The sequence below is a fragment of the Adiantum capillus-veneris genome, chromosome 2 (assembly GCF_014529385.1).
Source record: "Adiantum capillus-veneris isolate H3 chromosome 2, ASM1452938v2, whole genome shotgun sequence".
Lineage (NCBI taxonomy): Eukaryota > Viridiplantae > Streptophyta > Polypodiopsida > Polypodiales > Pteridaceae > Adiantum > Adiantum capillus-veneris.
In genome coordinates, this window is record NC_140932.1 from 140,817,461 (window position 1) to 140,889,549 (window position 72,089).

Sequence of the window (72,089 nt, forward strand, 5' to 3'; positions counted from 1 at the left end):
GGGACATGCCAGTAGACTCTACAAAGACATCAAGATTTGTGCAAATTTTGTTAGCATTTAGGCATCTCATGTACGACCTCCTAGAGTCGAGGCCCGACTTAGCAACTACAGTGGGAGCATCTGCAGCAGGGATTGTCAATTGTATGGTGATTGACACTAGCATGATGCATAGTGGAGTTTTGTAGACCATACAGAGTAGTCATGGGGATTTACATGCAGGCTCTAGCATGAGTACGCACGCTCGCCTACCACTAGAGCTGATATAGCTACATGTAGATCGACTAAGCGAGCCAGTGGGCATAGGTTGAGAGAATCTCTCACCTATTTTCTTGTACATATCAGTAGTTTTGCTAGTAGGATCCACTTATCAGCACATTCTATTACAAGATTGGGCACCCTCCTGTTGCATGTGGTCTCCATGTGATTAGCTAAAATTGGGATAATTTGCTTAATGATTAATGATGTGCTGTCTATTTAATTTTACTAACAATGAGTACATGATGATTTGTAGATTGGAATTTTGGGAGTTGACAAGGAGGCATCGGCAAAGAATAATCCTCTCGGTCATTTTATTCTAGCATAGTATTTTAGATCTTTTATCAATAAGCCACTAAGGCTACTTTGTAAATAGGACAATGAGAATTTCACCCTAAGAGGGTCATGCAATAAGTAATGTGTTCCACTCATAACTAAAGTGGGACTAAAGTGTAAAAGAGGGACCTCCAATTTTTGGAACCAACAATAATATCAAATTTCAAATACCAAACTCCACAAGAGGTGTCGTGGAGTTTGGGGTTGCAATCTTTAGGCCTTTCTTGTGTAGATGCTCTAAATTTTCACTTCCCTCTCTCTTATGCTATATTGTGCTACTCTGTGTACTCCATGATTATGTCTACATCTCTTACAACCCCTCTTACACTCTCTTACACCTTCCCTTGTCAATTTATTCTCTTGGGTGTATGTGTGTGATGTCATAGTCTAGGTGTGTGTAAGTAATTGGTAATTGGAAGGGATGGTGAAATGTTGACAAGCAGAGGTGCAAGCACGATTGGGAATTGGAAGCAAGCAACCAATCTCCCCATCTCCCTCCCAACAGTGGCATCAAAGCTTTGGTTCGACTTATCGGCACATAATTTTCAACTTTGAGACAATCCTCAAATTGGCTGATTAATCGGCAATTTCTTCCACGAATTTTGCTGATCGGCTACATAATTGGGTATGTGCAAAGCTTAATTCGATATAAATTGCTAAACCTGATAGATTTGTGAAGACATGCAGACGAGCAACCGAGAATGAAGTGTTTCTGAAGAGCTTTGAGAGATTTGGTGAATTCGATTCGACATTGGAGAGTTTTGAAGAAGGTTTAGAAGGGCCGTATTCTCCATCGTTAAAGTTAAATAAGGAAGAGAAGAGGGAACGTAGAAGAAGAAGAGAATTAAAGATCTATGTGACGAGGAGAGTTGAACTCAAGACTTGTAATGAAATTGGATATCGGTTAGAAGCAAAATTGAACTGCAAAGACTAGAAGGAAGCCAACAAGGAGCACACCAAAACCCAACTTGGTGCTCGAACACATGTAGCTGTGTAGAGTGCCTAACGTGTAGCTTGAGTAACCACAAGGCTTGCCTCAAGAAGGGTCTTTGTCCGAGTAGCCATGGGAACCGGGATCTGTTAAGGAGAAGGACCTATGTTGACCACTGCAAAAGTGCGCAAGGGCTGCATCAAAGTGGACGCCCTAGACACTGGAGTGTTTTTTTTCCCTACTCGCGGCCCAAAACAGTTTGTATAGATCACCATCTCCTCTCTCTCTCTCTCCCTCGCTCATCGTCTTTTACTTCTGCAAACTTCGCCAATCGACTCTCCATGCATTCACACTTACTTTAAAAGTTGAGTTTAAAGTACAAAAAGGTATGGCCTAACTTACCTTACCATTGGTCGGCCACCCACCATATTTTTTAACAAGCCACCCAATTAAGGGACCATTCATACTCCCCCTCTCATCTCACCAGTAGTGTTGCATTGTGGTGGAACGCCACCAAACAGCATGGTAAAAGACCATGTACCTAGCATGCATTCAAAAAGCTGTTTGAAGCTAAAGCACGACGCCAGTGGGATTTAATTTGATAGGGATGAAATGAAGACGTATAGGGCTATACTAATCATTTTTGGAATTGTTTAACCAATTGCAAGCTATCGAATATGTCAGTCGTAGGAAATTAAAGCATAAGTATATATTTGGCTTAGCACTACAAATTGGTGATGAGGTAGATATGTTTGAACCAGATTCATTGTCAAAGGCTATTAATTTGGCCCTTAATGTGGAGAAGAAGAAATATGGACAACCCTCTCACACCGAACAAACTGCTAACACTAACCGTAACAAGAGAGCTTCTTTCTCTCCTAACTTTGACAGGAACAAACATAAAAGCCGTACCTTTTTCAAGAGACGTAGATGTGACAATTTTGCTACAACTTCTCAATCTTATGGCAACAACAAAAACAACACGTAGCAATGAGGCAACCAAAATCCTTCCGACCAATGTCCTGCTCAAAACTCTAATGGTAATAAAAAGGTGAAGTGTTTCAAATGTTTTCAGTATGGTCACTATGCAGATAAGCTCCCAAAAGGTCCTGTTAAGAGAAATGGCCAACCCAACGGCCAATCCAATGGAGTCACCCAAAATCCAAACCAAAGACCCTTCAACAATAACCGCCCCAAGGGTGCTACTGTTAACCTCATCAAAGATGCTAATCCCAACGACAATGAAGTGGAAGCTAATTACGGTGAGGGATATGATCCTGAGTATGATCATGATGACAACCCATCTTTAGGTACTCCAATATCTCCTCACACTTTGTTTAAAGTGCAAGGCACATTCAAGGGTCAAAGTGCCACCATTCTTTTAGATGATGGCAATAGCCATAATTTTATTTCTGCACGATTGGCACAACGACTCTATCTCTCTCTCTGAAATTTCTTCACCTCACAAAGTTAAAACCGTTTATAATAATCAACGTTTTAATTGCAAAACCCAAGTCACTGTTGAAGTTTGCATTGGTGAATTTACACAAGCACGTATATTTCTGGTAACACCATTGCACGGTCTTGATATGATTTTGGGAATGCCATTTTGTCATGAATTTGATCCATTGATTAATTATAAAACACGTACCATGTCTCTCACTCATAATAATTAAAATTTCTCCATCCAAGCAACACTAGCACATCAAAAATTTCCACTTCTCTCTCACACTCAAGCCAAAAGGGCAATTTGAAAACAAGGAAAGACATACCTGGTGCTGATAGTTCAAATTTTCCACCTTCACGTCCAAAAGACCACAAAATAGATATTATATCGGGTAGTGAACCTCCAACTACACACAAGGAGGTACAAACTCAAATCACTAACTTGCTTGATCGAGGACTTATAAGACCTAGTAGATCACCATACGGAGCTCCAGTACTTCTTTTAAGAAGAAAAATGAAACTTTTTGTATGTGTATTGATTACAAGGCTTTAAACAAGATCACATTAAGAAGAGGTTCCCTATTCCTAGAGTGGATGATTTGTTAGACAAACTAAAAGGGGCAAACATCTTTAGCAAAATTGACCTCAAATCAGGGTATCACCAAGTCAAAATGTATGATCAAGATGTTTACAAAACTGCTTTCATAACACAAGTGGGACATTATGAATTTCTTGTCATGCCATTTGGTCTAACAAATGTACCAGCTACTTCCACACGCATGATGAATAGAATTTTCATTGACCATCAAGATTTTGTGATTGTATTCATTGATGACATTCTTGTATTCAGTAAATCAGAACAAGAACATAAAGACAAGAACATAAAGAGCACTTAACACATGTATCTGAACTACTTGCACACAACAACTTGTATCTGAATCTTGAAAAGAGTTCATTGTTCCAATATGAAATTGAATATTTGGGACACATTGTATCGGCAAGGGAATACATGTAGACCATAAGAAAATTGAAGCTATTCAATCATGGCCTAGACCCAAAAATTTGCATGAACTTCGTTCTTTTATTGGTCTATGCAGTTATTACACGAAGTTTGTACGTAACTTTTCTTACAAATCTCATTATCTCACTCTCCTGTTAAAGAAAATTTCTCCTTATGTATGGTATGATTTGCAAGAAAGTCCCTTTAATGCACTCAAGAATGCTTTGATAAATGCACAAAGACTGCAACTACCATACTTTGATAGACCATTCTTTGTTGTAGTCACTGATGCTTGTGGAAAAGGTATCGGTGCAGTCCTTATGCAAGATAACCATCCACTTGCATCTAAAACTCGTAAGTTTAAACCGTCTGAAGAAAAATTTAGTACATATGAAAAAGAGTTGACTATTGTTGCACATCCTTTGAAAATTTCGAAACACTATTTAATGGGTACTGATTTAATCATCGAAATTGATCAACAAAGTATCAAGTATTTGTTGTCTCAACCCTTATTAGATGATAGACAAATTAAGTAGGCTACCTTCATTCAAAGTTTTCAACCCAACATTCAATACCAACTTGGTAAGGAGAATTTTGTAGCTGATGCTTTGAGTTGAAGACCCTCTCTTAATAATATATCAACCATTACGGGTACTTCATTCGATTCAATGCCTAGCACTTATGCACAAGATAATGATTTCAAGACCACATGGTTGCATATGATTGAGAAATCTGTACACACGTTTTGGGAATACACTATTCTAGAAAACTATCTTTATTTCAAACAGAAATTGTGTGTCACTAAACCTTTGAGTACATTGATCATTGAAGAGTTGCACAAACCACCCTATGCTGGACATAGAGGATTTGCTGCTACTTTTCAAAACTTGTGTCGTGATTTTTATTGGTCAACTATGAAAATTGATGTTGAAAAATACGTTTCAACTTGTTTGATTTATCAAAAGATCAAAGCAGCAACATGTAAGAAGATGAGACTTTTACACCCTCTCCCTATTCCTGAAAAACCTTGGGAATATATTTCAATGGATTTTGCACTGGATTTCCATTGACTGTTCACAAGCGTGATATGATTTGGACTGTCATTGATCGTTTTTCTAAACAAGCATACTTCATTCCTTGGAAGAACACCCTCATGTTGCATGTGGTTAACTGCAATTGGGATAGCTGACTTAATGGTTAACTATGTGTTGTCTATTTAATTTTACCAATAGTGAGTGCGTGATGATTTGTAGATTGAAAGTCTGGGAGTTGACAAGGAGGTGCTGGCAAATAATAATCCTCTTAGTCATTTTATTGTAGCACAGTATTTTAGATCTTTTATCAATAAGCCACTATGACTGCTTTATAAATAGGACAATGAGAACTTCCCCTAAGAGGGTCATGCAATAAGTAATGTGTTCCACTTATAACTAAAGTGGGACTAAAGTGTAAAAGAGGCACCTCAAATTTTTGACACCAACAATAATATCAAATATCAAATACCAAACTCCACAAGAGGTGTCGTGGGGTTTGGAGTTGCAATCTCTAGGTCTTTCTTGTGTAGATGCTCTAAATTTTCCATTCCCTCTTTCTTATGCTATGCTATGTCACTTTGTGTACTCCATGATTATGTATATATCTCTTACAACCCCTGTCATAAAATCTAATATCTAACCAACTCAAGTGATTTTCTCATATTAAACTAATCACTTAATGTGGGAGAATAAACGGGAACAAGGCTGAAGATATAGACATGTGCTTATAGATCTATCTCAACACGGGGTCAATGGTAAAGGGGCCTAAATGAGAGATGGTCTTTCAAAGAGCAAGGCTAACCAATAAAGCATAAGACCTTAGGGTTAGCTTCATTGAAGACCTCCAATAATGAGTGTAAAAGTCCTTTGACCTTAGGTAAGCTAGGTTTGTGTTTGAGGTGGGAACCCGGCCCAAGCTTAATGTGCTTGAGGTGCTTGTCATGGTTGATGACCAAGGTGCTTGATGATTGAGGTGCTTGAGATGCCTCAAGTGCTTGACTTGCTTGAGATGCTAGGGCTGTACTTGAGGTGAGAACCTAGCCCAAGCTTGAATTTCTTAAGGGCCAAGCTTGTGGTGGGAACTCGGCCTAAGCTTGAGGGGCTTGAGGTGTTAAAAGTCAAAGATCTAATCCCTACAAGGAGGGGGTGAGCCCTACACGAGGGGGGATGAGAGAGAACACCCACACACTCACACAAGGCCTTCTTGGTACAAAGAAAGCAAAGGGGACACTTGTCAAGTTCCTCCTCATGTTGCACTCATGGTGTGTCTGAAGCCTATTGGTTGGTTTCCCAAGGGGTCCAATGATAATTTAGGAGATTTAATTAATATCAAGTCCTCTCTCTCAAAGGGGAAAGGGGGACACTTGTCCCAAGGCTACCCTTGTTGCTTGGTATGACTCCTGCTTATGATTGGCTAGGGTTGGAGGGGTCCAATGAGCTTCAAGCATGAGCTACAAGGGGGGGTGAACCCAAGAAAGCTAGGGGGTTGCTTAGGGGGTATACTCACCCACACACACTCACAAACACTCTCATTGTGTGCTATGCAAAGTGCAAGAGCTCCATCTCCTTCTCCAAGCTCCTTGAGAAGTTGAGAGCCTACACCAACACTCTTGGCTATGGAGTGCAAATCCAACAAAGAGCCATGCTTCAATGCTTGAGCTTGCCATCTTCTCCATCTTCATTACTATGCTAATTATGTATGCTAGCAAGAAGAGTTATGATAAGTGAGGAACTAATTCTTTCTCCTATGAAATGTTTCTTCTTCCTCTTCCCTACCCTCATTCCCTGCTAGCTCTCTCCACCTTTGAAGGTGTTTGAGGTCTTGGGACTAAACAACAATAAGATGTAGCTCATTTCTGCGCCCTACTCCACCCACACAATGTCTACTCTCTCCCTCTCCCCTTCTCGCATGCACACACCGCACCACATCCGCACCATGCATGCACACATCCGCGCACACACACTCTTCAACAAGGATGGCTGCAAAATGGATTGTGAGGGCATGAAGCTCTTCTTATTACCGAGCCCTACTCATCAAAAGGGATTGCTATAAATTCAGACTTCAAAGCTATAAAGCTTGGTCCAATTTGGAATGTAGAGGAATCTTAATTTCTCCTCTTCCAATCAAACCTTATGTTTTTCTGTTGTTTGCGAACTATGGGTAGCTTGGAATACTGTCAAAAGCTTATGGAAACCTTCCAATTTATTTCTAATCAAACTACTTCTGTTTTATGTCTGATTCCCCTTGGACATGTTTTTTTGCCTCTAAATATAGCCCATAGCTTGGAAGAAGAGCTCACAAGTGCTTCCAGGCAGGGATCAAGTGTTGGAGCAATTTGTTTGTCAACAATAGACTGAAGACTAATGCTGAGCTGCAGGAAACCTTGAACATTAACCTGGCCTGTGCCATGCTGTTTGGATAGGGCAAAGTCGATGATATCAAAAGTCAAGCTGCCCAACAGAGCCTTTGCTAGACACAACACCCTTCAATTCATTTATGCAGAAATATTCAGACAAGCCATGGATGTAGGAGGCCTAGAAGACAACATGAAGAAGAAGCTCAATAGGAAATGGAGAATCCAATGGATCTGCAGTGGGAGTACAGGTTAAAGTGCCTTTGGGCATATCCACAGGCCAGTAAGCACAACTTTCTACTATGGCTAATCATTCATCAAGGGGTGTGGTTTGGCTAGAAGGCCCTTCAATGCAAAGTCACTGACGGGATGTGTCAAAGATGCTGCTTGGCTGTTGAAGACTGCCCCCATCTGTTCTATAATTGTAGGTGAAGCCAACCAGTAATTAATATCCTAAGGAGAGTTCATCACCTATCAGTTTTGACTGCTCAGGATTTACTATTGGGTAATTGTAATGCCATGGACATTCCCTTGTGGAATATATGGAGAGAAATCACCCTCTAGCACTTATGGATAAGAAAAACTGTGTGATCTTCAATGGGAGCAACCCTCCTACTCCTTCTCTCCTCAAACAGGATCTGCTTCAAGCAGCCTCAGCCCTTTGTAATAAGGCTTGCAGAGCCCTAGAAGACTCTTCCTTTATTGAGCTACAAAGAGCCACAGTAACTCAGGGCTAGAAAAAAACATTTTTCCTAACCGATCAAAACAAGGGGAAACTTAAAATTCTCCCGGTTTTAGGTCAAAATTTGAAGCTTTTATCGGTAATTACACTAAAACTTGTGTAAATTTGCTGGTTTTCTTAAAGGCAAGCTCAAAATCTAACCGGGATTTATAATTTCAGCCAGTTAAAATACACTAGACCCCATTTTTTTTTCTAACACTAGAGCCACTAGGTGGCAAAGCCGGAGTTCTTTTCTGTCCAAAGTCTATTCCTGTATAAGGTTCACGATGAGAGACCTTGTGATGTAATCTTTTCGGCTTGGGGCTTACCCACCCCCTACATGTAAGTTTGTGTATTCTTTTTCTTTGTATTTTAATTCAAATTTCAACTCTTTTCCTGAAAAAAATCATTTTCTTTTTTCCATGTGCAGTTGAGCGTTTAATTGCGAGGATGGTAGGTTGCCACTAAGACAACCAGACAAATGGCTAGAGAAAAGCACCTAGCCCTTACAAGGTTCAAGCCGGTGTTTACAAGCGTACCGCTTTGAAATTTGAAAATGCCATTTGAGAGGAAGAGGGATTGACAAAAAACCGCTTAGATTTTAAGGAAAAGTAGAGGTATTAAGAGTAAAAATAGGTCAAAATTTTCTCAATAAGTATGGTTGAAATTCGAACTAAAAATAACAGCAACGGTCAGAATGCAAACTTGGTGATTAAGAGAAATAATCAAGCCCCAGCAGCTCTATGCGTTAGAGAAGGGGGAAGGCGTTTCCCGCGCATTTTGTTCTGTATCCCCGTGCTCGCCATCGCCCAAAATGAAGGAGGAGCTTCCTATGAAAGCGGAGTCTGCTGTGAAAGAAAATTATCCTGAGAGACGAGGGCTCATTTCAACTGTCGAGTCAGAGCTTGTTGATTCACCCATTTCAGTCTCGGAAGATGAGGTACTGTGGAATGCACGTTCCTGATTTCTGTTGCGTAACTTGCCTTTCTCCTGATGAGCTGCTAAGTTTCTCAATGTAAATTGTCTCAATAATCTATTTCTAAACTTTTGAACTTTTCATGCAGCAGGTTGTCTCTGAGGGGAGTGACACTCCTTTGATAACTGAAGAAATGCTAAAAGAAGAAGAAAGGTTGGAGGAGATGCGAGCAAAGGAGGATGCTGATAAAGAACTTAAGAAGAACTTTGCTCCCGAAGTGGCTGCTGACACAATGTTTGATAAGCTTGAAAAGCTTCTCTGCCAGACAGAGCTATACTCGCAGTTCTTATTTGAGAAAATGGACGATTTTGCACTGGTCAGCAAAAAATATCACTTTCCTATTGCATTTCCCCTCGATTTCCATGTCTGATACTGATTGGGTGCCTAACAGGAACCAACAGCAGATCAAGATGTTGCAGAGATGAAGAGTTGCAAACGAAAAGCTGCTGACTTACAAACTATGGTAGTTTTTGGCTTTGTAAAACAAGCTTTAGAGGAGAAGAAGTTAGGCGTACATTTGAAATTTCATGTGAACAAATGAATTTTTCTTCTGTCCCTTCATTTCACAGCCTTACATGGCTTGACCTCCCTTTCATTTTTATTGTTTTAGATTAGAATGCCCCAGTGAACCATCACCTTGTTTAATTTTCATACAGGACTATAGGCTACCTACGCTGGATGCCTAAAAGCTTAGAATGGATTTACCTATTTGCAGGGTGAGAAGAAAGCCAAGGTAGTTATGGAGGCGATGCTGGCAAATTGTAATGAAGAGCCCACGGCAGCAGAAGAGTCTTGTCTTCTTACTGAGGAAGAGAAGGCATGGAAAGAACAACAGGAACTTGTGCCGCTCCTTGTCGGAGGAAGACTGAAGCCTTATCAGTTGAAAGGCATCAAGTGGATGATTTCTCTTTGGCTGAATGGTTTGAATGGTATACTGGCGGATCAAATGGGGCTTGGGAAGACTGTTCAGACCATTGGGTTACTTGCTCATCTTAAAGGCAAAGGCTTGCATGGTCCTTTTTTAGTTTGTGCTCCTCTCTCAACGCTTTCAAACTGGGTTAATGAGATAAAAAGGTCGGTTTCATTCATGTTTGAGAACCTAGTTTAAAGTTGCATGTTCATATCAACTTCTTTTGGATATTTGGACAGGTTTGTTCCTTCTATGGATGTGCTTATGTATCATGGCTCTAAAAATGTAAGAATGGCTCTTAGAAGAGAGCGCATGCCTGCGACTATCACTGCTTCTTTTCCTGTCATTGTAACATCTTATGAAGTCGCTATGAATGACAGGCCATTTCTGGCCGATTTCAAGTGGAAGTACATTGTTGTTGATGAGGTATTTCAAGCTTGTTTATGCATTGACTGCCCAGATTGTCATAACCTATGACTGCTTCTTAATTGGCAATTGGCACGTTTAAATATGATTAGGGCCACAGGTTGAAGAATTTCGACTGTAAGCTCCTTAAAGAATTGAAGCAAATGCCTGCTGATAACACTCTGTTACTAACTGGAACACCTCTACAAAACAATCTGCCAGAACTTTGGTCATTGCTTAACTTTATATTACCACAAATATTTGCATCTCTCGAAGAGTTTCAGACCTGGTATGTTTAATAGTACATCAGTGTAAAAAACAGGGTTTTTCTAGTTCTTTTTTGAATGCCTAATGTCGATTGCAGGTTTGAATTTGCTGATATAAGTAACAATCCTACTCAAGAGGAGGATACAAACGATCTGTGCCGTCTGAAGGTGGGTATTGCTTGCCATCAAGACCTTCCAATACTAGCATCACTGTTTGGCTGCTTTTCAACAAATGCTTACTATGTGCTTCTGTAGGTAATCTCAAAGCTACACTTGATTCTTCGCCCATTCTTATTGCGGAGACTCAAAGAGGATGTTGAAAAATCACTGCCGTTGAAAAAGGAAATCATCCTATATGCTCCAATGTCAGAACAACAGAGAGAGTTCCATTATCATCTCATCAACAAGACCATGGGAAAGTACTTAAAGGAGATTGTACAGCTTCGACGTATGCAATATCCTTTTTGCATTATTGTTGACAATGCATCTGTATAATAGAGAGGGAACGACCAATTGTGCTCCAATCCTGTTTGTAGGGTTCGTGCGAAAAGCAATACTGAAGAAAGTATTTTTGCAGTTGAGGAAGAACTGTAACCATCCCAACTTGGTGACGTCGCAGTTTGCAACTGACAGTAAGTCCTTGCCTCTCCTTGGATGCAGTATATTATAATGTCAATTTCCGAGGTAGATTTAGTAGCATGGGCTTTGCCCCAGGGTATTAAGATCACGTGAGTGTACAATAGGAGGGTTTTATAAGGCAACAAAGATAGATTTTACAAAGGAAGTATATGAAGGCAATTTTAGTGCACGCAGGTGATGTCTCCCTAGTACTATTGGTGAACCCCCTGGGGGTTTTGCAAATCTTATTGATGAAGAAACATGGGATGTAAATCAGCTAAAAGAGGAGGGGCATGAAGAAAATGGGATGAAGACTAGTGTAATAGAGGGGCTTTTGAACTAGATCTTGAATACAAGTTGTCCAGATTCCTTAGTGGTACACCCCAGAGTCTTTTTCTGTGTTCGGATGGTGGCAATCCATGTTTTTGTGTGCATAAGTACAAACATAGCCTCATTCCCCTATACCTTTGTTATTGCAGAAAATTGGCCTCCCATTGAGAAGCTGGTGAAACAGTGTGGCAAGTTGAAACTTTTGGATAGACTTCTTGATCATCTCAGAGAAAGAGGACACAAGGTAATCTTCTTCCTCCAAGTTTGTCCTTGTGCATCCTTTCCTCCACAAACATCTTTTTGAATCAACCTTTGATTCCAGGTGCTCATTTTCTCCCAATGGACAAAGGTTTTGGACATTCTCCAACACTACTTGGAAGAAAGAGGGTTCAATCCTTTCAGAATTGACGGCAGTGTGCCCCAGGCAGAGCGACAGCGTCAGGTGAGTAACATGCCTGAATTAATGAAGCAATTTTAAGTTAAGAGACATGGCGTCAGACTTTGTTGATGTATCTATGATTTTCTCTTCACTGCAGATCGAGGACTTCAACCAGGGGGATAGTAAGAACTTTATATTCATCCTGTCTACCCGTGCTGGTGGGCTAGGAATCAACTTGACATCTGCGGATACAGCTATCATGTATGATAGTGACTGGGTGCGCAATGGATCTATGCTTGCTTAGGGCTGTTGTCATGCTTCTCTCTTTTGTCAATGCAACTTTGAATGGGAAACTCGCTTTGCAGAATCCCCATATGGATATGCAAGCTATGGACCGATGTCACAGAATAGGACAAACACGACCTGTCCATGTCTATAGGCTTGTAACCTCTCACTCTGTTGAGGTAGATAAGTTCGTCCATGCCCATCAAAGTTGTGGTAATCTGCAATTTGTCTTTGGAAGTTGTGTAGCTTAGAAAGAAGTAAAAGCTTCAAGTGTTAGTGGTTGTGTCCTCTTAAGCTGGATTGGGCCTGCTTTTACACAGTGCCGAATGTTGAAGGTGGCTGCTGATAAGCTAAAGCTTGAACACCTTGTAATTGAGAAGGGCCAGTTCCGCCAGGAGCGAGATCACCCAAAAATAACTTTGCAGGTAACATCCTGCACAATCTGACTTTTTAAGATGGTGATATCTCAATTAGTGACGCCTCTGAATTCTGTCTCTATTCGACAGGAGGCTGATCTTCTTGCGTTGGTCGAGCAAGAGAGAGATGAAGAAGAAGAGCTGGTTCAAAGTGCAGAAATTAGCGAAGAAAACCTCATTAAGCTGCTGGATCGCAGTGAGCTGGTGAACAAGCAATCTGAAGTTACTGGCAGTAGCGCCAAATTGGAGACTCTTCGTCTCAAAGGTCCTGGATGGGAAGTGGTCATCAGGTCTGGGAAGAGCAATCTCCTATCCTCCATTGAAGGCTAAAAGAAGCCTTAAAACCAGCATTGTTTACATCACTGCAAGGAAGGAGTCTAGAGAGCGTAGCCACAGGAAATGGTCATTTTTGGATCTTTGCGCTTTTCATACTATGTTCTGTTCAGTGGACGGTGTTATCGGATCTCTCAGCCAGTCTTCTGCCCATTGACGGTATCTGTCTCATGACCATATCTCCTGAGGGGAGCCATAACTGGGTCCGTTGGGTTCATCTCGACATGTTGAGATGGTATCACAAGGACTCCCATTTTCTCATTTCGATCGGTTCCATACGGGTATGTAGACACAGAGGATGTGAATGGATGCATGTTCCCATTCTCATTTTGCGTCCCATGATGAGACACAATGCTAGAAAGCCCAGGTGGGGCTGATGGCTGGGTCGCTGAAATTTTGTGCCTTCCATGTGAAAATTTAAAGCTGTATGGGGGGGTACCATGGACAGGTATTAAAGGTCCCCTTTTCTGCTGTATTTCAAGGATAAAGGGGTGTCACAGGCCTCCATAACTGGAGCTCCTCCCATTGGCCAGAATGGGAAATGAAGAAGCTTGGGGTGAGGCAGTTATCCTCCCACCCACAATGTAGGTAGATGAGACTATGGTGGGTCTCCACAATGTTGTAGCCCAGAATCAACAACAGCTCTTGTGCGCCTAATGTTATTTTGCAATGAATTGAGCTTTGGTTTGCAGAGGAGGCCTATGTGGATGAACTCTTTTCTCTCTCGCTCTCTGTCTTGAACTCAACACCCTGACGGATAGATCTTTGAGGTCTCTTGGGATTGTTCCTACGACATTGAAACCCCTGCCCCCAGGGGACCTCGTCACTATCTCACACGCATGGCCGATCTAGGGCCCAAAATTAGGGGCACGAATTGACTTTTTTCTCAGCCGTCCGATCGCTTGCTGCTGGTGAACTAGAAGCAAGAATTGTGCCTTGAGTTCACCCCTAGTTCACCTCCAGTCACCCAGCTCGCAAAGTGTGGGTCGAACCCAAGATCTCTCGATTGCCACCTCTCATCACTATCTCACACGGGGTCAGCCACATGCTCAAATTTGGGGGCACGGAGCGGCCTTAATCTCAGTCAACCGGTGAACTAGGGTCGAACTAGGGGCAAAAATGGCACCTCGAGTTCACCTCGTGTAGGTCGAACCCAAGACCTCTCGGTTGCCACAAGAAAGCCTTACCCATGTTGGCATGGCACATGATCACACCCTAGTTTACCTGCTCGTAATTCACCCATAAATTCACCCTAGTTCACCCAGAGTTCACTTGATGATTCGACAATTGAGATCAAAATTGCTTCGTCCCCCAAAATTTGGGCCCTATATCCCCTCCGAGCCATATGTCCGTCTCATATAGTGACCCCCCCCCCCCTTCTCTCTCTCTCTCTCTCTCTCTCTCTCTCTATCTCTCTCTCGCTACATGGACCTTGTGTAAGGTGTGAGGAATTTGGTTTCACATTCCTGATGCCTTATACAAACTCCATGCTACTGTTGCATGAATTTTAACATGTCCATGGAAAGAATCCCATGAGCACGCTTCATGTTGGTTATATTTTGAAAGAAGACTCCTATGATCTACACACAAAACACATGCATGGGGATGATGGTTGGTTTCAATGCACTACTTCGGATAGGGCATAAATAGAATCCTGTACTCTTCTATGGATCCTCTATTCCAATTGCCCTCACTCCATAGCATTCTTCACGTATTGTTACTTGGCAATGAAATTGTACGCCTCTCTTGTGTCCATTTCAAATCAATATCTAACTGTAGTTAGAATCCTCCACCCGTTCACAATTTGTACGCCTCTCTTGTGTCCATTTCAAAATAATTGGCTCATAAGGGGTTCACAACTTGCTCGAGAGAGTAAACGACCCGTGGCACCATCGTCAACCATAGAGTAGAGTAAAGAAAAAAGCGATTATGACAAGTCCTTAGTCTTGATGGTGGTTTTCCATTTCTTATTCTTGCAACATGTGTGCACTCGCCATTTTGTTAGGCTTACAAGTTGGGTGTGTCCTTTGTAGCTAGAACAAAGACATATTACCTCCTGCAGCATAGAGTTGCAAGCACCATCTACACCGAAACAGACAACATTTAATGATGGTGAGCACCTTCAAACATGATTTTGCCATGCTTTTTGGCTCATATAAGTCATTGTTATCAACATAGCTATCATTGTCACTATTATGACTACCTTCACAAGGTGTAGGTAATTTTAAATAGGTCTTTTATAATAACACATGTAGATGTAGAGGTCGTGGTGCAAGTTAAGGAGGTGGCTTTGTTCTTCTATAACAACACATTTAGATGTAGATGTAGAGGACGTGGTGCATGTCAAAGAGGTGCACTCCGTCTTGGAAACTAGAATCATGAATATCAGTAGATGTTTGATATACAAAGGCAAAACACAAGTGGAAGAGAATGTTTGAGGCAATGGAAGCCAAAGAGATAGGGTTTTTTTTTGTAGAAATGATGTGCATAATAATGGTAAGGGACGCTGGTCAATACCAATTGAAGCTTGATTGTCCATGAAGACAACACAAAATCAACTATGCAGGTACTAGTAGGGATGTAGATGAGCCAGAAAGGCTATTTGTTGTATAGCATATCATGAACTCTATGTCTGCCAATGTATGAAATTGTGGTGATAATGTATGGTACGTGGATTTTTAGGTGCATTAAATCACACGACCAGCCATGGCGAATAGTTTATATGCCTATGACTTTGCACAATCCCGATTTTGTTGAGATCGGGGATGATATTGTGCATCCTATTGCGCATATAGGGAATGTGAAAATGTTCAAAGGCTGAAAACTATGCAAAGTCAGGAGTTTGTGGCAAAACGGTGTTGTTGAATAGAACATTGTAGAATGCAAGGGCAATGATAAATGAAAGTGGCTAAGGTAGTTTTTATCATGTACATTATGAATAGGATCCACTGATCGTCCTCTAGATAGGCGTGATTGCAACGAGTGCCTAGCCCAAGCCCAAGTAGACGTTTAGCAGCTGCGGCAACATCTATTCTCTCTCGCTTCCCATGAGGATCGTCTCATGGAATGTGCAAGGACTTGGTGGGCCCTAGTTTCAGCGTCAGAGGGGCCGACTAAGTCAGGAGCTTCAACGTTGCCTTGTGGGAGGAGAGATTGATATCCTTATGCTACATGAGCATCATCTGAGTGAGAGCCGCATTAGACATTGTGGTCAGCTCTTGCGTGGACGATATGATGCTTTTTCGTCAGCTGCTTTTGGACCTGGAGTCATCCACGATGGGGTATGTATGACTATTGCGGATTCTTTGTAGAGCAGGCCATTGTGGACAGAGGGATTATTGTGCCAGGCAGGGCTCACTGGAGCACTATGCAGGTTCAGGGTTGCCTTGTGGGCTTCCTGAACATAAATGCGCCCAATGTGGCGAGTGCACGAGCAGAGTTTTGGTCACAGATTGTTGAGTCTCTACCACAGGCAGAACAGTGGTGCATAGGGGGTGACTTCAACACGTTGGAGGATCCTTCTGACAGGATTGGTGGTAGCCATGCTACTGTGCACGGAGTTGAGCTGGCAGCTTGGGAGAGGTTTCGTATGACTTTGAGGGTCTTAGATGTGTGACAACACTTTGGTTTTGTGAGGCCACCAGACAGCCTATGGCCTTCTCTCGTTCGGACCGCAGAGTGGGAGGAGTGAATCTATCGCAGATAGATCGCTTCTACACTAGTGACCATTTCAATGACTTGTGTGGGACAGTTGGCATCCTGGCAGGGACTTCCTTCCCGGACCATGCACGAGTGATCCTCACAGTGGTAGACAGACAGAGGAGGGGGAGCACGATGCTATGCATCCCTGAGAGGGTCTTGTTGGACTCTGCACTCAGAGAGCGAGTAGAGGCTCTCTACACAGAGAGCTTGGACGTGCAGGATTCTCCTGTCGACAGAGTGGCCTCAGGACTAGCTCAGATTAGTCGTTTCTTTCTCTAGGAGTCTTTGGTGCGCTTGGCTAAGCGAGAGAGGAGGAGCAACGTCTCAAACGGGGTGCTGCTTCCTTGCAGAGGATGCAGGAGCAACATCCAGACAGTCCTTGGTTGGAGGAGCAGTTACAGCAGGCTTGCAAGGATCTTGTTAGCACAGAGGAGCGGTGCCATGAGTATGCTTTCGGCATCTCGGTGGACATAGGTGGGTGACAGAGTGACTGGTGCTTTCTTCAAGGCAGTTGTACCTCGGCATGTGCATGCCAAGGTCAGTCAGTTGAGGAGGCCCGATGGGTTAGTTGCTTCTGAGCCAGAGAACATGCAAGCCAGAGGACATGCGAGCAGTTGCTACAGACTTTTACCGTGAGTTACTATCAGCAGAGCCTCAATTAGAGTGTCATGATGCATGCAGGGAGAAGGTGTGTGCACAAATGCATTGCCTTGTGACTGAGGAGATGCGTCAGAGGCTTGAGCTGCCACTTCAGCTTGAGGAGTTGCACACGGCTCTTAGTGCACTCCCCCGTGGTAGCTGTCTAGGTGAGGATGGCTTGACTCCCATTTTTTTCTTGGAGTACTGGGACTTGCTTGGCCCAGATCTTTGTACTGCTTTCCAGTACATCTTGCACACAGGAGAGATGCCTGACAGCTTGAGTGAGTCTAATCTACCTCATTCCCAAGGAGGGTGGCTCCTTGGATGAGATTCGATAGTGGCGCCCCATCACCATCCTCAACTCAGCCTACAAAATTCTTGCCAAGGCACTGAGTTTGAGGATCCAGCCACTTCTAGAGAGCCTTATACATGGGACTCAGAGAGGTTTTGTCAAGGAGCGTAGTATCCTTAGCGCGGCTCCATGGTGAGGATCTAGTGATTCTTCTTCTCGATTTTGAGAAGGCCTACGACAGAGTTGACTGGGACTTTCTGGAGGGCACTCTACACAGGATGGGCTTCTTAGATGCTTGGATCAGAGGGGTGTCAGCTTTGTACAGACGCGCACACAGTCAGGTACTTTTGTCAGGAGGTAGAGGTGATTGTTTCATGCTCACACGTTTGGTCAGACAAGGCTTCTCTCTTGCCCCCTTCCTCTTTCTATTCTATGCTGAGGCGATGAGTAGGTTTCTGGTGTCACAACAGCTTGGTTTACGAGGCTTAGCACTCCCTATTCGGGGGGATGAGCTACTGGACGTTGAGTTTGCTGACAACTCAGCCTTGTACTTGGATGGCCAAGAGACCAACCTTCACAGGTGTGAGCAGGCTCTTGAGACCTTCTGTTGTGCACCTACCGCACTGATCAATTGGAGAAAGACAGTGGTTTTCTCGGTTGGTACTGCTCTTGTGCCCGATTGGATGCCAGGTGAGGGTTTTAGGTGGATTCCCCCAGGGATTGCAATTTGGTACTTGGGCTGCCGGGTTGGTTTGGACTTGTCTCCCAAGCAGCAGATTGCTCCCCTCCTCTTGTCTATCAGGAGGAAGTTGTTACATTGGAGCTCCGGACGACTTTCTTTGGCTAGCAGAGTTGTAGTGGCCAACCAGGTGTTGTTGGCTACTATGTGGTACATCACTTCTTGCTGGATCTTCTTGAGTTCTTGTATCAGCTAGGTAGAGCGGCTGATCAAGAATTTCCTTTGGTCAGGGGGAGACACACTGACAGCCCAAGCCAAAGTGGCTTGGCAGGTCATCACTCTTCCTTGTTCATAGGGAGGGCTAGGGATACATAGACCCAGCACAGCAAAACAGAGCCCTTCTGGGGAAGTTCATCTCCGAATCCTTCTTCTAGGTGAGGAGCCCTGGAAGGAGTTCTTGTTACAACGGCTTTGTGCTAGGGTGCCTCAGGCAGGAGGCCCCTGGCAACCTTCGACCAGATGGATCTTCACAGAGATGCGCAGAGGTGGTTTGAGCAGGAGTCTGGAGGATCGCTTCGCTATGGGGTTGCTTTGATCTTGGGAGCACCTGCGGCGAGGCCTAGAGCATTGTCAGCCTACTTGCACGGAGGAGCGCCTGCGACAATCCCTTGTTTGGAACCCCATGGTTTGCACTCAGAGAGGTCACTTGGTTGGTAGTCGGCCTCATGTTTCCTTGGGTTCCATGGCAGCGGGTCCAGCACGCTCTTTAGGTTTATGGTTATAGTTTTTAGGCCTATCAAAGGAGCTACAGGGCTTTCAACTACTACAGGGCATGAGAGAGGTGCAGAGCATGTGCCAGTACATTTTAGAGGCAATACCACCTGAGTGGCTCACGCCTCTTGAGTCAGCAGAGCCCAGACGGATGGGAGCCTTCACGCAACTGGAGGTTCTCATCTCTGTTCGGGCTTGCTCAGAGACTGTTCCTTCCCTGTTTTTTGAGCTACAGGGTGAGGGACGCTTACAGCGAGTTGCAGTAGAGGCCCGCAGATGGCAGAGTGCTGTTTTCAGAGGATCCAAGTGGTGGGCATCTGTGGGAGGACTTGTGTCATCGATCTTGACCCAGCTGCGCTTGAGATTGGACATTGGAGACTGTGGGCTTGGGAGTGCTGTCCACTAGCACGAGTACAGTGGGATCCTGGAGAGTGGCTTTGGAGGGACCCCGTCTCTTCTGCAAACCACCGAGGTGTCCCTTTCTTTCAATACACTGTTCGACTGGGACGTCACATACTGGCAGCACAGAGAGAGGATCGCCCTGTTGCAACACCTCATTGGCAAGTGGAGTGTCTCACAACTAAGTTCTTGGCAACTTTTTGGGAGGTTGTGGGACTCTAGACTATCGAGGCGAGTCACTTTGTTTTAGTGGCTAGTTGCACACAGAACTATAGCAATTGGGAGCTGGCTTGTGCATAGTGGTCTCTCGTCCGCATGCACAGCTTGTGACCATCTTGTGGAGAGTTAGAGTCACTGTCTTTGAGACTGTCCCTTGGCACAGGAGGTGTGGCTGTGTGCTCTTCGGCTGATGCCCGCTCTTTCCAAGGCTCGACATTACAGTTGGGGGGCAGCTGCTTGGTCCACTCTCAAGGGCCCGGCACTTCAGTTTGAGCTATCATCCACCAGCAAGATAATAGTGATGCAGGGGGGGCGACCTACACTCCAGCCTGCCGTAGAGATTACTCGACATGAGTAGTGCAGTGAGAGAGAGGTGTGTTGGGAGCTCATCAGTGGCCTGACACTCTGGTTCATCTGGCGGGCCCGTTGCTTCCGCATCTTCGAGGCTCACCCTGTACCACCAGCAGAGACTGCTCGGGACCTTTGGCTTCAGCTGGTCCATACTCTCAGAGGACAGTTTAAGAGACTCTAGGGCAGTTCCGACCGCATGAGGGAGCGCAGAGAGGCTTTCCTTCGACTTTGGCATCCTGGGCCATTTTCACCATGGTCCAGGGTGTGCTCAGATGGCACTACCGTCCACCTGTGTGGATCTTCCTTCCTCCCATCTCTTGATTTTGCCTCAGTGTACATATGTTGTTTTTTCATCGGGAGAGTCTCCCCATCATGATTGTTGTAGTCCTCTCTTGTAGAGGAGGTTGTAGCCCCATGGGCAGTTTCATTAACTAATAGAAGGATCTTTTTCTCGGAAAAAAAAAGGATCCACTGATGCTAGTGTATATAACATGAAACCCAAGGTTAATTTTAGAGGCAATAATTTGATTTGGCTTAAAGTGTTTGGTGTATGTATTACTTATGTGCAGGTGTATGTATTACTTATGTGCAGGTGCCAAATGAGTTGTGAACAAAGTTGGACACAAAAGCTGAGAAATGTAGGTTTAATGTTTGTTTCCTCAAGCAAAAAGGGTATATCGAATGGAGACATCATAAAGGACAAGAAAAAACTACTGAACTCTTGCACAGAGACATAATTATGCCAACAAGATTTTCTCCATTATAAATATTCAGAGAGATACATTCCATAAGATGTGCAACTTGCTAGCACTACAAAATTCGGGCACAGGCTTTCATCACTGGCGTCTTGCGCATTCTATCCGTTGTCAACCCTCACAGCTTCCTTTTGCACACTCTTGTCTGTTTCCTCTAAAGCACTTATTTCATTACTTGTAGCGGGCTTGGGTTTGGGATGATCAATCATGATGAAGAGTCCCTTAAAGCAAAATTTTGACATGTAGGTTTTGGGAGAGCTATGCCATTTCTTGGGCATTCAAATTATACACACAAAAGTGGGGATATGGCTATCATATAGGCGATATGCAATGGATTGGCTGTCAAGGTATAGTACGACTAATGGTAAGCATATTGCTATGCTCTTGGATCAAAATTTGAAGTTGCAAGATGATGTGGACGATGTGATTAAGAATGCCATCATGTCTAGAAAGATTGTGGGTAGCTTGATCTAGGTGAGTGTCACAACCAAACTTGAGTTACAACGTTGGGCTTGAGAGGCACTTTATGTAGCTTCTGAGGAAGCCACACTTGAATTCGGCAAGGTGCACGTTGTGGTATGTGAGGACACCCTTGGATTATGCACACTTTTATGAGGCTAGCACAAGGGTGCATCTTTAGGGTTACACGGATGCATATTGGGTTCATAGTCTATCCAATCAGTGTCCTACCAATGGGTTTATTTTCTCATGTGGGAGTGCTACCATCACATGATGGAGTAGCAAGAAGGAACCCACCGTTTCTTTGTCAAGTAAAAGGACTAAGTACATGGGTGCTACAGTGGTAGCATGGATGGAGATGCTAATTGGAGAGTAGGGAGTGCTACCATCACATGATGGAGTAGCAAGAAGCAACTCACCGTTGCTTTGCAAGTACAAAGACTAAGTACATGGGTGCTATACTGGTAACATGTGAGGTGGCATGGATGGAGATGCTAATTGGAGAGTTGAGCATAGAGGTTCAAAGGTTAGTTGTCATCTAGTGCAACAACCTTAGCAGCTGCACTTAGGCACGAAATCACAAATAAGAGATGTGCTAAATGATATTGGATTGGTATTGTTTGTGGTTTTTGTTGAAGAAACACATAAAGATTCCATGAAACGTGTTAAGTTTTGTTCAATTCAATTATATGCTATCACCTCTTAAAGGGAATACTACTAGAGAGCCCATAATTCCATAGGGAAGGGATGGTTAGATAGAGTTTTGATTTCAACATTCAAACATTTTCCAACTCTGCGAGTTTAGTGACTTTTTGCTCGTGGAAAAAAATCAAGCATTACCGATAAAGATGAGGATGCAAAGGCCAAGTGCAAAGAAGCTATGTCATAAAGGATGGACTAGCTTGGGATGAGGATTTCCTATCGTAATCCTTCCTTAAAGCTGGGAAATATAAAAAGCACAAAAAGCTTGTCTTTTTTGGGAGCAATAATCAGATGCTTCCAGTCTAGGTGACCATCTAGTCTAACTGTAACCATGTTACATGCACGTCTGGATGTGGGATTTAAGGATGCTAGGAAGATCCCAACATCATCCAATGAAAAGAAAGGAGCCAACCCTGCCACTCTGGGTCTACATGGTGCTTGATAAGATCCACACCTTGCTTTATATATCTTTTTTCTTTCTTGGAGGCAATTGGTTGAGGTGACTACTATATATGTATAGCTAGGTAACTACCAACGTAGATGAGACTGATTACTCTAGAAGCCATCTATCAAGCTAGCAATGTAGTGATATAGCTAGGGGGATACTTGGCTCCTTAGACATGTAGCTGGTTTGGGGCCTTTGATGGATACCTATCTACCTACTTAATTTGTTAGCAAGCCACCCACTTAAATAGATTGCTAGTAGCTAGGTAGTTAGCAAGCTAATATCTAAGTTGATTAGTTGCATAGGTAAATAGCCAAGTTTGAAAACTTGGTGCCCTTTCAATGTTCTAGTAAATTATGAGGGCTACTTGGTTGTATACATTGCTACCTAGCTAACTTGACTACTTTATAAGCCAACTATTTCAAACGCTAAATAATGGTAAATCTATCCAACTACCTACCTAGCTAGAAAGATATCTAGCTTGCTGGGTTGTTAATGGATGGGTACTTGGAAAACTTATGTAGTTAGGATTGGTACTCTTCAGGCCATGAGTATGTAGAAGGTAGCTAGATGGTTATGTTGCTAATAGCTAGTTGGCCAGCTAACTACCTGACTTGGCTACTTTACAAGACTCTAGATAAAGAAAAAACTATGGTATATATGCTTGAATACCAAGCTAGATAGGCACACAACTAGCTAATCACCCAGATAGATAATCATCTAGCTATAAATTCATCTTGATCTCTTAGCTACTCAGATACATAGATAGCTAGGTTTGTTTGTTGCAAAGTGGTTTGCAAGCTAAGCTATTTAGTGAGAGACCTACACGATTGTGCCTATCTAGATAATTGTCTAGCTATAAAGGTATATTTGTATCTTAGCTACTCATATACTTAGGCATATAGATAGGTAAGCTAAGCTAGTTTACTAGCTACCTACATGACTTGGGCCTTGGCTACCTTAGAAGCCATATGGATGCTAATATTAATACGAAAGCTAGTTAGCTAGCTACCTGCACGACTTGGCTACCTTAGAAGCCATATGGATACTACAACTAATATAAAAGCTAGTGAGCTAGCTAGCTACATATGTAGCTAGAAAATAAAAGTTGAAAGCTTGTAAAATTTGGAAAATCCAGCAACCCATCTAGCTAAATAGTTAATTATCTAGGTAGTAACTTTAGCTAAATAAATACCTACTTGGTTCCTTATATGTCTCCCTAGTTTGGGTACTTTGGTGGCTTAAAAATGATTTATTATAGTATGATACTTCTAGCTAGGTACCTACTTAGCTAATATCTAGTAGTTAGGTACCTATAGTTAGGATGTATCTAGTAGAGAGTACTTAGCTAAGTACATATAGTTTTTCTAGTAGCTATTATGATATAGTTCAATAGTTAGCTATTAATATCGAGATGTAAAGCTAGCTATTTGCCTACCTAGTTAAATGGGTAGGTGGTCATCTCTTCTGCTTGTGAGCTTGTTAGGTAGCGAAATAGTTAGTTAGGTTAGGTAGCTATGTACATGTGTAGCTAGGTAGCTAGTTGGCTGTGTAGCTAGATAGCTTGCAATATGCTACTGTGTAGGTAGGTCACTAAGTTAGGTAGTTAGCTAGTCTAGGGAATCTTATCAAGAAAATAATTCAAGAAATTTGCTTTTTTTTTGTTTTTGGATTTATGTATTACCCAAAGTCGCAAACAAAATTTTCCTTTTATAGCTTACATTGCAATCAAAATAGTTGCTAATCACACTTGAGAAGGCATACTATTTTAGATGGCTTCATGTACATCACGTCAAATTTCATACTTTGTCTTCTGTCTACAAGAATCATGGGAAGCTAGATAGCATGCACTAGATAAGTACATGTAGTATCCTCCTCACCTTGACCCACTTCAAAAATAAGAGTGGGACTCCTGCAGCCTCTAGCGATGGTGCTACCTTTGGCAACATGAAAGAGAAGTTAATTAAAGCTAAAATAAAATATTGTCGAGAAGAATTTTGTGTCATTGATGTATACAACTCCTTTAGTTAGTCCATATTTCTCAAACATGTAGTCGAGCCCACCATTACTAGGTCTAGTCAAGGCATAGACAAAGAGTTAAAAATAGTGAAATTTTCATTAGCAAGCTTGTAAACATTGGCAAAGAGCCAAAGAAGAGGCAACATCACATAGATGCACACAATCATGCAACCCCCAATCTTCTTGCTGAGCTTTTTGAGCACACAAATGCAAACATCTTTGTGCATGAAAATGAAAAATCCAATGCCCTTGCTCTTACGAGCCGTTCTACCTAACGACATCATAAGAAAATAGATTGTCAACTGCCCTCTTTGCTAGTTACCACCACCCTTTTGGGTAGTCATCAAGCAGTTTGAAGCCTGCAAACAAACCTCTATTTAATCTTTGCAAAAATTATAGCATGCATTTATCCAACTTTTCTAATTCTCATTAAGCTATCTCATCACAGATATGTTTTTCGCTATCAACTTCTTTCACTATGCCACATGTTTTCAAAGCGCATGTAATTATATAGGTGACCATTTTGTAAGAGAAGCCCAACTCTTTTTGTAGGACCGGTGAAAGATCTTGGCCCTACCCATGTTGGAAATGGCCACAACCTGCAATATATGGAGTCCAAGAGATCACATCCCAGGCAAGAAGCTCATTGAAAACTTGTTGTGATTTCAAAAGTACACCACACTTCACATGCATGTCAATCAAAGCATTGTCAACCATGAAATTATCATACACAACTTAGATAATTGCATTAGGAGAGAATTTCTCCCATTGCCTCCTTGAAAAAAAGCTTGGAGACTCTTTGCCCTTTGCCTGCTTGAACTATCCTTGATAAGCACATTCCAAGAGGCAACATCTTTTAAAATCAAGGACTTCTTATAGTATTCCACATGCCTTCAAGTCGCAAACACGAGTGATTGGAAATGGAGAAAAACCACTACTTCACATGCTTTGTAAATAGAACAAAGCTTACTTGCTCTAAAATGTTGTAGACATACCATCCAATACATACATTCCAAGATATGATGTTTTGTACGACAAAACGTTCAACCTACCCAGCTACAACTACAAGCATGAAGCAAATTAAACAAAAGAGAGTTTATCTTGGGTATATCTCCTAGAAGTACATTCTAAGGGATTACACGTGGAGAGATACCCTCTCTTTGCACTTTCTTAGCTAAGTGCCTCCCATGCCTGCCCTTGTTTAGCATATACTGAAAAAATTGTGGGCCAAAAGATGACCTTACATATAGGAAGCTTCCATGCAACATCAGATTATCTTTTTATTTCTAAAGTGCATCACATTTGACAATATGTCAACAAACACATTACCAAGCACAATTTGCTTTCACAGAAGCCCTTGACTAACCCTCACCGTGAGTCTTTTCACCTTGCAAACACACAATAGAGTACACCCAATTTGAGAGAGAGAGAGAGAGAGAGAGAGAGAGAGAGAGAGAGAGAGAGAGAGAGAGAGAGAGAGAGAGAGAGAGAGAGAGAGAGAGAGAGAGAGAGAGAGAGAGAGAGATGAGCAATGAATTGATGCTTGGCTCAAAGTAGTGATTATTCTCCACTATAGATGAGCTGACTATGGCAATGAAAGAGACTGAGATCATGAGGTCAAGAGAAAGTAATAATTGGAGAATAAGATGATTTTTGCACTGATGGGTGTAGCGAAACTGACCCACCTCAGTAGTACTTCACCCAGATGAGCACCATTTGTGTAGTCTCTCTCCGTATGGTTGGCTCTTGCAAAAGGGAGGGAGACTGCATGAAAACAAACACATGTTCCATAATTATTTTCAATAACTATGAGCCAATGTAGATAGTGGAAACCTACCTTGGAGATAGTCTACGCGAAAATCATTTCTTTGAATTACCTAACGGGCTTACTAGTAGTTACTAGTATCTGTATGGCTGTGTATGACCACCTATAAACAAGACCCATTACTTCCATTTTGTGGGTCTATCTATATGTATCTTGATTTTTTGCTCTTTGTCTAGCTATACATTGGAACTTTTGTATCATCTTATAACTGAGCACTAAGTGAGATAATGATGCTTGGCTCTAAGTAGTGATTATTCTCCACTATAGATGAGATGACTATCGTGATGAAAGAGACTAAGTGAGATCATGAGGTCATGAGAAAGTAATAATTGGAGAATGAGATGATTTTTTCACTGATGGGTGTAGTGAAACCGACCCACCTCAGTAGTACTTCACCCAGATGAGCACCACCATTTGTGTAGTCTCTCTCCTTATGGTTGGCTCTTGCAAAAGGGAGGGAGACTACTGCATGAAAACAAACACATGTTTCATAATTCTTTTCAAAAACTATTAGCCAATGTAGATAGTGGAAACCTACCTTGGAGATGGTCTACTTGACAATCATTTCTATGAATTACCTAACGGACTTACTAGTAGTTACTATTATTTGTATGACTGTGTATGAGCACCTATTAAAAAGACCCATTACTTCCATTTTGTGGGTCTATCTATATGTATCTTGATTTGTCGCTCTTTGTCTAGCTATAGATTGGAACTCTTGTATCATCTTATAACTGAGCACTAAGTGTAGTGTCATTTGTTCTTCCAGCTTTGTACTTTTGAACCAACCAGGAATCTCAATATCTAATTCCAATTGTCTTGGTGCATATCATCTGAATTAAGTCTTTTAGTTTAGTTCAATTATTTATCTAACTTTCTTGTCTCAGTTCATATCGTTTGAATTTAGTCTTTGAGTTTAGTTCAGTTCTTTGTCTAACTTTTGTGTCCGGTCTTTTGAAGTCAGATTCTACCGATCTCATCTAATATGATATCTGGCATTTGACTCTAGAAATCTACCCCTCAACAAGTGATCAACTCATTCCATTTTAGTGATCAAGTGGTGAGCTAAAGCTCTTAACATGTACCATTTAAAATTTAGAGTCAATCAACTATTTGCAATGCCACCACATCATCGAAGAAGAGGAAGGAGAGCTACTACTATGTTTGCTAAAGATTTGGACCACATGAAGAGAGTAACGAAAGAATCAAAGAAGGGCTATGATAGAGAGCCATCCTCGCAGAATGAGGAAACAGATGCCAATCCACAGATAAGAGGGGGTGAGGAGCATCGAGCCTCTCAATGCTAAGGACATTTGAGAAGACGACATTCAAAGAGAGTTGGGAGACTCTCTCATTCACATGGATCTCAACATTTAGATGGGAAAGGCAAAGCAAAAGTTCATAATAATGTTAGTGATACCAACAAGCATAGTAAACAAGTAGGATCACCCACAAAAGTGGGTCGAGGGAATGATCATGACACGATTATAGAGACTGATGATAACTACAATGAGAGATGGGAAGGAGACACGGATCATCATAATAAGCACACACATCAAGAGAGGGAACCAGATCACAAGGATAAATCCAGACACTCAGGAAAGAAATCAGATCATCAAAAAATTAAATACAATGAATGGTCTAGTGATATAAAAATCACATTTTACACTTTCAAAGGCAGTAGAAAGGATGATCTCGATGTCCACATACAATTCTTTGAACCATTTGGACATCGAAGAAGAAGACTAGGTAGAATATTTTCCACAAACTCTGAAGGACACATCAAGGAAATGGTACATCCATTATCCAACATGCAAGCTCAGAACTTAGTAAGTGTTTTTTTTGCTAGCGTATAGTGAAAACCGCAAGGATGAAGACATCCTTTGTGAATTGGATAAAACCAAAGAAAATTGCATGCGTGCATGGTTTTTGAGTGGGTTCAAAAGTAAGAAAGTAAGAGAACAAGAGGTACCAATGCCAACTTAAAGTATAACGATCTAGCACAAATAGCTCTAAAGCTAGAGCACTACTCTAAGAAAGAGAAGGGCTGCAACAAGGGGAAGAAGAGTTCTAGTTTCAATGAATTATTTACTAAAGGATTGTCAACTAGCTCTAGCTCCTCATAAAGTTATTCAAAGGGCACATTCAAGACTAGGAAGAAGGGAGTTTGGACTAAAAAGATTGAGGTTCTATCTAAGTAGACATCTGAGTATTCAAGACTAGACCTTCAGTAGGAAAAGTGGAGACCTGGTGCACAAAATGCAAGTCAAAGGAGCATAGGTCTGATGAATGTTGCCAATGCACTTATTGAAAATATTTTGGGAACCTATGGAACAATCGCAAAATCAAAATGCACCGTTTAAAGGAAGGAAAAGATGTTTCCATGATAGCTTGAAAAATCCATAACTTGTTAAAAAAGAGAGGTTATTCGAGAACATGGAAATGGAGCCAGTACCACCAATGTGTCTGGAAGAGGAAATTATCAATTTTTTTTTGGAAGAGTAGGGATAGAGACGACTTTACCAAACATATTTCCACTAACACATATGGAGAATATTGACACACTGTAGTGCAATGCCCATATAATCTGAAGGCTAAAGTGGTCAAGGGAAAGGTTGGAGAGCCAATTCCAATGCACGTGATCGCTAGAATTGTTAGAGTTTTCATCAAAGAATTACTAGATAAGCCATCCAGCCAAATGAAGTAGAGTAAAGAGACTTAGAACTGGGAGAAACAAAGAGCTATGTAGAAAGACAAGGGAAGGACCAAAGAAGTGCATGAGTGGCAAGAGCAGAGGGCAATGGGAACTCAAATTACTCAAGATCTAGAGAAGGATGCCAAAAAGGCTTGAATGCTCAGATGCTAGAACCATTCAAAGGCTTTCACCAAAAGCTTTGAAAGCTCCAGAGAAGAAAATACTAGCTGTGGAATTTGGTAAAGAACAATGCTAGAGTAGAAACTGAGGAACCACCAATAGGCTCCTAGGAGCGAGTCCTGAGAAAGATGTATACAAATGCAAGGTGGACTTGGCCAAAGCTGATAAACAAGATTTGGAGATTAGAAAATGTTTAGCAATAAAAATGTAAGAGATGCACAAGGCTATCAGAGGAATGGCACTGTGAAAATATTTTTCCAAAGGGAAAGTCATCCAGTTCAGATAGCAATTTGAGGAATAAACAAGATCAAATATATGTCAAAGTATGTGAGAGAAAATTCAAAATTTGACTATTGAACTCGATGATATTAAAAGAACATTACCTGAAGCTACTAGTTTTATCAATAGACACAAGAGGAGAGAGTCAAACACAATGGCAATAGACCTATCTAAAATTAAGGACGACAAAGCAGTAGTCATCCAGATCGACTACAAAATCAAAAAATAGTAGGAACCACTATCAAGGGTAATTTTGGATGGTGATGCATGAGTCAATATTCTGGGGGAGCATGTCAAACAAAGACTAAGTGTAACTTGCTCCTTTATGAATCAAAATGGCAGACCAAAGGATTTTTGGGGCCAATGTTCTAATTGAGAGCTTCAAATTAGAGTCCGATCATAAACGTTTAAAATGAATTTTGTAGTTTTGGATGTCAAGGGCCCAATAGAAGAGTCCAGATTAAAATAACAACAAGAGAAGCTAGAGAAGAAAAATGCAGCCAAAGGAGTTATGCAAGAAGTATGGTACCAAGAAGATAGAAAGGATGTTAGCATGCATCTTTTCCATATCTGAGATAATACTGAATGTAGTTCTTATTGATCAATAAATGGCATAATAACAAAGATAATATTACCCTAATACCAAGGGAAAGACCACTTAATCTGGAGAGTAGGCTTGCAGGAGGAGAAGCTAAAAGCCAAGGAACTGGAAAAGCCAGACAAGATGGAGAGGACATGGGAAATAGATAGCACAATGCACATGCACTTGAACGGAATAGGACACCAATTGATGAAGAAGAATGATACAATTAGTATAAATAACCCTTACAGTTAAGGGAGAACTCATTGTACATGTTTTGTAGAGAAAAGTGAAGTGGTACCTTGTAATCAATGTATCTTGCAATCTGCTAATTCAAATCAAGTCTCGTTAAGCGTATTGTGTTTCTTTCCTCTTGCACTATCTTTTGATTGCATACATTGCCAATTTTGTGAAGGTTTAAGATTACTGCATGTGAGTTTTAATTTGCTATTTTAGTATTTTAAAGTTAAAATGCTAATCTTATGATAGGAGGTTGTTCTTAAGCCTTAGGAGGTCCTTCTAGTTGGTTTCTATTCATGTTTTGATGACTTAACTGACAATCAATCACAATTTTTGTACCTCCCAAAATCATGTTTTTAGTGTCCAGATATTTTATGATATTCCTTGCCTATCATCTTCGAGAGTTTCAATGCATTTTGAGATCGTCTAGCTTCTGCTGAGAACCATTGCATGATTAGTTGGTGTGAGGAATGATCAATTTCATGACGAAACAAAATTTTGATTTTTGATTCATGGTTGCTTTGGTGCATCTTCCTATGTAGGTTCACTTTGTTGAGTATGACAAACTCAATGTGTCTCCGTGCCCCATCTAGGTCACTTCCGTCAATATTGACATATAATGTATGTTAATGCTAGATAGCTATGCTATAGACATCTATTGCAATGATTTACTAATGTACACCTTAAAGGAGGTTTTGTCACGCGATAGAATTAGGAGTCGAGGACTAACTAGCTATTTCATGTGGTAGCAACGAGGTTTGTGATTGAAGCAAAACAAAGGAATTTTAGTCATCAATTTTTTTGTTGCTTTTAGAGTGTTGGGAAATCCACCCCCATTAGCCATTTTTTCAAATTTTGTTCATTTCTTTGCATTTTGTCATTTCAAGTTTCTACGAGTAGTTTAAAAAGGAAAAACACCATCACTTTGGGCTGCAAATGTTAGAGAAAACTTTGGCCAAAACCATATTTTGGGCAAAAATACCATCATGATTTTAACTCTAAAGAAGCGTTGGTGGAAAACATGTCAAACAATGACCAAATTTCAAAGTATCAACCAGTATAGCTTCCATATACACTAGAGCATGTTTGATAAGTTTGGTCCAAATTTGTGAGAAATTTGGATCGCAATTTATGTACCATAGTCCAAAATTCCAAATCACAAAGAAGCCATGAGATTAGCTTTTATATGTCCTAGGCAACATGCTTGAGAAGTTTGGTTGAATTCTGACAAAATTGTTGGATCATGGTTCATGTACCTCAAAGCAAAAATTGTAAATTCTTTTGTAGATCCTAAATCCTCATCACATACAATTGTCAATTCCAAAATTGTAGGTGTAAAAACACTTTTGAAAATACACCCAAACTAAGAAACTAGGAAGATCCTTAAGTCAGGCTCATTAGACCAAAATATAGCAAAATTATGATTTTTTGGTGTTCAAACAAGAAAATTTGTGCTACAATCAACTACAAATGCCATCTTCTACAAGTGGTATAGATCTTGAAGCTAGATCAAGAAAAAAAGAAATCACAATTCATGTATCTTGGAGTGATTTTTGGCCAAAAAGGTACCCATTACAAAGAGACATCATGGATAAAATTGTGATAAAAAAGCTGAAAAGATCAAGAGGAAACTACCAAAAAGAGATTTGATAACAAAACTTGGAGTTCAAAACAAAAAACTAAGAATTGAAGCATCAAAAGAAGTCCAAATTGGTAGCAAGTTGTGGATATAACTTGGAGACACAGAGTGTGACAAGCTACCCAAATCTCAAGTCCAGGTGTGGAGGAATTTCAATTCATATATCTCAAACCAAAAAGTGGAAAGTTAAGTGAACACTGGGGTTTGCTAAAAACAAAAACAACCTTTTGAATCCAATTTTTTTTTTGAAGTCCTCTTCAAATCTAAGAGTTCGTAAGATAGTTTGAAAACTGCAAGATACAACAAAAAGAGAATTTTGGCATCAAAATCAACCACAATTCTAAGAAATAGCCTACAAAGATTCTCTTCAAGCTGCTGCCAAAGTTTGAAGTCCAGATTTGGTGGAACATGGATTGCAATTCAAGTAACCTAGCCAGCTAAAGGTATTGAAACATAGGTAGCTCCATTGGTTTCTATATATAATGGGTAGTCCCCTCACAATGTTTCACTCAAAATCTCACCAAAGACAATAATTTTGGCCAAATGAGATAGGGTTGATACCACAAGTAGTCCTAGTCATAAGGAGTCCATTGGAGTTTTCATATATGAATTTTGACAACTAAGAGTGTGTCATCCAAGTTGACTTGGAATCAAATAGTATGATATACAATACTGGTATTTTGGAGAAGCAAAAGAGATCCAAATTGAACACAAAGTGGACAAGTGTACATAACTCAAATTTTTCATATTTGAATTTGGACAACTAAAAGTGTGCCATCCAAGCTGACTTGGAATCAGATAGTCTTATATAGAATACTGGTATTTTGGAGAAGCAAAAGAGATCCGAATTGCACACAAAGTGCCCAAGATATATAACTCATCATTGTGAATAAATTTGTGTAGGCAGATTTCTCATATCTATAAAAACATGGATTTTGATCCATGTACTTCTTCATAATGGAGATATCTAAGTTGATGATCCTAGAGGTATACTTGAGTACATTCTATATTTCAAGTTTGGGTCAAAGAAACCATTTCAAAACCAACCCACAAGGCAAACAAGTCCCTGTGGCTTTGTCCTAAAAGTGTTTTGAGTGTTGTTTCAAGTCTAGTTTACCAAAACTACTTTGTATTTTGATACAAGATTCCAAATTGAATCAAAATTTTTTAAGATAAAATATTGTGAGCAATAAAACACACCAAAATACAATTCCCAATTCCAAATTTTTGGGGTGTCCAAAATAGGTGTCATACGGTTTGAAGATTTGCCAAGATCTGACTTTTTAAAGACTTGACAAGGGGCAAAAATGGATTGTTACACTATGCCAAGATGAGCTAGTGAAAGACTATTGTGAGAGATTTGAGTGAGTTTCAACCATGTCAAATCATCAACCACCTACACTTTTGACTCTACTCAGTGATATGCGATATATGCAAACCCCAAGAAATATCGCCATACCTTCAACAATGGGTCTCAAAGAAAACATAGAGCCATATCAATTTTATCATGCCACACCTCAAGGTTTTTCTCATGGATATATGAAAGTGGTTATCCAACTCTTTGGGAGCCATATCAACCACTACATCAACCACCTCATGCATGTGCTAGGAGACACGAGAGCGAAATTTGAAGAGGACCTAGAGGAGAAACATCCTTTGATTAAAAAAACCCAATGTGGGATTCATCAAAGACTAGAAAATCCATAAGAGTCTCGATGGATTATTCTAATATGGACATGTATAAGTTGGTGAGCATTTCAACATACTTTCTATAGGTGTGTATAACCCAATTCTAGAGAGTTGACAAACCACAAAATTTTGTATGTGTTCATGTATAGACACCCAAGGAGTGCAAGTTGTGATAGTAGATATGTATGGACAAGAGTACAAACTTATCAACCAAGTTGAGCTAGAAGGATATACGTGTGTATGGGTACTTTGATCTTACTCACGATAAAGCCAAGTTTTAATGCACCAGGGATAATTGAAACTTATACACAAGAATTTGAGACACAAACTATGGGAAAATGGGATTCAACAAGTTTCAAGGACATAACATGTTCTAGAAATAGAAGCTACGGCATCAAAGATATCTCAAACATTGAGAACTACTGATCAAGGTAGTCTAGCTTCTAATACCTAAGCCACCAAGAGGATACACTGCCATAATGGGATCAAGAGAACCACAATTTGGAAATAGAGTCCGATAAACAATGCTAGAGTGTATATTAGAGAGCATTCCACTAGGATTTCCTCCATACGACAAGAAATAGACAAAGATGTCTTTGAGAGAGATTGAAAATGATAAGATATGTGGTTGAATGACAATGAGTGAGACCATCTTAGTTAGAAAAATACATGAACATGTATCTCTTTTTAAAAAATTCTTGAGATCAAAGCAAGTGCATGATTACCATATCCAAATATGAAGGATACAAATTGACCTTGGAAGGGACTGATTTGACTTGTTTCCAACCTTTGAATCACTATGATAGAGAGTATCTTAGCAAAGTTTGAAGAAGAATTTTCTAGATGAGGAATAAGCATAACACTATGTCATAGATATATTATTTCAAACTAAGATACAATGAGAAGGTAAATGAAGCTTCACCAAGATTTAATCAATATCTTGAAAGATATCCACCATGTGAGGTACCATAGCAAGACAAACTAGTAGTACTATTCATTGAAATTCTGAAAAACAAAACACTAAAAAAAGGATCTTCATTTAAAGGGTTTTGCTTCTCTTGAATGAGTAACTAAAGAAGATTTGTATCTTGTATACAACCGCAAAGCTTATGGTTGCAAGATATCAAATGACATCGATGCCTCAGCCATTGAAATGATTTCCACTGCTACTGAAGCTATATGTCAATAGACCAACATAGCCCAACCATTATCCACCCATCATAAAACTATTCGAAGAGGTATTTTTGAAGGATGAACCAAGCCTTCAGACCAGCACAAAATTTTAGACAACCTCCAATGAGAAAGTGTGATATTTTTGGAGGCTATCATCCTACCACTCAATGTTATACACATCTAAGACCCATACTGCCAAATTTACCACGACAACCAAAATTGTGTTCCATTGAACAAAAGTGGACCAATCATAGAATTAGTGACTGCTACTACAAAATTTGGCAAGAGAGTGACCATACAATTCTTGTCCAATAAATCAATCCCTGCCACCAAGATATCCAATGGGACAAAACAATGTTGTGCCAAGGGCCAAGAGACTACATCCATGCTAGGACCACAACCACCAATTCATAATGACAAAAAAATAGCTATTAGATACACTCAACAACAACCATTAGATGCAAATGTGCCACAATCACCAAGATGGTGTGAAATTGAGCAGAAATGGACAAACCATGAGGAAAATGAGTGTAAAATATTTTCATAACCATGTCATAGAGTGGTTGTATAATTCACCCGTCATGAATCACCCACCACCACCACCACCACCACCACCACCACCACCACCACCACAAAATTCTTAGCAAAAAGGAACATACCGTGTGGATGTAAGCATTTTCCTATAAATTGTCCATACAAAGGGAAAAAGTTAATATTTGGATTTTGTCTAGAGTGTGGCTAGATGCATCTCATTCAAGATTTCTCTAAAAGTCTTGATAGAGCAGGGAAAAGACCACAATCAAAATGTGGATATTCTACCTAGTTCAAGTGAGTCAAATGCTGAGAAGATTGCTGCTATCAATTGGTGGCATGGGTACCTACATGGTGCCTATGTGGATCCCATGTGGCATAGCCATGCCCTATTATATCTTGACCATCCCCTATCTTATCCTAACCATGCCACTAGACAAACCCTACCATGCCTCCACCATGTGGAGGCACACATGCTTCCCTTGCATTTGTGCCAAGGTAGCACACTCCATGTGCACCCACACCTCTTGCATCCACCTTCACTTCTCAGATACCCTCCCCCTTACATCTATAAAAAGGTCCCCTCCCTCAGTATGCACACAAGCTGGATGCCTTTTCGATCCACCCCCCACCTCACACACACACATAAAACCTCCCCGTGGAGGGTGAACTTTTTGCAACCCCCCCCCCCCCCCGCCCCAGGAGCCTCTCACGTTGAACCTCCCTCTAGAGTCCTTCAAACATAAGGACACCCCTTCACTGTAGTCCCTTGCCCCCCAATGAAAATCGACTTAAACGTGCACCTCACATGTTTTTGACCTCTTTCAAGTAGACTCGTCACCCCTTAAACTGGTCCAATTTTGCTTCCCTTTGGTGCATTGAAATCTTCATTGTGTGCTCTTCAAGTTGGCACAATACACACACTCCTTACATATCTACTTCCATAGAGATTTTTACTTCTATTATGGCACCCAAGCAAGCAAGAATAGACCAAGAAACTCATAGTGATGCACTTGTCGTTGGTACTATAGCCACACAATTTTCACCAAAAAACAATAACCAACTTGGAAAGGTTAGTAGATAAAGTTTGAGAGTATAGGGCCATAGCATCTTCCCTCCCATGCTAGTTGGATTTTGGAATCCTTGCATGGATGCGGGTTGTATTTGGATGCTGCCTAGTTTTGTGGGCACATGCTAGAGTGGTTGAAGCTTACCTCATGAGGAGACATACCCTTACAGGAGTGAGAGGGCTGGAAAAATGATAACACCTAAGGAGGTGACAAGTGGAGATACCCTCCCTAGGGATCCATCCCAAAATTATACAATTTACACTTTTATACAATTTCACTATACATTAGAGTCGCAAAAGCATTTGCATAGGGGAGAAGTTCTCAACACCTGAACTAGCATGGAGTTTAAGCCATGATCCAAACTCCATCTGAAGGCACCTAGGGACTAGTGTTACTATGAATGGGTGGTACGAATGAAAGCGTACTCAAGAAAAATAAGAACATGGAGGGTCAATATAAGTATACACTATATTGCAGGAAGAGAGAGAGAGAGAGAGAGAGAGAGAGAGAGAGAGAGAGAGAGAGAGAGAGGAGGGAAAAATAGGGTGCACATAGACACTAGAGAATGACAAAAGAGAATCTTTCAATTCCTTATCTAAATGAAACATGCAACCGTGAATTAATGCAATAACAAAATCTGGGTATATCATAACATCAAAAATATAGGTGACTAGTAGAGCCCTAGATCTTGTGTAGAGATCAATCTGTCCACACATCCACTCATGCTCTACTATGGACAAAGAGAATTTCACTTTGCAAGGAGCAAGCCACAACACCTCCAACATACCTAAGCCAGACATAAGCTGAGGCCGCTTTGCCTCCCTCCATGAACCTCAGATGTGAAAAGATCCCAAGTACAAGAAGGTGGTAGGGTATCGACACCAACCATATTCGTTCTGTGAGGGCCATGCTAGGGACCGCTAGCTCCACCATCTCCAAATGAATACAACGTGATTCCTGACATCCCTCTTGCTTGAGAGTAACACCAAGACAAGGCTCCTTGTGCTCTTTGGAACCAACTCAAGGGTGTGATGACATTCCATTTTTCCTACATGTATCCCTTAAACCGCCGAAATACTTTCTTATGAGATTGACCTTTTAACTTGAAGTCATTAGACTAAATCGAACTCAAAATTTAAAGGGTCAACTAGTGGGTGTTCTCTAATTCACCCTTGGTTCAAGGTCACTAACTTTCCCCCCCCGATTATGACGAAGCACAAACGTCAATGAATTCCCCTAAGATGAGTGTATTCACTAACTACATGAATCCCTCATTTTAAATTTTGATCCCCACTCCGTCACTATCTTGACTTAACTTTATGGACAACATAAATTTGGGTTCAAATTTTTGGCCAACAAGTTAACCCTCTTGAATCTACTCCCACCAAACCATTTGGTAAATGCACCTTTCCAAGGTAGTACTATGATACTAGGAAAATAGGATTCCAAGCAAGTCAACTAAAGAATATATTTCAAGCAATTGAAAGCAGTATGCAAATTATTGCATACCCTTGCGAGTGTGCATTTATTAGGTGGTTGTCCACTTTTTCACTTTTTTTCTTTTTTTAAAAAGAATATTTAACTTCATTTTTCCTTTAGTATTATTAAATTTATCTAGTTATCTTTCAAGGAGTCACATATACTTCTCCACGCATATCCCTATCCTCGCCCTAGGACTCGGGTATTCTGTCTCCTCCGCCATGTGTGGAGGTGGTGCCTTTACACAATTTCCAGTTCTTATTTTTTTTAAATCTTGTTTGGAAAAGTCTTATAAAATTACTCTACCTGAAGTTCCTTTTAGATAAATATCCCAAGAAGCAGAGCAAAGGTCCAACTGATGAGGACAATTGCAGGATAGCCAATTTAGGCTCCTAGACTTTCCAAGGTTCCTTTTTACCAAATAATTAGAAGAGTGTCTTAATTAAATCACATTTCCTCCTTTATCCGATCCATTCTTGGATCCATTTTCATTCCTCCTCTTCCCATCAGTATCAATCCGTGGATCCTTTCACACATGGCCAAGATTCACTCTCATCAAGTCCCAATTTCAAGAAATTGAAGAACCCAAGCTCAAAATATAGACCAATGATTACCATTCCTAGCTAGAAAGGACCATCTCCCGTTGCATCCCACAGGTAAACACATGAGCCGCCTTTTTGCAAACATTTAAGATAGATTTCACACTTAAAACATCTATGTTATGCTAGGGATATCCACGTCCAATCTTCTCAATAAAGTTTCAATCATAAATGAAATCCAGATTAAGCTCATTGATTTATAATTACCTTAGTTCCTATTTCCTTTTAATGTCCACTCAAACAAGACCTTAAGAAAAAATGAGTCTCTTGGGAGTTTAATGTTTGTGTCAACCTAAGTTTCAAGTTAACCCTATTTTGGACAAATCCCATTTGTCTTCTTTGCATCATTTTTCATCCATGATGCATCTTCATGGAAGTGATGGGAGTTTTATGTTCAAGCAACACGGTCGTCACTTTTGTGAAGCTATCCTCTTACTCCTCCCTCCTTGTAATTGCAAAACAAACATGAAAGTGGACAAACTTGAAATGAACAATGCATATACTCTATAATGACCTCTCCTTTAGTGTGAACCATAAGATGTAAATACAATACTTTAGAGTGCACCAGCTTGTAATCTTAAGGCTAATAATTGTAAAACTTCCTTTGATTGATTATTAAGAATCCTTCAATGAATGGTAGTGTAAGAATAAAATGCAAAAAAATTCATAAGAGTGGATATGCTAGTGTAGTGAAAAATTCTCATGCAATGGAGTATGAATGATTAACAAAATCTTGTTTAAGATGGGACTTAGCCATACCTTTGCTTTCATGGAGAGGATTAATCACGTAGCTAGGAGAGACTTAAAGATTTGGGGTTTTCCAAATGACAAGAGGGGGATAACCTTACTTGGAATAGGAATCCTCTTTCAGAAAACAATTCTTTGACTAATATAAAATTACCCTTGGAACTCAACTTCCTCTTGAGAGAATTTAGCAGTTATGCACCAATTGCACATCATTTGGAGCACTGCAGCCAGAGATCCCACCATCTTTACTAGGCACTACTCATGCTTTTGCAATGCCTATGTACATTGTGAGTGGGTAAATTTCACCATTATAGAGTGGGCTAAGAGGTGGCCACTATAGCCCCACAAAGTTTCATGGCCATCCCTGCAAAGTTTCATGGACATCCACTCTCAACTTGTCGGTCCAGGGTGGCACAATCACCAATTTTTTGGCTTTGGGTGATACCCAGGATTGTCGAGAAGGATTGAGATGCCCATGACACTTTGTGGGGGCAGGGAAAAGTGTGCTTCCCCTTCCTCCGCAAAGTTTCATGGCCATCTGCTCCTGTATCATGACTAGAACAAGTGAATTGCCCAAACTAGAACACGACAACTATAACCATAATGACACATTTTGCAAAGTTTGGTACACATGAAATGTATAAATTAAAATGTGGCAATTACGTGTGCTTCCCCTTCCCCCACAAATTTTCATGGCCATGTGCTCCTGTATCATGACTAGAACAAGTGAATCGCCCAAACTTGAACACGACAACTATAACCATAATGATACATTTTGCAAAGTTTGGTACAAATGGACTGTATAAATTTAAACATGGCAATTACGCTCGAAAGGTCATGTCATGCAAAGACGTGTTACAAGTGAACTTTAGAAACTAGCAAACGTCTGTATTCATAAACACACATTTTTAAAAGGTTTGGTACAAAGCTAGGGTACAAGTGAATTCCATAAACTATAACAAGACGACTATAATCATAAAGACAAAGTTTGCTGAGGTTTGGTACAAATGGACTGCAAAAAGTATAAATTGCAATTACGCTCAATGAGACATACCATAAAAAGGTATGATACAAGTGAACTGCAAAAATTAAAATATGACGAGTATAATTATAAGGACATATCGTACAAAGGTGTGATGTAGGTGAACTCCATCTCAAACAAGACGACTATAATCAGAAATATTTTTTTTTCAAAGTTTTGGTACAAATGGACAACATAAAGTAAAACATAGAAACTATGCTCATGTAAGGACACATCATACAAAAATGTGGTACAAGTGAACTGCAAAAACTAGGACACATCGTGCAACGACAGGGTACAAATGGATTGCACAGTTCTCTATGCAAAAGGGTGCTCGTTCCACCAAGTCTCTTAGTCGTGGACAAAATTGTTGCAAAGTGAGTGAGCGTATCAAAGGAAGGGCCTCCACCTGATCCATGACAAGCCCGCATGCCCAACACGGTGCGTGAATGCCCACTCTTGAAAGCCACACGAGTCGTGCATCGTACCGAACAAGACCATAGTAGACTCCAAGGACTCTGCCGTTGACCTAGACTCTTGATAGGCTGAAACACTGTGAAGGCACTCTGCCCATGAAACAACTGTGTGGAGTCACCCATCTTTCCACAAATTGACCTAATAGATGAGAAGATTCTTCCAATCCTCGAGAAAATATATTGGGAACTATAGAGATAATACAATTTCCATTTTTTGAATAATGCTATTCCAGGATACAAGCTATCTAAGTGGAGATCCAAAAGTCTTAAACAAGATTCCAAGTGGAGGGCCGAATAAGAGTAAAGAGAGGAGAAAGTGGCCAAGGTGATATTGCTCACTTTGATTATAGTCAATCTCTTAGCACACCAAATGTGATCATAACCCTTATCAAAGGTGGTAAGAGTGTGTCTTCAAACATTCTCTAGAAGGTTTAAGAGATACAAGTTGGTCAAACTCTATCAAAGTTTTGAAGCCAAGTGTAACTCCCTATCACTAGTCACTTTGGTTGTTTTCATATTACTAGGGAGAACTCTCAAAAATACACCAAAGACTGGTTTTGTGTGAACACTGCTCCACAAAAAGTAATATAATTGTTTCCCTATGCTCTCTCTCTCTCTCTCTCTATATATATATATATATATATATGTATGTATATATATATGTATGTCTCATTGTCTGCATTAGAATAATCTCTCCCCCCTCACACACACGGAGACGCACCCCCACTGTGTGTGTGTGTGTGTGTGTGTGTGTGTGAGAGAGAGAGAGAGAGAGAGAGAGAGAGAGAGAGAAAGGAGAGCAAGCTAGATTTTGTGTGTGGCACTGTGTGCATGTGTGAGTGTGAGTGTGTGTGTGTGTGAGAGAGAGAGAGTCAAAATTTGTGCACATGTGTGTGTGGGAGAGGGGCATTTTGTGCACATGTTAGTAGAGAGTTTTATAGCCTACCTTGATGTGCTTATGTGGTGCGTAGAAGTGTGTCAGTTGTCGCTCTATTGGGGGTTCCTTTGTGAAATGCGGCAATGGTGACTTGCAACTCAGTATGAAGAGGAACTTGATCTTTCAAGATCAAGTTTTGACCTAAATATTTAAACGCGATTATTTTTGCATTGAAGCTATTATGTGTCTGCCACGGAACACACCGAGCTAGCATGACACGTAACTCAGTGAGTTATGTGGATGCCACGTAACTTGGCAAGTATAAGAACAAAAACTTGTCCACATAAGTCATTGAGTTATGTGGTGACCATGTAACTCGCCAAGGTACATGGAAGGCTGACGTGTGTGCCACAACGATGTCAATGGCTTTTCCAAGATGGAAGTCACATAACTCGTTGAGTTACGTGGTATAGCTATGTGACATACTCGTCATCATTGCCACATAGCTTGTCAAGCTTTGTGGATTGCCTACATCGGAAATGCCATGTAACTTGGCAAGTTTCGTGTACCGTGTGCACATAGACATGGACTTAACCTAACATTGAGGCGGAACGGCCACATTTCTCCTCGATGAGTTGTGTGGATCCTTTTGCAACAAGTAACTCATCAAGTTCTTGGAACATGCCACACATCACAAGCCCATGCTTTGGAAGTGAGGGTAACTTGACAAGCTAGCCACGTTGCATATGTCATGCTTGGGTGCGGACTGTGGGAAGCGGGTACACTCTATCTTGCATACACCCATTCGCACATAGACCTGGCCACCACTTTTACACCTTTTTCCTTCATGGCTACTTCTATCATCACATATAATTGTGCCCCACCATCAATGTAATCCTGTACTTGCATCTGATTCTCAACAACCACATCCACCAGAGGAAGAACATCAACCGGACTGCCCACTCTTAGGGCCATATTCTGCATTGCCTGCACATTGCCTCTAGCTTTGGTAGCCTGGTACTAGCAATTGTAGACCATTGCACCCTTATCTGGGGTTCAAAGCCAAAAATTGCCCAAAGGTTATATTGGCTTTCTAACTCTGAACATCATTCACCATATTATATTTGGAGTAGCCATGTCCTAGCTAAAAATTTGGTTGCTTAATCTTGCGGCGCCTTCTTGTCTTGCTAGTTCTAGGTTTCTCTTTGCCCTTGTACACCTTTTATTTACCTTTACAAGATCTATTTTCCCTCTCGATATCGGTCTTCCTTTCCACTCTTGCCCTCTTATTGGCCAAGACTTCAACTTCTTGCTTGTCAACTCCAATAATATTCACCCTCTGCTGGACCTCACCACCATCAGCTGGAGCCTTTTGCCCTGGATTCTCAGCTACTTGCTCCTTTTGACCATTGTACAACCCTTGAACTCTACCTCTACCAAACAAAGGATACATACCTTCTCTCTCTCTTGGCGGGTGGCGACAACCCCGTGCATAGTGTCCTTCTTCTCCACAATTATAGCATCGGCCAGGCAATGGTCTGGCCTTGCCTCTTGCTCCTCTTGGTTGACCCCTATCCATCACACTCAAACTTAACTCTTGCATCTATTTTGACAAGTCTTGGACCGTCTGCACCCAACTTGGTGGCATAACTACTACACCTCTCTTGCCATGGTTCTCTTCTTGGTCACCTTCTTTGGGGCTCTAAGGTTGGGTAAGAGCCACTGCCTTGTAGCCTTTCGAACCCCGCTCAATCTTCTTCTTTATCTTCCTATTTTTTGAGTGTGCAATTTCCACTGCACCATTGTAGTTCTTTGGGATTGCAAAATCTACTTTTCCTCTAACCTTCGGATGTAAATATGCCATGAATTTATCCAGCTTAAAATAGTCATCGTTGGCCAGTTGTTGCAGCTGTCGCCAACTCTATCCAACATGTTCAAAACGGTCTAAAAATAGATAAAAATCTTCACTTACATCTTGCTTGAGAGATTTTACTCTATCATCCATCTCGATTGAAGAAGTTTCTTTGCAGAAATCCTGCAGGAACCAAGCCTGTAAAGCTGGCCACATCTGTCTCAACTCGCCTTCCAGTGCATCATACCATACTTTAGCTTTACCACACATCACCAACAAAAATGTTTGCATCTTGATGTCTTCATTTGGCATCCATAGTGACAACATATACACTTTGAAATAAAAAATCCACTCATTGGGATTCTCCTTGCCTGTGAATATTGGACTATAACTTTGAGACACCATCTTTACCAATGCAAAAAACCAATTTTCTTCGCCAAATTAGGAGCAATCAATGAGCTCCTCTATGGGGGTACCAAAAGATGGAAAGGGGGAAGGGGATACACACTCAAAACACACGGAATATGCCTCTCTACAGCGCAGGGCAAACACAACACCCCTAATCACTAATTCTCACCTTCACAATCAACAAGAAATCAATAGCACAGACTTGTTTTGATATATGCACACACTAGATTTTCAAGAAACTTCATCACACATTCCACATCACACATCCAAAGCCTCTATTCCACACCACAAATGCACAAACTCCCTCTGTTTGGGGTTGCACTCAACACCACTGACACTAGCAACTGCAAGCAAAGGATATGAACAAATAGAAAAGGGGGAGTGAGGAATCAACACCGGCAGACGGAGGGTAATGGCAAGTTCTTTCTTTGCTCAATAGATTACAAAAAACACCATAGCCGGTCCAACTCTCTGCTCTCCTTCATCACCTTGTTCCACCAAAAGCAAAAAATGAAAAAGCCCCTCACACTCTAGTGTGTACTTTCTCCTATAGGACCTTTTCCAAACTTCTTTAAAGAAAAATGTTGTTTGTTCTAGCTCACACATGCATATGGATCCCCAGTTGTGGTATTTTTCCATGCATCCCATCCACTTGGAACCCACTATAGTATCCCCACTCCATGCTAGGACATCTTGGCTAGTTTCCTCCTTCAACTCACCCTCACACTACATGAACTGCCTCTTGGCCTCTTAGTAACCTCCACCTCCCAATCAACACTTGAGAGACCCCCTAGGGGCAACGACCGCACTGTCATTGCTCCTCAAGTTTTCCTTCAAAAGGTTATTTCCCTTGTGGGTGGGAAACCAACCCAAGTAGGACCTGCCACATTAGCAATTGAACACGGGGCGTGACCGATCGCCAATGACCAACAATGACAGCGCTTGCTTACCAAAATTGGCCCTAGTCGCCACCTACTATGCCACACAATGCTGCAAATGTTGCCAAGTGCAGTACCATGGCCACATAGGGGAGAGCTCCCTCTCTTTTGACCCAAATGGGAGTGGGCCTGTCCCACTGTATAAACCCCTCTTTTCCAGACCCGGTTTTCACATGTGGGAGATTTCCTCTTTCCATGTGGCCTCTCCCCAAGGAATTTCCCCCAAAGTCCTCAACAAACTCCATTAAAAAAAAAAACTTCAAACAAGCTTCTTTTTTCCCCATCTTTAAGTGCCTGCCCGTTACTGCTTAATGATCTAACCACCAAGCTGTGAAATGCCATGGAAATTCCCGAAGCCGTGCTCTGACTCCACCACTTTGCCTTGCATTCCCATTGTCCTCCGACCTCAAAGAACGGGCCCCAAACTCTGGCAAAAAATCATATGGTAGTGCACTATCGCCAACTCCATCCTGTTACAACTTGTTGATTCGAGCTTTGTTTAAGGATCTATCTCTTTGCTAGCTCCATGCAGTGCACACTACCCTTGCAAATCTTGTTGAGCTTCAAAAATCTTTTGATGGCACATCAATCGATGCAATCAGTTGGGCACATAACTACCCTCCGTGAAAACTTTAACTGCCCATATCTTTCACATCCAAGATCCAATTGAAAAGATCAAAGAACAAGCTCTATGCATCCATCACTTCAAGCTAGCTTTGACCATGTGTTATCACTTGCCCTATTTGTCTCAATTCTGTAATGCACTTCATCTTCGGACATCCATAACTTGAATACTAAAGCCCCATTTGAGGAGATGTTTGGACTAGATTTTAGAGCATTTCAAACACATCATTATAGAGCATAATTTTCAACACTTTGGACACCTAGATCTACAACTCAAATTGGCCCTTTTTGGGACCCTTTGGCCTAAGAAACCACATAAATCATACATTTTAGATGCGCCTTGCCTGCTCTGGCTTCATATACATGCTTTAACTCTTCCCCTTGCACTTACTAGCATTCCCAACTATACATAGCACCTTGCACTTACTAGCATTCCCAACTATACATAGCACCCCTTTTTATACCAACCAACTTTGCTTGCACCAACACCAATGGAAACCATTGCCCACATCGGTTCCACATTTTGGCTGACATAGATCTCAATGAGTGCATCATTTTGGGAGTTTCATGGATGAGGACTTACAAGATGTTCCATATTGGAAGGATGGTGTGCTTCATTATTTTCTAAAAGATCAATCTTATGTTATGCCATTTGTGCAGACATATCACATTTGGGATGAACAAAAAGATTCTTGTGGGAGTGAAACAAAGGAAAATTTCTTGGTTCTATAGCTCAATTACCTGCCAGTAATCAAGCATGCCAAATCACCAAAGTTTGGATCCAAAAATCCATTATGGCATCAAAACAAACTTAGTTGTGGTTTTTAAAGACAATGCTTGTGACTCGGTCCTTGACCTCATTGCCCATCGGATTTTCAAGTTTCAAAACCAACAAAGCTAAACCAAACCAACACCCAAACTTAAATCAACCAATTCAAGCTACAATAGGATCAACCAACTACAAATGTGTGCCAAAATCCAAAGTGGAGCTACCACAAAAATCAACAACATCCAAATGGGAATGGCAACCAAAAACAACAAACAACCCAATCTTGACGCTCCTTCAAAAAAAGCCCTCCAATGGATCCGTAAAATACAAACCAATCATCTCATGGCAACACACCAACCAATTACAAAATGAACCATCAAAGAAAGGGCGTTCACAATTCGGCAACTTCTCTTTGGAAAATGAATACAAGAGGAAACCTTGACATCAAAAACCATTGAAAAATTGGTTCAAGGCCCACCTGTTGCACCGCATTGTGTTACCCAATACATCTATTCTCTCAGTATAGTAGGGCCATCTTACACGGCCATGCATAGACACTTTGTTTTTTCCTATGCACCTTGTAGAGGGTGACTCAGAATGGAAAGGCTAACAACAATGGATACAGTAGCCGCTGCAACACATTGCAAGATGATTGAGAGATTATGTGTACAATGTATAAAGTGTGTTTGATGCTTTCAATTTTTGTTTTTTGACCACTTCTAGCATATTTCTAGTCTTATTTGGCAAGGTATTGAGAGATACTGAGACCACTTCTAGCACGTTTCTACTCTTATTTTGGCAAGGTATTGAGCCATATTGACAAATTTTGACGAAAGAGGTACTGAGAGTGAGAGTATGTACATACAAGTGTGGGGAATAATTTTGACTTTTTTTTGGCCAAATAATAATAATTTTTAGTAATTTTCTTTTCTTTTTGACCTCATAATGATTAAAAATTAATAAACATAGCCAAGAAATTCGAAATCACGTTCTGAAAGGAAATGCCGAATCTACAAAGCAAGAGCTTCAAGCATAAAAAATATGGAGTGATTTGACACAAATCAAATTTCATGCTAACTTCAAATCAACCAAAATTGCAAAATCAAGAGCAAATGACGACTAAAAGTCCAAACAATGAGTCATTTGAGTCGCAGGTGGTATGACAAGGAAAATGTGGCCGACTAAGCTAAGTATGCAAATTACACTTGGGGTAAGGCACATATAGGCAAAATGGGCAAAATTGACCTCTGAAACCTTAAGAAATATACATAGAAAGAGCTTTTTGACCTAGATTCCTCTTCTGTATTTCTTCTTGCTACAGCCACCTCGGACCTTCAGACCACACCAGATTTCAAAGGTATGATCCTTATCAGTACATGAATAGTCTTGTATGGTTACAAGTGAGAAGAAACTATTAAGTAAACTATATCAATCAAATCAAAAGAGGAATTTTCACAAACTAGCATAGGACTTTTGGGAAGGCAAACCAAAGGCAAGTTAAAAAAAAATTCATGAAAATGTTTCCCTCACTGGGCAGAATCCAGCCATGCAATCACAGTCTAGAAATGGGGGTGGAACATGGATTGCGATCCACATCCAATTGCAAGAAAAATTTGGACAAAAACATGATGGTGAAATCATCTTTGCACTACTGCAATCACAGTCAAAAAATGTTGCAAAACATAAATTGCAATCCATGTCCCCCAACATGGCCAGTCAGGGAATTTTTAACACAAAACGTTTATCGATGCTTTGGGAAAATGTGTCTTTCAAATTTGGTGTAAAATGGATATTTCAATTATTAAAAACCAAGAGGAATGGGGATTTCAGTCTATAAATGGTCATTTTCACCCACGATTGGGAAAATTTGATCCTAACACAATTAAAAGTGCACCAATAGCTTGGTGAAGATGCCTGGAAGAAAACCTGTAAGTTTCATGCAATTTGGTGTAAGAACATGGATCGCAATCCATGACCCCATGAAGAGACTTGCCAAAAACCAAGTGCAACTTGTTTGCAATGAATTTAAGAAGGAAAATGTGTCAAATTGTGGCCGTTTTCTCATCTCAAGAACCCTACATGGTCAAAGTGAGCAAAATCAGAGTGCAAGGTGCAAAATTTGTGATTTTTGAACAAGTCTAACACCAAAGAGATGAAAACTTGTTTTGACCAAAGTAATGCTAAAAAATGCTTGAGAATGGGCTCAAACTTGCCAGAGGAACTAAAGTGTCCAAACAGACTCCAAATCAGATACAACTCGTCAGGGAGCTGGGATTGGGGTACTTCTTCAAGTCCAAATCATCAATAAAGCTAAATGTCAGACAGATCGACCACCATCAAGGATCAAAAGTGCCACCAAAAACCACATGTGGTAAAGTTGGACCAAATCAGACCATAACTTGGGAAACTAGAGATAAACTAGTCCAAATTTAAACATCCCTTCACTAGTGTGTTAGGATAGACTATAGGAACAGGCTTCCAAAGTTTCATCCAAGATGATTTCCGAACATGGATCGCGATCCATGGCCTTGCTGAAAGCTGTACAAGTAAAAATCACATCACGTGGTCCAACTACCAAGGACAACCTAACCCTAGAATCTCAAGTCATTTGGATTGAAAACACTATGCCAAATCTCTAAGTTGCTATAAAAAAAAATAAAATGTCTTGAAATTCCAACCAGTGATCCAAATTCAAAAAGGAGTGAACCATAGCATCCCCCAACCCCTGCTTAATCAAGTGGTACCACCAAAATTTCAAATTGTTGTCCAACATGGATCGCAATCCATGTCCCACTAAGCCAAAATTGACTTGTAGCTGTTTGGTCTAGTGTTTATAGCTGCCCTATATGCATTGGTGAAATTTGGTCAAACTAAGGCTTATTTTGATCAAGTTATACTCATGTTTCATTTTCTGATTGAAGCTTGCATTTTTTTGACTTTTATCAACAACTTGTTGGATTTAATTTTTGGAATGTCTGCTCACAGGATGCCTCATAGACGATTGACAAAGCAGTGGGAATCACCACCCTATCGAGTCATAGACATTTCATCTAATGAGAAAGCACATGTGTCAGATGAGGAGTTGACACAAATACCCACAAATATATTCATTGACAAGTTTGAAGCACCTGATGGAACCAAAATAAAGACAACAATCTTCCCCCACAAGAGATTTTGAGTTTGCATCAGCAACAAGAAGTCATTTCAGGCTCAAGATGTCTCTAGATGGACACATTCTTTCGGCTCCAACTATGGAGCACAAACTTCAAAAGTACCCACGTATTGGTGTCTTCAATTCAGTACAACGGGGACTCCACACTAACGGACAAAGATGGAGAGAAAGTGCAATTAAGGATCACGGCAGACATGATCAGCCATGCTTTATGTCTGCCGCCAAAAAACCACAACCTACTTCTAAAGACCAAACCTGCAGATAACAACAAGGTCTTTGTCAATCAATAAGGGCATAATTTCACATACAAAGACCTTGTGTACTCAGAAACAAAATTTCCCTTGCACCTAATTGCCCAACACCTAAAGGTCCAAAAGCCACCGAGGTACACTGAGCCGACTCTCCATATCATTGTGATGATGTCTATCGGGCTATCAGAGCAAAAATTGATCAGATGTGACCTTGGCACATACATCTCAAAGAATCTGGTAGAAGCTAACCTGAAGAAAAGCTCCAAAAAACAAGACTTATATAAATGGGGGACCAATGCTTACAAGAATTTCATACCAATCATTGGGCATGATCTTCGAGCTACCCCCAACAAAAACTTAGCTACAACTACTTCATCTAAGAATAATGTTAATCTCGTGGTCGGGCCATCAACAGTGCCACCACCTAAGAAAGCAGCTGGATAGAGCTCAAGGAGAAAGAAATCTGATAGATAAGAGAAGAAATCATATATCCAACTTAGTCGAGAAATAAAGCCAAAAAATAGGGATACATCTTTTAAGTACCAATCCTTAGATGATGATGATGAGGAGGAGGAAGAAGAATATAAGCTCCACCGGGTACACATGAAAAGAAGACCTACAGAGCATACAAGAAACATACCCATTCTTAGACTCAAAGGTCTATGAAAGAGGCTCAAGCACAGAGGGAGGGGCTCCACAAAAGAGAGCAGAAGAAAAGAAAAATATGGGATCTGAGATGGATGATCAAGGAGAGGATGATGAAAACAAGCCGTTAGAATAACACATGGTAGAAGCACTAGAAAAGATCAAACAATGAAAAAGAAGAGCAGCCAAGGAAAATTTGGATATTGCTGGTGACATGCACCAACATATACAAAAAGAGCTCAAGTGAAAAGCAGAGCAAAGAGCCCAACATGCCACAAAGAGACAAAAAATTGATGACCTTAAGTCATCTAATGATTCAAAACACACTTATACACAAGAAGCCAAAGAAGAGAAAACTCAACAAAATCACAAGGAACGTATTGCCTTGCGGTAGGCACTGAAAATTGAGGCCTACAGGTTAATTTGTAGGCACTATGCTAGGCCAGAGTGATGCCCAAGGCAAGCTACTAGCATCCCCTCTCAGCTTGGATTAGCTGCAAACTTTTGGGAAAAGACTCGAGTCTTTTCTAAAAACATGGCACAACTTTTGACAGTCAACTCTCCCACTTACCATTCAATTTTTACAATAAAAATTGAATAACTGGCTAGTATCCTTGCAACTAATGAAATGGTGATTAGACTATGCTGCACTGTGATGCCTCGGCATAATTTCTCCATAATTATGACTTTCATGTGTACCTTCCAGGCGTCTTTACGGTACCGCTGTTTATAAGAAGAATTCTCATAAACTTTTTTTTAATCTCCTTTTTTCTTCGAGTGGTCGTTTTTAAATCTGACGGAGACTAAAAATAATATTCTTATGTTTAGGTCATCTTAAACATGTTACTGTTCAAAAACGTCAAAAAGCATGAAAAGATAAAAATAGCATAAAAAGTTATTTTTTTTCTTAAATTGAACCGCGGGTTTTTCTTGTCCATTGGAATAAGAAAGTGGACTCGCTTTTCACTAAAAAGCACTAAAAAATCATAAAAAGCTAAAAATAACGTGAAAAGCGTTGGAAAAGCAGATTTTTACAAAATTGAACCATAGCTTCCGTGAAACTCGTAGATTACGGATCCGGTCTTGCTTTTTGCAAAAAAGCACCTAAAAGCATGAAAAGGCTAAAAAAAATTAAAACTTTTCAAAGTTGACCCAAAAGTCCATATAACCTCACTTGAACATGGAATCGACCTTGCTTTTCACATCAGAACCTTACAATACTGCCAAACAAACATTTAAAATCAAAATCAGGCAAAAGAGATATTGGAATCTATTTTTCTTATTTTTAAAAGAGACCCAAAATTTGGGGATCTTACATGTAGCCCTCTCTCTATTAGGGGCATATTATAGCTCTTTGGATATTTTTCTTAACTAATGAAGGCTCTTGAAAAAAAGACTAGGCTATAATTTAGTTATTTTTTACTAATCCAAATTAATCACGTCAATACCTTGCTTAAATATAAGTATGTGTATTACTTAATTGATAAATTAATGATACATTACGCATAAAGACATCATAATTACCTTTTTTTATTATCCAATTAAACTTAATCATACATAATTAACTAAAAATGATTAGCATAATTACTCTTGTTCATGTAACAAGGTGTGTATTTAATAGAGGTTGGAACTTAAAGAGAGACTTAGTGTAGTTTCATAGAGTACCCAAGGAAAGTTTAGTATAATAACACTTGATTACACTGTAAATCCACTTGAGGTATTCATCTTAAAGTTTTTTTGGATGCCCTTATCTTGGGAGAAGTATATGGCTCAAGTGCAATAGAGTATTCCCAATATCATGTGTGTGTGAGTGAGGTCTCTAGGACTTGTTATAGGGTTTTACTAAGCAAGGGGCCTGTTGGAATCTTCCCTCTACTACAAAAGCTAGCCTCTAGCTTCATAACTCACCCCATGCTACTATTTTAGCCTAGTGATGTCGTCTAGTTACTTCCCTACTTGATATGAGTGTCACAATACCCCCGTGTGACTACATGTGCATCCCATGTGATATCTTATCCAAGCCATCTACTACCTCTACACTGTCTAGTTGGTCAAGTTCTAGGGCTTCTAGGACTTGCAGTTACTTCTCTGCTTGACTAAGTGCCATAAATGTGTGACTATATGTGCATCACATGTGATATCATATCCATTCTAGCCAATAAGATTTCATGCTTTACAATTTATAAAAGATCTCCAAAAGTCTAAGGTTTCGTTAAAGCTTCAATCTAGGTTTCAATGGTTTAGATTTTTCTGACTGTAAAGCAAAAAAAAATGTGTAAAGTAATGCTTAATTGAAGATTACTAAAATATCATATTTATTTAATTTGGAATTTTGTTGAGCCATTTGTAATAAAGAACACGTAGGCAAGAAGTTAGGTATCTTACACCTTAGCACCCCCTAGCGGGACCCTACCAATTATGTAAGGTCTCCACCTTTCTAGCTGTTGCGAATGAACTCAAGCTTTATGAGAAAGCATTGATCAGGCAATCAAGTAAAATCGCTATCTCAAAAGCAATAAAAAATCGTATTTTTGGAATCTTAAGCACAACAAACCTCGGGCTAGAAATTTTCAAAATTGAATTTCGATAAAAACTAGCATAGTTATGGTCCCTGGAACTTTACACTGTTGATTAAATTGATTAGATGAATTGTAAAGTTTTGATAATTGTTATTGTAAAAGACTCTTATCATAAAATCCCCAGATATTTATAGATATTTGCAGATATTTTCAAAATGAATCATGAAAAGGGTCAAATAATAGCAGAAAATCAATTTGGTGCATTTGGGGACTGTGTTGAGTAGTCATGAACCTGCCCAAGCCAATTTTAGCAGCAGGTGGTGCTAGGGGAAGGCTGGGGGCTGCTTGAGTTGCAAGCAACTGCCATTTTCAGCCTATAAGAGCTTATGAGTGTCCAGAAACGTATAAATAAGACCCCTTGGTTCACAATTTCAGACAGACTCGGAGTCTTGGTCATTTCTCTCTCACATAGAGAGAAACTCTACCCAAAAATCACTATAGAGCAAACCTCTAGCTGATTATCCACAGTAATTAGCCTAATCTCTTTTAATTAGTAAAATTATGCTAATTTATATATATTTTCTTAATTAATCTAATTAATTAATAAGATTACACTTATTTACACTCTAAATTACTCTCTTAATTCTTAATTTTTATTGATTACTTAGATTAAGATTAAGAATATTAATCTGATTAATTAGTAAGCCATATTAGGACTAAAATTAATCTTTTTGGTCATAAATTAAGGATAATTATACTAATTAAACTTAGATTAGTATAAAAAATTTATCAAAGATGGATTAGACTGTCAAGACGCTAGGAAAATTATCTCTAAATTTTTTGATTAGTTTCTGTAATTAATTAGGTAGGAATTAGCTATTTTTAATCAAAAAACTGATGGGGAACCTACTTAATTAGCTAAAAAATTCTTAAGTTAATTATCACAGTTAGGAAACACTATTAGAAACACGGAATAAATTCCTCATTTATAGATAATTAATTTAAGTAATTAACTAGGCCAAAATTATCTGTTTTTGAGCAAAATTAAAGGGGGAATTTAGTTAAATTACTTAGATAATTGTACAATAACTATCAAAGATGAAAATCTATATTAGGAAGCCAAGATAATTAGGACATGCATAGAAAATATATTATCCAATCAATTAGACCAAAATTGTTTGTATTTTAGCATAAATTAAAAAGGAAAATTAGTTAAGTTACTTAGATAATTATACAATAATTATTAGAAATAGAAATCAATATTAAGAGATCGTGATAGTTAGGACATGCACAAAAAAATTAGTTTATCAAATTAATTAGACCAAAATTGTATGTTTTTGAGCATAAATTAAAGAGAGAAATTAGCTAAATTACTTAGATAATTATATAGTAATTATCAAAGGTAGAAATCACTATTAGAAACTAAGATAAATAGGTCATGCATAGATAATTTGTTTAGCTAATTATCTTAGATAATAGTGATTGATTTTGACTATAAATTACAAAGAAAAATTAACAAATTAATTGATATAGTTACATAATATTACCAGAAATGAAAAACAACATTAGAAAGTTGGGATAATTATCTTAAGCATAGACAATTAGTTTAGTTAGTTATCTTAGCTAATGTTGTCTAAGTTTGACTATAAATTAGAAAGAGAATTTAGCAAATTAATTTATATAATTACGTAGTAATTATCAGAGATGGAAAATAATATTAGAAAGTAGGGATAATTATCTTAAGCATAGATAATTACTTTAGCTAATTATCTTAGCTATTATTGTTTCATTTTGACTCAAAATGAAAGGAGGAAATTAGTAAATCAGGCTAGATGATTACATGCTATTTATCAAAGGTAAATTACATGATTAAAAAGTGATGATAATTATCTTAAGATTAAAAAATTAGTATACATATCTATCTAAGTCAAATTATACTAATTTTAGCTAGAAATTAAAGGAGAAAATTAGTAAATCATGTTAGATGATTACATTCTATTTATTAGAATTATATTACATGATATAAAAGTGGTGATAATTATCTTAAGGCTAAAAAATTAGTATATATATTTATCTATGTCAAATTATACTAATTCTAGTTGAAAATTAAAAGAAAAAATTAGTAAATCATGTCAGGTGATTACATGCTATTTATCAAAGTTAAATTACATGATAAAAAAGCTATGATAATTATCTTAAGGCTAGAAAATTAGTATAAATGTTTATCTAAGTCAAATTATACCATCTTTAGCTAAAAATCAAAGGGGAAAATTAGCAACTCATGCTAGATGATTACATGCTATTTATCAGAGTTATATTACATACTAAACAAGCTATGATAATTATCTTAAGGCTAGAAAATTAGTATAGATTTTTAAATTATACTAATTCTAGTTGAAAATTAAAAGAGAAAATTAGCAAATCATGTTAGATGATTTCATGCTATTTATCAGAGTTAGTTTACATGATAAACAAGCTATGATAATTATCTTAAGACTAAAAAGTCAAATTATAGTATATTTTGCTAAAAATTAGATAATTAAATTGGAAAATTAAAAGATAATTACCAGAGGTAAAAAATATTATTACCTACTTATGATAATTATACCATAGCTAATTAGTCAATTTCAAAAATCATAATCGACTAAAAGTCTTATTTTAAGCTAAAGATTAATTTAAATAAATAGACTTTGCGGTCAAAAGTTTTTTGGTAGATTACAATAAGTGTGAAGCAGTGATATAAAGTTGTGGAAATGAAACATTTAAGAGAAAGTAAATAGAATAAATATTAAGCTCCAAATAAGTAGATTCCAACCTTAAAATTCGATAGGAAAATTAGAAAAAAGATATAGAAAATTAGGAGAGCATAGAAAACCCTTAAGAAAGCTTTGGAAAAATTATCCTATCTATATAGGAAAATAAGAAATTATTAGGTCAAGAATTTTCCAATTAAGACTACAAATTTAACCTTGATTGGGTTACGAATGAATACAAAGGTTAAGTCTAGCTTTAGGATAATTTGCCTAATGATTAGACATTTTTTAAAATAAGGATAAGAAGTTATGGCACCCAAAAGGACCCGACAAATCCTACATCTGATGATGAGGACGTAGCTCCAAAGCGAACTAGAGCGTCACATGACCATGAGGCTAAGCCTAGTAGTAGGCCTACGGAGGAAAGTCTTTAGACGCCAGTGCAGCAGCAAATGCCAGATCAATCCCATGTGGGTCTTCGTTATAATTAAGTTTAAATAATTCAAAGTTTTCTTAAGTATTAACATTGCATACAAAAAAGAGGAGTAAGGAATTAAGAAAGGTGAAACTGGCTTAAAAATGGAAGGCATCTTCCAAGAAACCAACGTGCATTTGTTTATAAAGTAGGAAAGTATTATTTGGATTAAGGCTGGTTGAATTATGAAAGATATGATTGATCATCCTTAAAATAGCTTTTTGTCTCAAGACACCTCCGACTCCTTGGTATATTTTGATGAATAATGATGGCTTTCACGGATAAGTTGGTTACCCCCATGAACAATGAGTTTCTATTCCGTGTTCATGTCTTGATGTTTCTACATAAGTTAGGATACCATTTTTATCCTAGGGGAGCCGCCCTGTTGTATGGGCAACTGGTTGGGTGTATGGGCACCCCGAACCTTGGGTGGGGTTTATCCACCCCAGATTGTGAGCAAGGAATGGGTGTCGTTTTTTTACCCTTAGGTGGTCTTCAGACAAGAAGAGTACCGGTCATGGTTATTATGGTCAATGTTTTGATTGACGATACCCTATCTTAAGTTTAAAGATGTATGCTTGCTAAAAGAATGCTTTTCAATGCTGTCTTTAATATTTGATTAAAGGAATCACTATGATGAAAAGTTAAAAGAAACCATTATTTTAAATGTTAAAACAATGTGATAATAATTAGAAAAACAAAAGAATCACGCGTGAGTGCAGGGTGGTAAGTGGGGATTGACTAAGGTCGTCAATCATGGATGGGTGGACCTGATTAGTCAGGTAACTATCCATCCCTGCGCATTAAAAATGTTTAGAAAACTTCTTCACTGGGAAGAGTAGTCCACCAGTGGCTGTGTCCTCACATATGTTAGGGGGAAAAAAGCGTTGGTTGAGGATACCTTAGCCCAATATGTGGAAGTTACAGGGCCGAAAGACTTTTGGGATTTTTAATACGTTGTCTTGTTTTTGCTACGAGACAGGATTGCGTCTTCTTGTAAGGCTATAGACCCCAACCATTGTCAATGGTAATGGTCTATTCCTTGGATTTCCTTGTTTAGAGACTCTAATTTTTATCAGGCCTAGAGACCTGTCAAGGACCCCATCCCAATTTTGGTATCGGCGGGTTGGGGATCTTACTAATTAAACACAACATTTAACCCTATAAACATGATGTGAAGACTATTGACTGATGAGGTGCAAGGGGAGATTTTAGATGGTTACTTGTAAGGCTTAAAAAATCTTTGAGATATCACTCAACATCTACTACTCCTAAATGACTATCACTATCAGTCATCATCATCACTGACGTGCCTTGGTGGATACACATATCTTTGCCAGTGATACTATAGCTGGACTACATTGACTTGGCCTACCTACCAAAGTGATGGCACACTTATCAATCAAACTCACTCACTAGCAGCTCACATTAGATGATTGTAATAGTTTTACATTATGTTGGATATTGTCTTTTATGTATTATAGATTTCTTATCTTGAGTTAGTGAAGAAGAAGAAGAAGTCTCTCTCTCTCTCTCTCTCTCTCTCTCTATGTGTGTGTTTGAAAGAGCCCAAGCTCTCTCATTCTCTATCTCTTAACATGGTATCAACGTGCAATTATCTCTACGGAGCTTGGAGCAACAAACAAGAGTAGATGAAGAAGTGATCTTGGGATTCCTGAGAGCGATTTCCATGATCAAGGTACTTCTTTTTGGAGATTGTACATATTGGGTTTGTGTTTAGCCCTTTGGATTTAGAATATGCAGCCAAATTTCCATTGCGAGCATGCTTCAATCTCCATTTTGGATTTAGAGTGTGTTTGCATGCAAAAATGCTAAGGTTTAGGATTCTACATATCTAGCCTTTGGTGGTGCAAAAAGTTCTATTTTGGCTAGACTATTCATAGATATTGTATAGCAATGTAGAAGAGGTGTATGTATACATACTTTGGTTACATGAAGTAACTAATTATTTTTAGTAGGTTGTTCAAAGACAGTGTTTTGCAAGTCTGACCACGTTGAACAAGAACAACTTCAATGCTTGCAAGTTCCAAATGACCAATTTCCTTATGGGGTTCTAAACTACTTGCTCTTTTTGGACATTAAACTGTCCTTGACCTCTTCCTCTAACCAACAATGGGTACATACCTCCTCTCTCTCTCTCTCTCTCTCTCTCTCTCTCTCTCTCTCTCTCTCTCTCTCTCTCTCTCTCTCTCTCTCTCTCTCTCTCTCTCTAGGCACATGCGGGCAATCCGACACATAATGACCCTCTTCTCCACAGTGGTAAAACCTACCAGGTAATGGCCTCACCCTACCTCTTGCTCCTCTTGGTTTTCCTCTATCCATCATGCTTAGCCACACTTCTTGCATTTGCTTAGAAAAATCTTGAATTGTTCATACTACCCAATTCTGTGGAGCAATTGCTACACCTTGGCTCCCATGATTCTCCTCATGGATAGCATCTCAAGGTCTTTGTGGTTGGGTAGGAACCACAATCTCATAGCTCAACACGCCTTGCTCAATATTATTCTTAATCTTCATGCTCTTTGCATGTGCAATCAGCACTACACCATTGTAATTCTTAGGCTTTCAAAGTCCACATTTTCCCTCACTTTAGGATGCAAACACACCATGAACTTATCACGATTAAAGTAATCCCCATTAGCCAGCTGCATGGCTATCACTAATTCTACCCAACATGCTTCAAAATGATCCAAAAAGAGATTGAAATCTTCATTTACATCTTTCTTGAGAGTCTTAATCTTTGCATCCATTTTCACTGTGTTAAGTATGGAGCCTGATTTACCCCTTGTATTTTTTTTGTGGTAAAAACGCACATTTGTAAGGACTCCATTATGAGGAGAAGCCATCGTGCTTGAAGGAAAATCACTCATCGGAAATAAAAATTTTCACGGCCAAAATTTAGGGGCAACTTTAGGGCTATGAAGTAAAAGGTAAGGAGAAAATGGTTTGCAGATTAAAGAAAAGCTTGTATGGTTTAAAGCAAGCATCAAGACAATGGTACTTGGAGTTTGATCAATGGATGTTAGATCATGGATTCAGAAGATGCAACTCATATTATTGCGTCTACACAAAGCATTTGGGAGATGGGAAGTTCATCATCCTAATGTTGTATGTTGATGACATGTTGATTGCAAGTGCTAACATGCAGGACATCAAAGACCTAAAAGAGGAGCTATCTAAATCTTTTTCAATGAAAGATTTAGGTGCTGCAAAGAAGATAATTGGTATGAAGATGTCAAGGGAAAGGATGAAGAAGACAATAAAGCTATCTCAAGAGGATTACATCAAGAAGGTACTAGAAAGGTTTGCAATGCAAAATGCAAAAACGTTTCTACACCTTTGGCTTGTCACTTTAAACTAACCAAGGATATGTGTCCAAAGACACAAAAGGAGATAGCCTATATGTCTAAATTTCCATATGCTGCAGCGGTAGGTTCTCTTATGTATGCTATGATCCGGACAAGGCCAGACATTGCACATGCAGTGGGAGTTGTAAGTAGGTTCATGGAAAACCCAGGTAAAGAGCACTGGCAAGCTGGGAAGTGGATACTTAGGTATGTAAATGGGACAACAACAAATGCTTTGTATTTTGGAGGAACTGATATTTTTCTAGAAGGGTATGCTAATGTAGATATGGTAGGTGACAAAGATACTTGAAGGAGCACTACTGGTTATGTGTTCACGGTTGGAGGCACAACACTAAGCTGGGATTTAAAGTTGTAGAAAGTGGTCTCACTTTCTACCACGGAAGCAGAGTATGTAGCAATGACGGAGGCAAGCAAAGAAATTCTGTGGCTTCATAGATTCTTAGAAGAGCTTGGAATCAAACAAGACAATTGTGTCTTGTACAGTGATAGCCAAAGCGCTATCCATTTTGCGAAGAACTCAGCCTTTCATTCAAGGACAAAGCACATTGTGGTGAGATATCCCTTCATATGCACTCTTTTGGAAGAGGGACAGCTAAAGCTAGGAAAGGTGTATACAAGTGAAAATCCTGCAGACATGTTTACAAAGGTGGTCAACAAGGAGAAGTTGAGCTTTTTCTCATCTTCAATAGGCATTCAAGGATCAGAAGCTAGGATGGAAAGCAGTCACAGGTTTGGTTTGGAGATCAGTCTCCAAGTGGGAGATTGTTAAGTATGGAGCCTGATTTACCCCTTGTAATTTTTTGTGGTAAAAACGCACATTTGTAAGGCCCCCATTATGAGGAGAAGCCATCGTGCGTGAAGGAAAACTACTTGTCGGAAATAAAAATTTTCACGGCCAAAATTCAAGGGCAACTTAAGCCGGAATATTCCTTTTTGCCGAAATATTATGGTCGGACGGCGACCGGAAAGTGGTCGAAAAACGACCGATCAGTTGGCCGGTTGGCCGGTGGCCGAATCCAAAAGCGGACTTGTCTCCTCAAGGGCGGCCACACATGGGCAGATTGGAGGGTCCGATTTGGACTTATCGTTGGCTACACATGGCTGCCTCTCATGAGAGAGGGCAGCCCTTTTGGCCTATAAAAGGAGGCCATTTCTAAACAAATTTCATAGTGTGAAGTTGATGCATCAAGGTGGGTGCGAGGTGGTGAGAGTGAAGCAAGGCATGAGCTCTATTAAGGGTATAATCCCTTTATGAACTACTTCTTGTTTTAAAGTACTAAATCCATTGAGTGGCTGCTTTCCCGTGGACGTAGCCCACATTGGGTGAACCACGTATATCATGTGTACTCTCTCTCTCTCTCTCTCTCTCTACTCTATAATCTCTTGTGTGTGAAATCTATCTCTCTCCATTATGTAATCTACTCAAATATCTATTTAGCTACGTCATATTTCCTAACAGTCTGGAGAGGCCTCATTGTGGAAATCATGCCAAAACCCCACCCAAAGATCCATCGAAGCATGCCTTGGATCACCTTCCAAAGCCTCGTACCATACCTTGCCTTTACCTTGCATCATCAATGGAAATGCCTTCATCTTTTTGTCCATGTTAGAAATACACAATGATAGCATATACAACTCAAAATTTGCAGCCTACTTATCTAGATTCTCCTCACCTATGAAAATTTGTCCATAGATTTGTGTCACCATGCTCACCAATGCAAGAAATTGTGCCTTCTCTTCAAACTAGAAGCAATCAGTGAGCTCCTTCGTGGGAGCACCAAAAGATGGAGAGGGGAATGGGGGAACACACCTATTACACTACACAAGGCCTCTCTATAACTCAAGGAAATCACAATACCCCTGCTCTCACACAGAAACACTTCAAAACAACTAGCTCACACTAGCAAACCATCCTTAGCACACAAACCAACACACACATGCCTGGCAAAATCACCACACCACATTCTCACACCATTGTGGTCCATTTTGACCCTCTCAACATGCACAACAACACTCTATCTCACTCCCTGCACACACATGAATCACAAGCTCAAGTGGTACACACAACCACATTACCAACAACGTGGACACAAGACGTGCAACAAAAGGGGTCATTATTTTTTCACATTTTCACATACAAAAGGGTACCATAAAACGAAATTGGAAATTTTTTTTATAGATTGAATAGGAAAAGGGTGTATTTTATTTGTCAAAACATCACAGATAAGGAGTTTAAAAATTAGTCCTTGAACGCACGTGATATACAAAATTTATACATAGTGACCCCCCCGAGAGACAAGAGCATGAGAAAGAGAAGGGGAAAGGGGTGTATTGGATCCAAAATGGGGAAATGCAGGGTTTGATCTTGCTTAAAAATATCTCTCTACATCATCTCAATTGCCAATCTATGGCGAACTTGGCCAAACAAAACACCTCCTCGAGGTTGCAAAGAGAAAATTAGGCCCCATACTATTGATAATACCCAAAATGATCAAAAAAGTTTGTTTTATAGGGAACTCTTGACCATTTTTAGCAAGCACTCACCTATTTGCCCTCTTGGGTGCATGATTTGGCAACTTTGACAATCTTGATACCTCTCGGTTGGCCTTCTACTTCTCTCTCTCATTCACCTTCATGAATTTGGGGAGGGGGGGCACTAGTGCTAGCGCTAGTGCCCTCTACCGTTCAATTTAAAAGGTGGGGCCCTTGAGGACCCTGCGTGTGAAAGTGACCTATGGACTCACCATGTTATCACCTACTACTAGAGCCACCATCCACTATTGCAACACGGTCCAACGGTCGAGAGCACCGCTCTTAAAATTGCCAACACAGCCCAACGGGCCATTGCCCTTGCTACACCTAGCACTAGCAATCCCCCTCCATTGTCACGAGGGAGGCAGCTCCCCTCTCTCTCCGCCTTTGCATACTATGGGGCCACACCCCATTATAAATAGCCCAACCTCCATCATCACACGCTTGCATGTGGGTTTATTGGGACTCCACATGGCAGACCCACGGTAGCCTCACCTCTCCAAGGTTGAAAAACCTTCAAAATGTGACATATAAAAAATCCTTTTTCACCTCAACTTTTTTACTTTTCCATTCCTTGCTCACATGTAGATCCAAACCTTGTAAAGTCACCATCAAATCTCATGTTGCCTTCAATCCTCTCGGACCTTGCCGCATGTTAACCCATGGGTAACTAGTACGACATAACTCACTTTTTGTATCAAAGTCTTATTTTCTTGAAATGATGCAGATTATGGTTAAAAACATATTATGTAATGAGTAGTTGTTCTAGTTGCAGAAGTCAGGGTGTGATGGTACTTTAAGATTGTAAATACAAAGCCATTTGACCCGTTGAACTCTATTTTTGGTTTAGCCTATGGTAGCCTTAGTATATAAGGTACCTAGGTCATTTTGTAAGGAGAACTTTATCACAATCTAGTTTTTTGAGATGCGATCGACAGTGTGTGAGAGAGAAAGAGAGAGTGCATGAACTTCATCCTGGTGCTACTTCCTGCTCGCTCATTGCATTGGAGATTCAACTGCACCATCATGATAGGCTCAAAGAGAGCTACACATCAATGCCAAGCATTCCATGCAAGATGGAGCACGCATGCAACACATCTATGAGCTATTTGTGACTGTAAGTGTGCCAAACAATGTCCTTTTTCTACGTGCAAGTAGTCATTAGAATCATGGAAAAATAAGTTATGCATAAGTACTCATAGATTTTGGTTTCGGGCATTTTCAAAATGCTGCTCTGTCTTCATACGTGTTTTTCGCAGTTGGGTCTAGAGTGAGGGTTTTGAGTGTAGAGGCTTTGGGATAGGTGTATCCTAGTGAGGGGATGGTGTTCCTTAAGTTTCGTACGATTCCGGCATGATTGGTGAGTTTCCTTCCGTTTGTTTGTATGTGGGTTGGGTGGTGTAGTTGAGAGCAGTGAGATTCCTGATTGTGGTTTAGTTGGCCTTCCAGAGTGTTGTAGGTGTGGTATGATCTCAACCTGACAAGATAAAAAGATTGCCTTTGTGTGTCTATCGTGTCATCTGTGTCCTCGATTCACGTTATGTTGATCTAGGTAGTGTTGCATGCACTTTATATGTGGTGTGATTCACTCCCGCAACATTGGTGCCGCTTCCGGGGACACAAGGACTTGAGTAGGTGATCCTACTAACACTTGTGTGATGGTTGCTTGCTTTCGTTTTGACTAAAGAAAGGATTTTTTCTTAAGTGGATCCAGAAGAGGATATTTCAAGATCAAGTGGATAGCTAGGAAGCACGTGTCTTGTCGAGGGTGTGCAACTAGATAGATTTAGTTAGGATTTGTAGTATTAGTTGTAGATTAGAGTAATTGTTGGTAATTGAGTGATTTGTGAAGTGATAAAAGTGTTTGCTAGTCCATGTGTGGCGGTTAAGTGTTTTTCTACTCATAAATGCAAAACCCCATATGATGTGTAGGAGTAGCTTTAGGTAAATGGTCTGATTCTGATCTAGAGCTATTCATAATTGATTTCTTTGCTGAAGTGCTTGTTTGCATTTAATATCACGAAAAGTCCTCTTTTGAAGGAATAAAATGCAATAAACAAGTTTTTGTTAAAATTTTTGCATGATTGGTTGGTGCTGAGCATATAAGAGAGCATGTGCAAGGGTTTTGTGAAGAAAAACTGAAATTTTGTAAACTTGGACATCATATGCGTATGATGTCTTAAGAGGCATCTGGAGACCAAATTTGAAATATCTAACTACATGAGAGGGGGGATTTAATCCCAGGTACACAATGAGATTAGAGTTTTGACCAACTCTTGACACCCAAAAGGCAAAAGACGGTGTGTCAAAAAAGAGAAACCTTGTGATTCTGAGCATATTTTTGCATGAAAATTGGTAGAAGTGCTTGAAAACTAGTGCTGGATACTTGAGGAAGCTTGTGGTAAAATTTTGGCAAAAAAATCATCAGTAGACATCTTACGCATAGATTCGAAGGGTAATTTTTGTAGTCAAATAATCTTTTGACATTATACCCATCTTCTGCAAGTTGTGTTGAGCACAGACACCAAATTTCATGTCATTTGGGCATGTAGATTGAGAATGAGGGGGTTTTACTCTTTGGAAGATTTCCTTGTCAAAAAGTGGTGATTTTGTGCAATTTTGACATCCAAAATTTGTTGTGAGTACATATCAGGATCTACACACCAAGGGGCACTTGGGGTAGAAACATAAGTCCATTCTAACCACCTAGACATCATACGCATATGATGTCTTAGAGGTCAAATTTTGGGTCAAAAGATACATCTGAGTGCACCCTTGTGATCTAGAGCATTTAGGAAGCAAATAGACCAAATTTCAATGAATTTGAAGCATATTTGGGCTTGTAAAGGCCACGAGACCAATCTAGGCAATTCATGCTTGAATTGATCATATCTTCATGCTAGCACAAAAAAGTGTTGGATTTGAATTCTGAAAGTTGTTCTGGGTTACCAGTGTAGTGAGGCACCTTTGGAGTGAGTTTCACCTCATTCTGACTAGTTAGACATCATACGCATATGATGTCCAAAGGGTAATTTTAAAGACCAAAGTTGAAATCAGAGCATAATGGGGTGTTAAGCACCACAAAACAAGCTCAGAGACCAAATTTGGGCTAATTCTCAGCACATAGACATCATATGTGTATGATGCCTGTCAAGGTCTGAAGGTCCAATTGCACTTGTGACCAAGTAGGAGGTTTGAAAATGATGTGTTAAGCTTGTGTGCAAAATTTCAACTCATTTGGACACATACTTTGAATCCAAGGAGATTTTTGCAGATCCAAGAAGGTAAAGGTGAAAAAGTAGTATTTTTGAGCAATTTTGATATCCAAAATTTGATGTGATCACATATTCTTGTTGTATGCATCAAGGAGTACCTCGGGAAGAAATATAAGTGAAATTTGATTCAAAAGACATCCACACATGATGTCAGAGGCTAGGTCTGGGTCAAATCAAACATCTGAGTATACCCTAGTGTCCTAAAGCATAAAAGAAGTCCCTAGCCAAAATTTCATTGAATTTGAAGCACATTTGCGCTAAAAGTGTCAGAAGACAAAAATTGGGCAAGATTCATTCTTGTATTGACCATAACTTTCACAAAAAGTGTTGAAAGTCTTTGTGATAAAACTCATTTCATTCTAGCACAAAAGATATCATGCACGTGTGATATCTTTTGTTCACGTATGATATCTCAAGTGATAAAGAGTCTTTGGGATAAAACTCACTTCATTCTAGCACAAAAGATATCATGCGCGTATGATATCTTTTGTGCACGTATGTCTCAAGTAATAAAGAGTCTTTGGGATAAAACTCACTTCATTCTAGCACAAAAGATGTCTTGCAATTCTGTAAGCTCATATTTAAGTTTTAGATTCAAATGCAGCTTATACAAGCATCGGGATCCTAGTGATAAACGAGAATGTGCCCATAATGGATTTTCCAAACTTGCAGTTGATAAAGAAAAACCTTGTTGAGAGAGTTTGGATGATAGATCATGAGAGTGAAGGACTCTATAGATACATTGATGGAAGTGCGGTCAACCTTTATAGGTGTTCAAAGCCATATCCAAGAGAGCTTACGGATTAAAAGTTGTTATATGTCTACACGTACGGAGCCAATTGTTAATAGAAATCTATTATTGTTGACAAGCATGGATGAGAATATAGAGCTATAGAAAGTAAAAATCCATAGAGTGCATTAGAAATAGGTGGATATTTGGTCAATGAAGGACCACATATACCTCCACCAAACACAAGAATTCCTACGAGAATCCCGAATAGGGAGCCTCATGGATTCCTAACTAGAGCGATAACAAGAGATGAAATGATCACAGAGATGGCAGACATGCATTCTCAAGTGAATCTCCCCAATAGAACAATCTCCAATAGAACCACCAATCCTTTCAAAGAAGACCAACATATAATCAGGTATCAATCAAGCCAGATAAGGAGAGTGGAAATGCTGACCTATCGACCTAGACTCCCTCAAGATACCTAGACATCAATAGAAGTGGTTATCCGGTCATCCCAAGACCAAGTGCACCACCACTATTCCCATCATATCTGTATATGAGGACGGTAGAAGGCCTGAGATGACAGAAGGATTGGGAGAGTCTATGGTTTGGCTTGTAGACAATCGACGAGTTAGACCATCCCCAAGTTTAGAAATGGGTAAACTAGAAATATTCTGGAGATAAAGATCCAAGAGATCATGTAGTGGCTTTCAAAAGAGTAACTAGAGTAGAGGAAGTTTCGGATTTTGCAACATAGTTTGCAGGATTTGGACTTACTTTGGAAGATGACGCGGCTACATGGTTCAACTCAGTGGAGAAACAGGATTTTGAGACTTCTAGACGAGTTATTTGACATATTCATCAAAGAATTCCCACAGAAAGACATAGCTCACAATACAGTCTCACAAATACATAGATTCAAGTAGAAAGAGGGTGAATCAGTGCGCAAGGCAGCATTATGGCTCAAGCGATATGTCAAGTTTCGTCCAAGAGTGGATTTACCTACACAAGCATGATTGATGCTAATATTTATCTAGGGAAGGAGACACACGAGTCTTCAAAAGAATATGCATGGCGCTAAACAAATTGATCAAAGAAGCTCTTTATCTGGTGGATAATTGTGAAAATATAAAGAAAAGGATTGTAAGAGTCAATAGGATGACACATCCTCTCAGCACAGTGATTAACAGATGAGTGAGTCCATTGCAAATCCAATGGCACCTATCAATCAAGAAAAGTTTATCAACGACATGGTCAAGAGGTTAACTCCTCTTGCAAGGTCTTATGCGGAGGAGACTAAGTGGTGCAAAATTGAGAGAAAATGGACAAACCATATGAGGAAAGAGTGCTATAGCATCGAATATGCTAGGGAGAGATATGTACAACTTGTTCCAGTAGCACAACTACTCCACCTAGATACGTTACGGGGAATGTGCTAGGTTTAGAAGGAGTTTTAACACCACAACTTGTTTCAGGACAACAACCTCTGCTGCCAGGTGCTAGAATGCCTGTAGACATGAGATACACACCAATGATGGAATCATATAATAAACAAACACTAGTACAAGCTACAATGTATTATAACCACCAAAGTGGGTACTGCCCTTCAAAGTGGACAGAAAATGAGAGAAAAACATGGAGTGGTGAGGCTGGTACAACCTCCACCTCCTACATTTCAATGTGAAGAAAGAAGGTGTGAGATGTACGAAAGGACATTTTGGTTCATTCTAAATAGAGGCTTAACAAGGTTGGAGCCTGTTTAAGGGCTGTTAAAAAAGGGATCTTCTCACTTAGATATTTTCTAAAAATTATAGAGCATTTCAAGTTTTAATAGCACTTTTTTGGCAAAGTCACTTTCTTCTAGCCAATTGTTTGGAGTAGAACCCAACCACACATGTAAGGCACATTAAAAGGTCTATACATTCTAGAGAGAGAACACAAGAAATCATAAGAGAGAAATGCACATTGTACTTTTGCAAAAAACATCCTCTAAAAGATGGGTATGTAACGTAATAGCAACCCCAATGTCATGTGAGAAACTTCAAAAAATCCAAGGTCTACTTTGGAAAGCAAACAAAAGTTGGAAGGTTGTTCTCTATTGAAGGAGTGCAAATTCTATTGTGAAATCTCCTCTATATTGATTCCATATGAAGGTTTCATTATGTGTGGCCGGTTTTCTTTAAAAATGTAGATCACGAACTTGTAGTGTTGATGTTGATGAAGACCAAGCACCCAAATGCATATGAAATAGAGATGCTTGCAAGCCAAGAAAGGCTTCCCACTTTCTTCCCTCTTTTGAAAGTTTGAGCATGAGCAAGATGGTTCACTCTTGATGTGAAATATAGTAGTGGGCTTTCGTTAATATATAAAATTTTACATACTCATCACTTTTCACAAAAATTTCCTTTATAAATATTGCATGTAATTATATAGCCTTATCTATATTTTTCTTGACCTCTTTTGATATACCATGCCTCCATTTTTTTATTCTTTTGCAATGGAAATTGAAATAGGCCCACTATTATGTCCACATCAAGAGTGAACCATCTTGCTTATGCTATGTAAGTCTATAATGCAAAACCTACCCTATGCAAGATTTTTGATTAAAAAATACTTATATTTGTGAATTCTGCAATAGGCCAACTTTGGGGTAATTAAGAAATATTTTTTGCTTGATTATCCACATTCCATGTGTGCTAAACATCATGTTTGTAGACCCACATCCATTGAGAGATTTTTTTTCCACTGTACTCTTGTGCTCACCAACAACAAGGTACCGTATCACTCAGAGATTTCATTTTTATATAAGCCATACACTTTTGATTTTTTAACATACCAAAATATTTGATTTTAAAATGAATAGACATTATCTTGGTAGCCCACATGGTTTAATGAATGTTGTGTCGAATACATTATGTGCAACAAGCTATCCTCCAGCTACATATGTAGCATTTGGGTAGTGAGTCTCCTCAAGAACACTAGCAACATTTTTTGTACTTGGAAATAGAAAAAAATCTTTATGAACACCATATTCTAACACAAAATTTATTTCTCTAATCTACCTTGATTTCTTTGTCTTGACTCCATCACAAAACCGGGCTTGGGGAGCTAGTTGCATTACTCCCTTTCTTTTTCCTTTACACTGTTTCCTTGCTACCAAGAATAGTTGGTTTCTCAAGAAAGGGTGCAAGACACAACAACTTCCACAACATTCCCTTTGAGAGTGCGTGTCAAAATGTCTCCCTTGGAGATATTTTAAAGAAGATTTTCCATATTTAGTCATTACCAATGTACTATCTAGTATTAAACCCAAGATACTTTGCACATTGCATATATGCATTGAAAACATTTGTAACAAAATCATCAAATAGAGAAGTCTTGTAGACTCCACTTTCTCCTTCTAAGTAGCTTGCATGGACACCTTCCAATAGATTGGTATTAGGTATATAAAGTCTTTCTCAAGGGGTATTAGAGTCTTGAATTTTTTATATAGGAATAGACAAATCAAACTAAGATAAGAAATTTAACTTGATAAGAACAAATTAGGAATAGACATGCATACCTTGTACAAACTTCCCTAGTGTAATATCTGATCTTCCCACCATGTAAAGAAACACTTAATATGTCTCATTCTCTTAATTTGGACCCCATCTTTTGTGCTTCTACATTCTCTTTACTCTTTGAGAGCCTCCATGCCTCACATAAATGTAGGTGTTCTCTAAACTATGGAAACACGTACCCTTTGCTGTATTTTTGTATGCCTTGCTCACCATGAAATAAATAGGAATGCTTGCATCCTAAACATTGTCAAGATGTCCATTAAAATTTGTTCTTATGGTAGTGCAATTTGTAAAAGTCTCATCATCCATGAACCATGCAAAGTCTACTTTTGAATATCCTTGTTGTTGCTACATTGAGATTTCTCCAAAATAGGATTTGTGCATCAATATCTTCCTTCTTGGTTTTACAGATTGTAATTACCATCATTAGGAAGAGAGTGGGGTATATGAGGGCCTCTCTATTTGGAAGTTTAAGGAAATACTTAAAACTTAAAACTTAATCGAGCTTTGACCAAAGGCTAGAATGGTGGGGTAGATAGCTTAGGCATGCATATGTAAAAATGCTTTTACTTTATATATGCAAATTTTACTAGATCTGGTTGGAGTTACTCTCCCCCCAAAAGGTACTTTTCAATTTTCAAATATTAAAAGTTTCCCTCTCTTATTATCTCTTTGTCTTATCTGTCTTCTTCTTTCCCTCCCTCCACAAGTGACCCATGCTCTCTTTCTCTCTCCTCAACTACTGTTGAAAAGTGCAGATCTACAATATTTATCCCCACTCTCTCTCTAAAATTCCCTGACATAAATAAATAAATAAATATATCTCTCTCATTCACAAACACACACACACACACACACATACACACACACATGTGCTAGGTCACCTTTTTGTAGAGTAGTCTACCACGCATCATTTTAACTCTGTAATATCTCCTTCTAGACTTGCGACTTGTTCCTCCATAGCTACATCATCTCCTTCTACATCTGCAACCTCTTTCTCCATAGCTACAACATCTCCATCTATATTTTCAACCTCTTTCTCCATATCTCCAACATCTCCTTCCGGATATGCAACCTCTTTCTCCATAGCTCCCATATCTCCTTTGAGATCTATAACCCCTTCCTCCATAGCTCCAACATCTTCTTCTAGATCTGCAACCTCTTTCTCCATAGCTCCAATATCTCCTTCATTCATCAAGGTTCCCTAGCCCACTTTCACTCTCTTCCCAAGCTTGGATTTCTCTTTCAAGTTCCATAACATGCACCCCCAGCTTTCCTTCTCTAGCTCCCTATCCTTTTGAGATCTCTTTCCACAATTGCTGCAATGTCTCTCTCTCTCTCTCTCTCTCTCTCTCTCTCTCTCAATAACTAGGCACCAAAGGAGTGTACTTGCTCATACCTACCAAAGGATTACAATGGAGTGGAGATCTATTGTACATGGTGCCAATGCAGTGAAATCTAAGGGGTGTATATAAGGCTTATCAAGTGTCACACACTTTCAATGTTGGCAAAGGATCCTTAGCTAAGTGCTTGGTCCTGCAAAGCATGTTGGTTAGTGTATTTTTCAAATGAATGACTTATTGAAGATTGTTTTTGAAATTAGAAGTATTCTTTATTAATCATCTCTTCTTTAGCAGATTTTATATATTATTCAACATTGGAAACTAGTACTAGTGCCTGCAAAATAGTCATTTGTAAGCTGCTAGTCAATGATTTTGGAAGAGGTAAAGTTTTGTGGATTTAAGAGACTCACATTGTATTTGATTTTTGATATTGTAAATCTTTGTGATCATTTTTGATTTACAAAAGGAGTATTGCAGTAATGTGCAATTTCATGCTTGAAACATTTGAATACTCAAACCTTGGGGAGTCGCACACCAAGAACCAACCAAGCACATGGACATTCAAGTGTGGGATCAAACCTTAGAAACCAAGAATCAATTGAAGTTTTTTGCTCAAGTTAAAACAAAGAAAGATGTTGCAAATGAAAGGAAAGACAAAGGGGCCAAAAAGGTGGAGCAATAGAACAAAAAGAGAGGACTCCTTCATCATGGTGCTGGGAGAGAGACCTGAGAGTCTAGCTCTATTTCCCATTTACTGAACACTTATGCAAAAAATTCATATGCTAAGCCAATGGTCTCATGTACTTGATTAATACAATGGATTCTTTTCCATATTACAATGTCATCTATTTGCTTACACTGCTTTTTTTCATTGTTTTGAAGTACTTTATGTTGTCATTCAATTAGTGGTTAATTGTGTGTACTTGTCTTGAAATACTAAAGTTTTCCCCTTTTTCTAAGCCCCACAAAAATGTATGTTGAGATGCAAGTCAACCGCCATGAACTCTTGTAGTTGACTGCACGTTCTTGTACATAAATGGATGTCAATAATGGCTAGTGAAAGGGTAGTCACAAGGCACCATAAAACAAAGGAAAGATCATTATTTGTATTTCCATATAAAGGAAATCTAAATCTAAATTGTGGACATGAAACACGTAGTTTCTAATAATAGTGCAATCAACCTTTATAGAAATTAGAAAGAGTGTTGTATATGAGGACCCATTTAATCGGTCGAAACTCCATTCATTATATAGAATCTTCCCAGATTCTATATCAATTTAACAACCAAAACTAAAATCTATGTGCCTTGTCGCCATCGTCGCA

General features: G+C 39.6%; 2 protein-coding genes across 4 annotated transcripts; one reads left to right on the forward strand and one right to left on the reverse strand.

Moving 5' to 3' along the window:
• Positions 1-8,783: 8,783 nt before the first annotated feature.
• On the forward strand, positions 8,784-13,680 carry LOC147463746 (chromatin remodeling protein DDM1-like). Of its 3 annotated transcripts, none has more exons than XM_086490612.1 (15): positions 8,784-9,017; positions 9,142-9,369; positions 9,445-9,516; positions 9,769-10,127; positions 10,203-10,389; positions 10,482-10,657; positions 10,733-10,802; positions 10,890-11,082; positions 11,171-11,266; positions 11,732-11,826; positions 11,905-12,024; positions 12,119-12,238; positions 12,327-12,425; positions 12,567-12,671; positions 12,753-13,680. In XM_086490612.1, exons 1-15 carry the CDS (start codon positions 8,892-8,894, stop codon positions 12,990-12,992), a joined length of 2,286 nt encoding a protein of 761 aa, XP_086346738.1. In that variant the 5' UTR covers positions 8,784-8,891; the 3' UTR covers positions 12,993-13,680. The 3 variants fall into 3 exon arrangements, 2 of the variants coding, with proteins under 2 accessions (XP_086346738.1, XP_086346746.1); XM_086490620.1 differs by having other exon boundaries at positions 9,145-9,369; XR_015185332.1 differs by lacking the exon at positions 12,753-13,680 and having other exon boundaries at positions 12,119-12,222.
• Positions 13,681-70,332: 56,652 nt separating this feature from the next.
• LOC147463747 (uncharacterized) lies at positions 70,333-70,593 on the reverse strand. The gene has a single exon (XM_086529477.1). The coding sequence runs from the start codon at positions 70,591-70,593 to the stop codon at positions 70,333-70,335; it is 261 nt and encodes an 86-aa protein (XP_086385603.1).
• Between the last annotated feature and the right edge of the window lie 1,496 nt (positions 70,594-72,089).

What these genes read in the sequence shown, in the direction of transcription:
- LOC147463746 (XM_086490612.1), top strand. Translation starts at nt 8,892, where the DNA reads ATGAAGGAGGAGCTTCCTATGAAAGCGGAGTCTGCTGTGAAAGAAAAT. An exon ending in TGGGTTAATGAGATAAAAAG is followed by an intron (nt 10,128 to 10,202) that starts GTCGGTTTCATT and finishes ATATTTGGACAG; the next exon opens with GTTTGTTCCTTCTATGGATG. An exon ending in TAACCTCTCACTCTGTTGAG is followed by an intron (nt 12,426 to 12,566) that starts GTAGATAAGTTC and finishes GCTTTTACACAG; the next exon opens with TGCCGAATGTTGAAGGTGGC.
- LOC147463747 (XM_086529477.1), bottom strand. Translation starts at nt 70,593, where the DNA reads ATGGAGAAAGAGGTTGCAGATCTAGAAGAAGATGTTGGAGCTATGGAG.